Genomic DNA, 72,089 nt, shown 5'->3' on the forward strand with positions numbered 1-72,089 from the left:
AAGGAAGTGCCACTAACTTCAGCTCCTCGACAATTTTGCCTGGGGCTGGCTCTGGGGGAAAGACTTGGGTTCTCACTACTGCGTGAATCTACTGTGGCTTTCAGGAGAGGACAGACAGATAGAAAAGCAAGCCATGAAGGCCTGACAAGGTGGAGGAGAATGCTTATGGGAAGCATGGAGCAACTTCTCTCCACATCATAAATCATCCTGAGCTCGAGATCAAACAACAGTACTTTCAGAAACTGCGAGAAAGGAAGTCTGAAGCCAACTGCCCCCGTGAAATTTTTAAAATAGCTAATAAAGATGACACGAGACTAAAATGTTTGTGTTCTTACTTAAACCTTCAGCGAAGGGAATTTTATTCTTCGGTGTTTTTTTAAGAGAGATTATTTATTGGTTAAAATAATCTCTCTTAAAAAAATATACAATATATACAATTACAATATACAAAATATATACAAAATATATACAATATATACAATTTTTGCCTAGTTATCATTTACTACTCCTCAGCCAAAAAAAAAAAAAATGTTATTACCTTGAGATTCATGTTTGAAAATAATTGTGAAATCTTGCTTTAAAAAGTATAGCAAAACAAAATGTCATCAAAATGCTTTCCTGCAGTGTCTTTTGTCAGGTAAAACCTGGTTAATTCTAGAGATTTTCCTTTAAAGTAATGATTTTTATTCCTGATTATGAAACTAATACATCTCATTTTAGACACCTTATCATATAAGTATACAATGAGAATAAATTATAAAGAAGAAAACAAGAACACCTTTATTCCCACCAATCAGTTATCCCCTGTGAATATTTTGGTGGTTTCTTACCAGTCTTTTTACCTTTTCATTCCTTTTTTAACCTCAGTTGGAATCTACTGTGTATAAAATTTTTGCAGTCTGCTTTTTACACTTATTTTCCCCAGTGTTACTAAAAATTATTTGTTACTTCATTTTTAATGACTGCCTAATTTTACATCATACCAATATAACATAATTCTGTCTTGTTGAATGTTTGTGGATTCCAGTTTTGCTACTGTAAATTATGTAAAATGATAATCTATGTGCATAAATCTTTGAGTTTAAGATTCTTTTGTAGGATAGACTTCTATAATTAGAACTACTAGATCCATATATATAAATCTTTTTTAAGGCTCTTGAAATATATGGTCAAATGGAGTTTTAGGAGGAGTTGTAGCAATTATCTTGCAGTGATATATAAAGAGTGCTCTCTCTCCTACTGTCTCTAATAGTGACTAATATCATTGCCAAAAAAAATATTTTCTAGCTTGATGGATTAAAACGGTTTTGTTGTTTTATTTGTATTTATTTGAGACTATTGTCATCAAACAGCTTTTTCAGAGGTTCATTAGCCATTTCCTTTTTTGTGAATTACCTACTAATGTCCTTTGCCCATTTTACTACTGAAGGCTTAATGCTTTTTTGATCTATTTATACAAACCTTTTATATCAGTCCTTTTTTGTAATTGTGGCAAGTGATCTTTTTCCCATTTAATTCTTTGCCTTTTCATTTTGTTCGTGACTTTTGGCATATAAAATTAAAATTCTTTACTTCAATGTATCAAACATGTCTTGATGATTGTTTTGTGGATTGTTCCTCTATGGAAAATCAGATTTTTCACCTATTTTTTTTTCTACTCGTATTCTTATAATGATTTTTTTTAAACATTTAATTATTGCTTCTATAATTTCTTGTGAAGTAAGGATCTGATTTTTTTCCCAAAAAATCGATAGGCAGTTTTTCTAGTACTATGAATTCAACATTCACCCCTTCCCCGTTGATTCATTGTGCATCTACGTCAGAGATCTTTTTGGCTGATACAGATGCAGAGACGCTAGTCACAATACTGTAGTAAATTGCCAGTAACTGCATGGGCATCAATCAAGCAGAACAGACACCGACCATCATAAGCATCAGTGTGGGCCGGTAAATATATCCCTGCTGACGATCAGCCCTACAAATATGGCCCAAAAAGTGCCTACCCACAAAAAAGAGGTTCCTTTCAAAGAAACATGTTTAATTGAACTTAAGCTATTTAAGAAGGGGACTTCTCTATAAATTCCATGTGGAGTGATTGGAGTTTCAATAACCCCTCTGTGTTCATTCAACAAATATCAGTTGAGTCTTTACTATTGGCAGACACTATTTTAGGGTCTCCTCTCTCTCTCTCTCTCTCTCTCTCTCTCTCTCTCTCTCTCTCTCTCGTGTGTGTGTGTGTGTGTGTGTGTGTGTATGCCTCTCCAGTACAGTCAGCAAATGCTACTGAATAAATAGTAGTATCAATTTCCTATTTTTTATGCCAGGTTTTTTCCCTCCTTTAAAATAACCATCACTGCTCTTTGAGATATACTCTGGGTCAGCTCACTCTCTCCTAATAGGACACAAATCACATCTACCAATAATTCAAGTTAGCTTATTTTAGAAGGTGATAAACTCGGTAAGTTCTTGGTTTGCCCATCTGTTCCCATGGTTTGTTCCTTAAACAATTTCGTATTTGCCATTTTTGAGGTGGCTTCATTTTGCATGTATCTCTGGATTTTCTTTTGCGGGATAAATATACCAGAAAGATGTCCTAATTTTAAATACTACCTTTCCTTTTGCTCCAAAATAATTTAAATCACTCCAAGAGAGATTGATGATGAGATTTTATTTCTATCAAACTCTGTGCGATGATGTCCCTAACATTTCTGAAATGGAGAGAGGAAACCAGGGTGTGGGGTTTTGCCCCGTATAATACAGAATGTCAGTAGTGTTTTGTATGAGAATAAAACAGCAACAGGGCCATTGTTGCTGGAAATGAAGAATTGTGGATTTACTAAAGCTTAGGAAGAGTAGATGGGGAGATGAGAGAATGGGGATCCAGGTAGGATGTGACGTCTGGGACAAGGTGCTTCGTGGGGGATTTACCCCAGGCTCTGACCCTGGATGGGCAGCCAGAGTGGAGTAACCCATGATTAGTAGGAACAAGGGGTGAGGAACTTGAGGGCCAGTTAGGACTCCAGAACCTGGCAAGTGAATCCCAACCACGAGGCTGCTGACAGGACAAGACTCTACCCCAGAAAGGAGGACTGGAGACAACCAGGTAGGTCCTCATCACAGAGTCCCCAAGAGTCTGCGAATAGACGCAAAATGAGTAGGAAAATGCTGAAGTGATCAGTAATTAAATAAGCAAAGGTGAACCTGGTTGAGTTTTCCTCCATGAGGTCGAATGGTAATTCAAGATAAAAATTTATTTTAGTAGAAAAACACCAACATTTTTACATTCCCTGCTGCCCTACTTGTGACAGTGACACTAGCTGGGGTCCTGAGTGTGAGCATTGTTGAGGAAGGTAAACTTTGCTGTGTCCCATGGCCTAGCTACCGGAGGGGACTCTTCCCGGAAAGCCTCACCTGCTCTGGCCAAGGAGGGAACCCTCTCCCAGGGCCTGCTCCAAAGCTACCTGTGGCCACATTACACCATGCCGCACTAACCGACCTCTTTCTCATCACCCCTTTGGACGTCTGAGCACCCCATTCCCCAGATGATACTCCTTTAGAGTCAAATGCTGGCTCTGACTCAACTTGAGTTTGCCATTCCTCCTTCAATATACTGTGCTTCAGGCATCTAGTTACTTCCAGTCACACAAGAGAAGGATGCCAAGAAAGGGGTTAGCACCCTAATGAGAAAGAAAAAACGTGTTCAAGCATCCCCAGCAACAGTGGATTCGTGTTGACATACAATATAATCAGCCCCTGGTGCCTCTCTGGATGGCCGGGCCCCGTAATTTGTATCGGCATCCGACCCCTCTTAACAACCCAGTGCCACTTATCTGAGCACACCATATCATCTCTATAGAAGACACTGTGGCATGTGTAGTCTCACAGACATAGCCTGTAGAAGAACTATTATTTTGCTCTGTTCTAGACACCGTAATACGCATTTTATTCTTAAACAGCTCTAGTATCTTGTTGACTTGTGGTTCACTATAACCTCCAGATCTTCTTCACGAGGACAGTTGTGAAACCTGACCAAAGCTTGTACTTCTGCAATTTTTCTCTTTTTTTTCTTTGTTCATGTGTATTTTTTCCAATATTTATTCAGTTATTTTAAAGACTATTATTTTGTTTCTGACCAAAAAGGCAATAATGCTTACTGTAGAAAAACTGAGCAAAAGTATAAAGAAGAAAATAAAAAAAAGTATAAAGAAGAAAATAAAAATAACTCATTATCCACCTGCCCAGAGATACCTTGTTAGCATTTTGATATACTGTATTTCCTTCCAGCCCTTCATTTGCATACATCTTTAACATTTGCAAACATACTGTATATATTATTTTTGTAGTCTACTTTTTTACTCGGCAATATATTATGTCACTAAATATCCTTCTAAAAAAATGATTGTTTTTGTTTAAAATTTTAAACCAAAAAATTCCACTTCTAGGAATTTACCTAATAAGTAATTATTGTTGTATAGTGAAGATTTAGCAACAAAGAGATTTACTGCCATTTCATTTATACCAAGGAAAACCTGAAATAATATAAAAATATCAAAAACTAGAGTAAATATTCACCCATGCAATGAAATCCCACACAGCTGTTAAATTTTACAGGAATATTTTGTAAAATGAAATGATTTTATTGAGGGTTGCTAAGAGGAAAAGCAAATTGTAAGACTGCATGTACAGTGTGATTTAATTTCTAAACAATATGTAACTATATTTTAAAAGATCAAATGACCAGCAGACAGTACAATGAAAATTATAATGGTTATGTCCAGCTGGTGGATTTTATAATTTTGTTTCATTTTATACTGTTTTTCTAAATGTCCAATGATGTGTATTATATGTGCACTAATAAAAATATATTTTAATTCCTTATTTTAATAAATAACATTTCACCACTTCAAGATATAATTTATTTAAATTTATTATCTAATCAATTCCCTCAAACTTGGATATATGGGAAGTTTGTAATTAAATAATGACCATCATAATTTTAAACACAGCATTTACCCCTGGAGGGGAGGGGAGTGAAAGCTTCAAGACACAGGGATGTACAAAGGGTTTCAACTTTTTGATAATGACTTACTTCTTTTTCAACATAAAAAAAAACAGATACCGGACACATGGGTGTTCACTGCTTTACTCTTCAAGTTCTTCATGTTTATACATGTATATAGGGGTGTGTGTGTGTGTATTGTACATATATTTGATTATTTCTTTGAAATGATTTGTGAAAAATAGAATTACTAGGTAGAAATGGGAAAATACATTTAAAATTCTTGATATAGATTGCTATATTACCCTCCAGAAGCCTGAAACAATGTATATTCTGACTAGAGGCATACAAGGGCTTGTTTTGCCTTGCTCTTGTCAAAAATGCCATTATCATTTTTGAATCTTTGCAAAATTAGGTCAAAAATATTATCTCTCTATTGTATTAATTTGAATTCTTGTGGTTAGTAGTGAGGAAAACATTTCCATCTTTATTGGTCACTTATCTTTCTGTTTCCTATATTGCTTTGCCACAGTTTTGTTCATTTTTCTGTTGGTTAGGCATCTATTTATTATTACTCTTTATATATTAATAATATTTTTCACGACTTGTAATCTGCCTTGTATTTGTGTTTATGGGGATGTTGGAGAGTTTTGCTTTTTATATAATACAACATATGAAAATTTTCTATGTGATTTTTTTTCTTCTTTACCTCAATGTTTAAAAAGACTGCATCTTATACAAAACAAAATAGACACTTGTTTAAAATTTTTTCTAGTCTGTTATTGTTTTGCATCTTCCATTTAACACTCTAAGCAAATCCATGGGTATGGTATCAGGATCTAATGACATTTTTGGCAAAATAACTGGATCATAATATTCCAGTCCCCTGTCTCTCTCTCAATCTTTTTAAAATAATGTGCATTTTCCTCACTGGCTTAAAGTTGTTGGTTTTACTAATTACTAACAGCTAGAGTCAATTTCTTGGCTTTTAATTCTGCCCATCTATCTGCCTCTTTTTTGCACAGTTCACTTTGCTATTTTATTTATTCCGCTCTTTAAATATATTTTAATACCCTGCAAGTCATCTTCCCTTCATTATGTTTCTTTTTTCCAATTCCTCTCGATTGGTTACTTCTTTCAAGTTAAATTTCAAACCATTTTGTAAAGTTCCAAAAATATTTAATGAGCTTTTGTTTAGGAGTGGCATAAATCTATATATGAACGTGGGAATAGTGGGAACCTATGCAGTATTGATTCTTCCAATTTGGAAATAGTGTCTAACTCCCCATTTATCACGTTTACTAATTGCTCTTCAGTTCACTTTTATAATTCTTTTCATATAAGTCCTACAGGTTTATGCTAAAATTTATTCCTGTATATAAATGAAACTTCAATATATTATAAAGATGATATTTCTATAAGTAGTAGAAAAATATCTAAATGTTAAAGGGGAAAACACCATATATCCATCTCATACCATTCACAAAGGCAAAACAAAAATGGATTAATCATTTACATGAAGAAAAAAGGATACTGGAAGAAGATACTAGACTTTTTATAACATGGCAATATGATTAGAAGCTATCTAAAAAATGAAAAAACAATTGAATAGATTAAAAAACTGAAATTTACAACTTCTCTACGAAAAAATGACACTGAAACTATGCTAAAAGATAAATAACAAACTGGGCAAAACATCTTTAACATAGAAAGTATTTCTCCAAATCAACAGGAGAAAGATGAAAAAAGAACCAGAAAATGAAAATGAAATATGAGGAAGAGGAAAAATAAAATAAAAGGCATTTGAAAGATGATACTTACACTTATAAAGAAATATTATTTAAAACTACAATAATGTTCAACTTTTTTCCTATTTTCTCATTAACAAAGATTTTTTTTTCTTAAACATGACACTCATTAAAAAGACTTTGAATGAAAAAAAAAACAAAAAAAAACATGACACTGACCAGTGTTAGGTAAAGTTAGGAAAGACCAGGCACTCCTGCACAATGCCTTCAATTGTGAATCGATACTGTCTTCTTGAAGGGCAGCTTGTCAGATGTAACAAAATGTAAAATGTGCCTGCACTCTGTCCTACCAATTCCATTTTCAAGAATCTTAAGTATGAATTGTCCTAAAAGATGTTAAAAAAAAAAAAAAACATTATTACAACACTGCCTATATACTCACTGTAAGCATTGCCTTTAATTTTGAAGAATAAGAATTTTTTTAAAATGCCGGAGTCAAAAGAGGAACCCAAGCACCTGAATTCTGAGAGGCGCAGAGGAGCGACAGAGGCAGAGGAGCGACAAAGTGGATTTAAATATTAAACCATCTTTGCATTTTGAAATAATCCCTCCTCTGACAAGTATTATTCCTTTACTACATGGCTGGAGTGTATTCACCAATATTTTATTTCACAAACTTTTTCACCATACTTACAAGACATATTTGTTAAATTTTAAACTCATTTTAATACAAAAATCAAGATGATTTATTCATCTTGTTAGTTTCAACATGTTAGTATTTATCCTATTTCAGACTTTTAAGATGTTCATTGTTTATTGGTTTGCTTGTTTGGGTGGTTGGTTGGTTGGTTGGTTTTGGAGATAGGACAGCTTTTGTGTTCAGTTAAGAAAAAAAATTTCTATTTTCTAGCTTCTCTTGCAGCCTAGTGACAAAGCTCAAGCCCATGAGTTTTACGTGAAAGTTTGGGGAAACTTCTGGGAAGGCTTTTTAAAAGACATTTTGGCGACTGGGAGATGTACTCGTTTTCACTTCTTCTTTTTCTTTCCTCTTGTCTGGAATATAATTATTATTGTTGAAGCTCCAGCAGTCCTCCTGGATCATAAAACAACCTGAAAATGGAAAGCAAAAATGGTAGACGGAAAAGAATGACGGAAGGAACCTGAATCCTTGATGACTATGGAAGTGCATGTCTTTGTATTGCTTTTATGTGTGAAGTCCTTTTGAACCTTTATTTGTTTTTTCTAAAGCATTAGCTATCCCTCATAGTTGTACGTCATCTGGAAATTTGATAGGTATGCCTCCTTTGGCCTAATTTAATTTTTATTCTTCTGGGTTAATCCAAACCCTTTGGATATATTTATTTAACTAACCATGAATTCCATTGACTATACCATTAACCAGCTAATATTTCTACACATTTTCCACTAAGTTAGGAACACACTCTATATCAACTGTCTTGCCAAAGTAAAGATAGATTTGTTCAATTCTCCCTATCTACTTATGGCATAATAAAGAATTTGTCTGGTCTTTGTCCCAGGTTCTTGGCAAGAAGCTTCAAAAGCCCTTGGAATTTCCTGAGTGATAGGAGTGTCTTTGTTATGTTAATGAGCAACTTAGTAGACTCCCAGATAGCTTGAGGAAGAGAGCTGGTCACCAGAAAGACTAACCACGAGATTAGAGATGAGACTTGCAGCCTCCTCAACCTCCAAAGAAGGGAGGGGGATCAGAGATGGAATTCAATCACATGACCAATAATTTAATCAATCATCCCTGAACCCCAGTAAAAATCAGAGTTCAGCAGAGCTTCCTGGCTGGTGAACACACTGATGATTTGAGAGAGTGATAGGTCCTGCCACCAAAAGAAGAGGGCATAGAAGTTCTGTGCTCTTTCCCAGACCTAGCCTTATGTATGCTCTTTATAATAAAAGTGTAATTGTAAGTATAGCACTTTCCGGAGTTCTATGAGTAGTTCTAGTGAATTATCACACCTGAGGAGGGAACCTCCTGGACTAGAAGCCAGCGTGCCAGAAGTGTGGGTGTCCTGAAGACTCCATTTGTATCCAAAGTGTGGGCCGAGGACTGAGCCCTTAACTTAAGGGAATGGATACTAACTCCAGGTGGTTAGCATCAGAATTGTATTGCTGTGCACCCAGTTGGTGTCTGAGTGCTACCCAAATTAATAATGTATCCAAAAGATAAAGAAAAACAAATTAGGTTGTTTGTTTGCTTGGTTCTCATAAACCCATCATAGTGCCTATGATTACACTTTCTTTTCTAAATTAAGCCACCTGTTTAATGATATGCTGTGTAACTTTGCTGGGAATGTTTATCAATCCTACCATTCCATAGACCACAAACTCCTCTTTTTACATTCTTTGGCACTTCACAAAGATTACCAGCTGATGTGGAGATTTTATGTGACATTCCTTTAATTTGTAGAAAACTTGAGAAGATTTACAGTGATTGGATGACCTTTCCCAAAGTCTTAGTTTTAGTTTCAGGACAGCAATATTTGTTCAAGTTGGGAACATGACTGCTGTAGAATAGTTCTATATTTTAAAAATATGTATTTTAGTAACTTTTCTAAAGTAGTAATTCTCAACTAGGCATTCCCTCCCCACCTCCCCACCTCCCCCAACCCCAGGAGACATTTGGCAATGCTTAGAGGTATTTTTGGTTGTCATAGCAGGAGAAGTGTTACTGACCTATAATGGGTAGAAGTCAAAGATGCTACTAACCATTCTATAATGCATAGGACAGGTGCCCAGGGAAAGAACTGTCTGGTCCAAAATGTAAATGCTGCCAAAGTTGAGAATCGCCCTGTATTGTGCTTTCATATTTTCCTCCCTAGCAAGTAATTTGCTTTTCAAACAGGGAGACTCTCCTAATAAATGTTATCCACACTTAATTTAAGGAGATAGCATTATGTGAATGACAGCATGTGTGATTTGCGTGGACAATGGAATATGTTGTTCCGTCATGCATTTACTTTTAAGAAGGACCAAGATATCACTTAGAAGAGTTTATGCTATAGATTTTACTCATCTGTGGAATTTAGGAAACAAAACAGATGAACATAGGGGAAGGGAAGGAAAAATAAAATAGTATGAAAACAGAGAGGGAGGCAAATCAGAAGAGACTCTTAACTATAGGAAACAAACTGAGGGTTGCTGGAGGGGAGGTGGGGAGAAGGATGGGGTAACTGGGTGATGGGCATTAAGGAGGGCACTTGATGTAATGAGCACTGGGTGTTATATGCAACTGATGAATCACTAAATTCAACCACTGAAACTAATAATATAGTATATGTCAACTAAATTGAATTTAAATAAAATATTTATAAAACAAGAAAAAAAAAAAGAAGGAAAGTATATGCTGTAAAAGAAAAGGTGGAGTCAGACCATCTTGGTCCAAGGACTAACGGCTGTTGTGTGAAGGAAAGAGCTATTTCAAAAATAGTTGAGGGGATCTGGGTGGCTCAGTGGTTGAGCGTCTGCCTTTGGCTCAGGGTGTGATCCCGGGGTCCTGGGATCGAGTCCCCCACTGGTCTCCCAAAAAGGAGCCTGCTTCTCCCTCTGCCCATGTGTGTGTGTGTGTCTCTCTCTCTCATGAATAAATAAATAAAATCTTTAAAAAACAATAGTTGATGATAATACCACCTTTGATTCCACCACCCCTACCAAAAATTTATATCAGACTGCCAAGAAATAAGTATGGTAACCAAAAATGTAAATCAGGTTTGTAGAAGCTTTGAGGGAAGGTAACTGTCAGTCCTCCATGAAAGCACTGAGACTGACAGGAAGCAGCAGAGAACGTCCCAGGAGTTAATGCACCTCGTGGCAAGAGATGTTGACCCATGTCACTTGCCCATGACCATCAGATCAGTCCACTCCTGGGCAATATGTTGACAGAGAACCGCAAGGCCAGCCGTAGGAGCCAGGGAAAAGGAAAAAGCAGGCGCCACATGGAAGCCAATGGTATTGCAGATAGAAAGACAGGCCAACTCTCCTGAGAGTGTGAAGTGTGAAATTACTGCAGGGTCCCTGGAATTCCTCCAGTCATGCAAAGGAGGATGTGCTAGGGAAGCAATGACAGCCAAGGAAACAGGTTACGGAGTATCTAAGAGTATTAAAGGTATCTAAACCAGCTTGGCTTCTTACTACCTGAGTGCTACACAGATGAATCCAGTTAATCCAATCTCATTTCAGTCCATTTGTGTCTACACTGCTCAAAGGAAATCTTCTTTTCTGGACATATAAAGGACCATGATTATTCCAAACTTATTTCAAGGGCTTACACATAATAATCGATTGACTGGCTGATTTTTTTTTCCTCTTTTGCAAGGTCTTAAGTTTTCTCATTAGACTGGAAGTCATTAAGTCAAAGCTGTTGACACCCCAGAACTTATTTGCCAGAGCCCCCAAGTGAAATGCACTGCCTGAGGATATAAACTTAAAGTCAACCTGGAGTCAAACCTGCATACCAGAAATAATATGCATTGATTGCTGGCAGCTGTAAGTCATCCCTCCCTCCTCTGAGTTACCTTGGACACCGTCCTCTTAGCTTTGTCTATGTGGTACTATTATTTATATATAATTATTGTTTCTGTTATTGTTTATCATTTCTATAGAATTCTCATCTCCTCTCTCAGACTTTATGAAGTCAGCACGTTAGAGCAGATTCCAGAACTCAATGTCTCTATGCCCCCTTTTAGGTGACAAGTCCAAATTGTCTACATCCAACATAACATAGTATATTATGGTTCACTTATCATATGTCATTTCGGTTATGTTTACCTGAGATCAACACAACTCTCTACACAGTCAGAAAAAACGTGGTCGAATCACTTCACGGGGAACAAATCATGATGCCTTTCCTCACACCACGCCACCATTTCTATTGCAGCCATGCATTTCATTGAATTAAATATGAAAACACACATCCAAGACTTCCTTAGGGAAACCGAATCAATTTCAGGGGAATGAGGGTAAATCAGTAACTTCTGATAGTTATTAGGATACACTTATTTTTAAAGAGGGTGAGAGATCACTGCAGGGAGGTGCCTTTACTGGGATACTCACCCAGTCCAACCCTATGGGTCTTTGTTCCCATCCCATTCATTCCAATTGGACAGAGCTAGCTCTTCCAGGTGCCCTGAGCTCATGGTTCTAGAAGCAGGGGAGCTCTGGCCAGCAGGATTTCACAGCGTAGTGCGCCTGCCTTCCCTCTTGCGCTCCCCTCACTGAAGCCCTACCCATCCTCCAAGGCCTATTTCCAGCTCCTTCCTCCTGCCAGGCCTTTCCCGCTACTCCAGGCTACGCTAAGCTGCTCCCTCCCAAGTCTCGCTCCTACAGTGTATCTCCTAGCTCTTCGGTTATGTTGGCATTGTCTTCCCAAGTGGATCATAAACTTCCTGGGATCTCTCCTCTCCAAATCCTAGCACAGTGTCGGACTTCCTTTGGTGCCCAGTAAATATTTGTCAACTGACTGGATGGTGAGAAACCACAACACACAGTTGGGACGGGGGAAGAACTAAAAGCAGTTGATAGAGATCTCAGATTTGGTCAAATTTAGATTCCATCTAAACTTATCTATGTTTCTTTACAAAACGAGCCTCCCGGTTGTCGTTGGCTCTGGAGTCAGCAGATTGATCCACTGAGCGTCAGATTTCGGGGTGTTATTGTTTAGTTGGCTTTCCTGGGACGTAACTCCGAGAAGATGGATGGCAGCGTGTTCTTAATACACTCCACAGCCTATTGATTTTATATGTCATCAATGTATATTGTGTGTCTACACTATTACCAGGAGAAGCAGGAGGCACGCGTAGTTATGCCACTGCCTTCAGCCCGTCGTCCCATGCTGTGCCCTATGGGAAGCCACTGATTCTTACACTTGGAGCCGGGACAACGCAACTTAATCAGACTGACAGGAAACAGGCAGCAATTACAGTGTGCTGCTACATCTGCTGGGTTCCACTTCACTGAAGGAAGAGTTATCTCAATTTTAATGTACATCCCTTTTTCATGTTTCATTTAACCTCTGCTGTATTATTAAACACATCAAAATATAATGACACTCGTTAAAGAAGAAAAAGAGGACAGTTGGGATATTTTGGACTGTATCTCCTATATTTGTAACTTAATTGTATCATTTTTGCTTCTCTTCAACATCTCCCCCTGGTGAATAACTAATTCAGTATATAGATATTTAAATAGCGAGTGGGGAACTGGCTGTTTAAACACCTACATCAACACCGAGTTCAGCTACAATGAAATATCCCTCAATCATTTGTCTGTTTTCACTAGGAGTGCTTCTCTTTTCAAAAACATTCTTTTGCAATGTGTCAAAATAGCTAGTTTACCCATTACTGCAGTGCACATAAACTGCTTTAAGAGCAGCTCAATGAAATTACTCGGGAATGTCTCTGTAATATGACTCGGGAGACCTTTGGAACTTAAGCTAGCAGGTGTCTCGCTTGCCATCCCCCCCTAGAACAGCCCCAGCCCCATCAGCGGGCCGAGCCTGCTGACCTGAGATGCAGGACCCATTAAACCATCCATTTCTGCAAGACAAATACGATGACACACCAGGCTGAGCCTCTCATCTGGAGGTTGCTTTTCTTTTTTTCTTTCCATTTTGATTCTCTGATCCGCCTATCTTTCTTTGAGCTCCAGTTCTGTAATTGTACCTGAAGTATTTAGTAAACCTCCCTAAGAATTAGGCATCCAACAGAGATTAATTGAGACTCGATTGCAAACTTTCTGCTGTACAAGATTCCAGAGAAATAATGGAAATGTGATATTGGGCTTTCACTTAAACTCGTAAATACATTTTGACCGAGTAGAAACCGCAAGACGTTTGTGGGAGTTGTTATGTATCAGGGGAAACAGAGGAAAACAGTAATAGTTAAAGACATGCTTCTATGTAAATGGCTAATTAGGAAAAAAAAAAAAAAAAAACAACACTCCAGTGCCCAATTTTTTAAAATTCTTAGATTTTTCTTTAAAGAATAATCAAAATATTACTGACATATCCACATCAGTAATAAGCAATCTACTTATGGTAGTGGTATGGGAAAGAGTCTGTGTTTTCAAGGAGTTAACAATGTAGTTGCATAATCAAAAACAAATACAGAAAAAGATAATCCGGAGCCCAAACAGGTTCCTATCAGTATTACGGAACTAATTACCAGCAACACTCTCATGGCTTATGTTCATAGTTAGGGGAACAAAAAAGCACCACGGGCCCTGAGATCTCCTTTGGAATAAAAGCAACCTGATGTCCAGCCAGCAAGCACCTAAATAAGCCTTCATTCTGATGGTTCATTCCCTTGCCACATGGTTGCCAACCAGTTAATATTATTCCTGGATAAAAGAGTAAAATAAAAGCAACACTGCTTAACTCTTCTTTACTTATATACTCACTACAGGATCATGATCATCAACCTTACAGAGAATAAGTATCACTAAGAGAGAAGGGGAACACAAGTTTGGAGCAATGATTACCACTAGCCATGTTGACTGTATTCAAATCTCAGGCCCAAACAAGTTATATCCCTGGATGCCCAAAGTATTTGCAAATGTGATCTCAAAATCAATGCAGGAAGTCTTTGAAAAATAATGGAGAAGAAGAGAGATGCCAGAACAACATAAGGAAATATTGTCCTGTCTTTCCAAAGAAAGGAGAGAAGATAAAAGGCAAATTTCAGAAACTACTGGACTAGTGAGCTTAATGCTTATTTTCATTAATATTTTCTAATGAATGATTAATCATTGACAAGAGGAGAAGAATAACTTTGAAAAGAAGCAATCACTGAACCTAACATAGGTTTACTAAAAACAAATAAATCTGAGGAGATACCACTACACAGCTACTAGAATGGCCAAAATATAGAACACTGATAGCAAACGCTGGCACAGGTGTAGACTAATAGGAACTCTCCTATGTTGCTAGTGGGAATGCAAAATGGTATACCCAACTGGGAGGAGAGTCAGGCAGCTTCTTACAAAACTAAATATTCAAGATGATCCAGCAATCTCACTCTTTGGTATGTACCCAGAGGGACTGAAACCTTCTATCCACACAAAAACCTACACACAGATGTTTATAGCAGCTTTATTCATAATTACCCAAACTGAAAGCAACTAAGATGTGCCTCAGTCGCTGAATGGGTTAGAAAGATGTGGTTCATCTAGATAATGGGATATTATTCAATTTTTAGAAAAATGAGCTATCCAACCTAAGAATCCAGCAATAGATAAATGGATAGAGAAGATGCAGTATATATATTCAATGGAATATTACTTGGCCGTAAACAAGAATGAAACCTCATCATTTGTAAAAACATAGATGAACCTAGAGGGTATTATGCTGAGTGAAATAAGTCAGACAGAGAGAGATGAATACCGTATAATTTCACTTAGGTACAGAATCTAAAAAAAAAAACAAAACAAACAGGAACAGAAACAGACCCATAAATACAAAGAACAAACTGATGGTTCCCAGAGGGTTAGGAGGTAGGGAGCTGAGCATGATGGAGGAAGGGGGGGCGGTGGTGGGAAATATGGGTTTCCAGTTATGGAATGAGTAAGTTACAGGATGAAAGGCACAGCATAGTTTGTAATAGTGTTGCATGGTGCCAGATGGTAGCTACACTTGTGGTGAGCATAAAATAACCTATAGACTTGTTGAATCACTATGTTGTACGCCTGAAACTAGTGTAACATCGTGTGTCAGCTATACTTAAATAAATTTTTTTTAAAGAAAGAAATGATTTCTCAAGCCGCGAAAAGATACGGAAGAAACTTAAATGCATTTACTAAGTGGAAGAAGCCAATCTGAAAAGGCCGCACACTGCATGTATGTGCCATACATATTGTATAGTATGTACAACATACTGCTATATGCACTCCTATATGACATTCTGGAAAGGGCAAAACTATGGAGACAGTACAAAGATGAGTGGCTTTCAGGAGAGGGTGGAAAGGGGAGGGATGAATAGGTGGAAGACAGATGATTTGGGGGACAGGAGCCCTGAGTGTGGGGAGCTCTGGAGTCTGTAGGTGTAGCTGCCAAAACCAGAGAGTTCTCACCTCTGAGCCTCCAGGACTCACTCCCTCGGAGAAAGGCCTCTTTTAGATCCAGAAAGGCGGCCGCTGCACCTGTGAATGAAGTGAGGGTCTCCCCAAATAAGGGAAGCTGTCCCCAGTGAGGCTACGGCTGGTCCCCACCACATCCTGGACCATGTGGTATGATCAGCTCAGAATTTGAACTGGAAGGAATTTGAGCTGGAGGCAACCTTGGAGACTGTCCAGGCCACCCCTCTGGTGACACAGGAGAACTTTGAGGCTCAGGACACTGAAGAAACTTGTTTAGGATCTCACATGTTCGAAGACCCGGATGGACTAGAACTTGTGTCTCCTCTGGCTGACCCACTGTTCTTTCCACTACATGACTGGTTCTCAAAGTGGTCCCAGACCAGGAACGTCAGTGTCACCTGGGGGATTGTTGGGAATGCAAATTCCTACCTCCCATCCCAGACCTCATGCCTCAGAAACTTTAGGGATGCAGCCCAGGACTCATCCTGATGCTCAACTCACATTTTTCTTTTTTAAGATTTTATTTATTTATTCATGAGAGACACACAGAGAGAGAGAAGCAGAGACACAGGCAGAGGGAAAAGAAGGCTCCATGCAGGGAGCCCGATGCGGGACTCGATCCCAGGTCTCCAGAATCACACCCTGGGCTGAAGGCAGTGCTAAACAGCTGAGCCACCCGGGCTGCCCTCAACTCATATTTAAGAACTCCCATGCTACACAATATTCTCACTCATGAAAGGACCCATTCGCCTATTTGCCTGACAACAGAATTCCTGATACTGTAGCAGATCAAATAGGGGTGATTTTTTTAGGTTTTTTGTTTGTTTGTTTTGTTTTTTTCTTTTTCTTTTTTTTAGGCCTTTCACTGTCATCCTTATAGAAAGGTTTCCCACAAAATCAACTTCTTCAGTGCTGAGATTTCTACTGTTAGATTTATTTCTTCCATCAACAGTGTAAAAACCACTGTTAAAAGGTAAACAGCATGGCTAAGTCAATACATAGTAAAATATCAATGAGAGTAATATTAACAAGTTCTGCTGAAATCTCATTAGGATCCAGGCTCCATACTATATAGACAATGTCAGCAGCAGCAATTCGCAACCTCTTATAAACTGATTTTTCAGGTTAGTCTAACCTCTTACACAGCCAACATCGAAAGGACATATAAGTACTAATGGAAAGAGATAGCGTTGGGGAGCATATAAGGTCCTGAGCAGGGAGCTGAGGGTCCATGGAAAGTCCCCTAAGAAAGAGTCTGGGCCCCCAGGAAGCAAGATGAGGGCCAAGGTACTTGGAAGATGTTCAGACAGGGGCTGAGGCATAGAAATAGGAACTGAAAAGGGGCTACTGTGTATGGTTGTGTAGGCTACGCACTGCACAATTCCAGAGGACAATATCCACACAGACAAGATGCCAAGTGGCGATGCTGAGATAAAATTCCACCTACTTTAAACATTGCAGGCTGCTGGTTTCCTCTCAGAATTGGGCCCTGCTGCTGGAAGTTCCTGAGATGCCAGTGGGACTGAGTGTTCTGGCCACACAGGCTGAGTGATTGTAGGGGGATGGGATGGTGTGAGATTTGTTGATTCCCTGAACTCCTGAAAAAGTAAGCCCTCTGGAGGTCTTCAGTCCATACCACTTTCCTGGGACATGTTTGAAAAAGGGCCTAAAGCTGATACCTTTCTGTCCCTGAGTCATGCTACCTGCACTCCTCGAGGAAAAGTTCTGCGAATTGCTATTGTGATTTTTTTCTTCTTTGTTTTGTTTTATGAGTGAATTTAAAGTGAATTCATTTGTAGAATGACCAATGGTTACCCTGCAGTCTCTGAAAAGACATAAACCCTCCTGAGTAAACCAGAAATAACCTGGATATCAAAGATCAGGTCTGGGAGTTGACAAGAGCGAAAGCAGAACATCAGCTACCCTCCGATGTAGATTGACACCATCAATTTGAAACTCAATATTTTAAATGTATCAAATTCTGTCTTGAGGTAACCTGCCAGGCACTATAATTTTTTTTTTTTGTATTGATGTCATTTTTCTCTAAAGTTGGAAGCCCAGAGGATTTCGTTTGTTCAAATCAGCTCCAGATGGAGAAGATTCTAGAAACAACCGGGCATTCTGCTGGCCCCCAAGTCAGATTTTGGTGCTGGACCTGAGGACTGAGAAAACATAGGCAGTTCAAGATTCAGAAGAAATAAAACAGTGTATCAAAAAGGCCCAAAAGAGGGGATCCCTGGGTGGCGCAGCGGTTTGGCGCCTGCCTTTGGCCCAGGGCGCAATCCTGGAGACCCGGGATCGAATCCCACGTCAGGCTCCCGGTGTATGGAGCCTGCTTCTCCCTCTGCCTATGTCTCTGCCTCTCTCTCTCTCTCTGTGTGACTATCATAAATAAATGAAAAAAAAAATTAAAAAAAAAAAAAGGCCCAAAAGATGTATGAAAAAGCAAAAGTGAAGTTAATAAAAGTTTAAAAGAACTGGGGAGGGAGCACCGGAGTAGCCCAGTCAGTTAAGTATCCAACTCTTATTTTTTTTTTTAAGATTTTATTTATTTATTCATGAGAGACACACAGAGAGAGGCAGAGACACAGGCAGAGGGAGAAGCAGGCTCCCTGCAGGGAACCCGATGCGGGACTCGATCCCAGGACCCTGGGATCACTCCCTGAACAGAAGGCAGATGCTCCACGACTTGAGCCACTCAGGTGTCCCCAGCATCCAACTCTTGATTTCAGAGTCCTGGGCTTGTGTCCACTTCTCCCTCTTCCTTTGCCTCTCCCTTTATTCATGCTCTCTCTTTCTCTCAAATAAATTAACAAAATCTTTAAAAAAAAAAATTAAAAGAACTGGGGAGACTAGATACCAAAGGAAAATGTGTTAAATTAGGAGAAAAGATTCTCCTTAAAGATTAGCAAGTAGTGATGGGCTGCCCACCACCCCAAAGCTTTCGCATCCCTACCAAAACTTACACTATTACTTAGTGTTGCTTAATCTAGTTCTTTTTATTATTATTATTGCTGTGCATGGGAATTATTATTACCAGGAGGAAAAAAAACAATAATAATATAGAAGTTCTTTTTTACTTCCAATTTCTTTGATTCCACAACAATAAAAATAACAACTACCACTTTGACAGCATTCACTGCAGGCCAGGCCTTGCTTAACACATCTTAGTGACATTGCTCTTCACCACCACCTTCTGAGCGAGGTGCCCTTAAATTCGACAGGCTGTGCCCACAACCACTGCCCGCACCGCCTATACCCTGCTACCCCGCACAGAGAAGCAGCGACGTCTGTCCTCGAACACTTTACAGATGTGCAGGACATGCCTTCCACCTCATCCACGTGGAACAAACTTGCCCCTTTAACAACTAGTCAAGAAAAGGCCCCAAATCACTGCTTTGTGTCTTAAAACGAATGAATATCTGCCTGTAATCACTGAAATCCATTCGATATTGTATGTCAGAAAGCTGAGTATTTGAGATTCAAGTTTGAGATTCGAGGTTGGTTTTCCAGGGCTGCCTTAACAAAGAACTGGAGGCTGGATGGCTTCTATCACCGAAATTTATTTTCGCACAGTTTTGAGGCTTGTGATCTAAGATGAAGGTATCAGGAAGGTTGGTTTCCTTGGAGGTTTCTCTCCTTGGCTTATAGATGGCTATCTTCTCCCAGGGTCTTCAAATCATCTTCTCTTTCTACGCAACTGTGTCCTAATCTCCTCTTCTCATAAAGACACCACTCATACTGGATTAGGAGCTCTCTTAATGATCTCATTTTAAATTAATTACCTCTCTAAGGGTCAAGGTCCAAATACAGTCAGATCTGGGGTATTAGGGGTAAGGACTTCAATATATGAATTTGGTAGGGCAGGGGGCAAAATTCAGCCCATGTAAAGGTCTCTGGACCAAATAGATTCATATTTTTCGTCCTTGCATCAGAATGTAGAAGCTTTATCTGCACCTAGGAACGTTTTCTAGAATCAGAGCCCATAATGCCACTGCCATTTTTATCACCTTTAGTCAGCAGTCACTGTGCTTGTTTCATGCTGATTTTAGGGGGCGTAGAAGGTGGGGACGCCTGCTGTAGTTCCCAGAGTGGATCATAGGCGCATTACATCATTGTATGGTAAACACCTACTGGTACAGAGTCTCTCTTTAGAATCTTCAAATTTAACATTAAATATAAGCTTCTAACCAGATCCTAAATCCTGTCATTATGTGGAAGTCATATGTTGAAAACCAACTCTAAAAGAAATCCCTTTATTTGAAATGCAAAGAATTTATTTTGATTTACTTTTCCATTGATTTCACTCTATGTTGTCCTGGGTCAGTCACCAACTGAAACTTATTTCTACAGAGGATATTATCTAAGAATAACAATCTGCTTATTCAGATTATGGTGGCTCTATCAGGTCATGTCCAAGGAAGTACATTTAGACAAACCTAACTTAAAGAATGGCGTAGTATGGTACACAGAGTTATAATTTTCTCCAAAAATGTTTACTAAAAAATAGATTTGGGGGCAAATCATATGATAGATACCTAATTTTCCACTTTTAACTATTAGCGGTATTCAGGAATTAAATCATTGCCTTTTGCACATTTTTAAGCTTACACCTACATAAATCTGCTTAATGAAATGAATATTTTCCATTAGTTTTAAGCATTTGAGAAATGGCCAATGTCTGAAATTTGAATCACACATGAAATGGACATTAAGCTAAGGTGGTCTGACAAATTACTGCAAAACTACTTGGCAAAATGACTTCACTGAGCCTAAGCTAAATCCAAAATAAACCAAATTAAACCTAAAACTCCAAAAACACCAAATCCTATGATTTGCAACAAATACTACATAATTCTTGAACTTAATGAAATGCAAAACAAATGATGTCTAATAAAGAGCAGTTGGGATACACTGACTTACTATGAGCTTGTAAAACGACAGGACTTGAAAGAATAAATCTGTTCAAAGGAATTGAATCCACCTTGAGAGGATTACTAAAATGATTCATATGATTAATGCTTCCAGTTTTGAAATATGTTATCTATCACTGTGAAATTATTTTAAAAGGATTAAAGAGTAAATTGACTTAAAATCCAAAAAAATGCTAAAGGATGGGTAAAAGTAAATAATTCTAATAGCAATGAACTAAAAAGGCAATGGGCATACTTTTAAAAAATTGGCAAAAAAGACCTAAAAAATGCAAAAATATTGGTAAAGTAGAAAATTATTTTTAAAAGACTGGAAAGGAGTCAATATGAATTGTTAGGATATGTATTTGAAATATAGAAGTTTGTCTCCTAGTAACGTATTTTGAATATTAAATATTTCATAAAATTAAACCACCCTGTGTCCATTAGCAAGTACATGTAGAATATTTAAAATATGACTATGAAGATGGAATGAAAACCAATCAACTAGAACTCTACAGAATCTTTTTTTTTTTTTTTGAACTCTACAGAATCTTAAACATCTGTTAAAACTATCTCATTCAATAGGAATTGCTATAGCAGTTAAAAGAAACATTCTGGGTAAATATCTAAGTTCAGCAATTTCATCACCGAGCAAATTGATTTGGGGCATTTTGATCTAGAATCAAACAAGAGACCCTTCTTGTCTAGCTCACTGTTAGATTTTAGCATTCTCTCCTGCTCATCTCTACTTTAAACCAACTCTCTGACTTCTTCCATCTTTCCGTTCTTTCTATTCTTTCTACATATCTATGGCCTCAAGAATTGCAGAGTTTGCATTTTTTCCCAAAACAGAGGGACAAAGGCTTGGATTTGGAATGGAATTGTGTTGATTAAAAAATATTTATGGGGATGCCTGGGTGGCTCAGTCGGTTAAGCATCCGACTCTTGATCTCAACTCAGATCATGATCTCAGGGCTGTGAGTTCAAGCCCTTTGCTGAGCTCTGCAGTGGGCATGGAGCCTACATAAAAAAATATATATATATTTAAAAAATTATATATATTATCACTTCATACCCCCTAGGGTGGCTACAATCAAAAAGACACACAATAACAAGTATAGAGGATGTGGAGAAATTAGAACTGTCATTCATTGTTGGTGGGGACTATAAAATGGTGCAGCCAGTTTAGAAATTCCTCAAAATCTTGGGGATCCCTGGGTGGCTCAGCAGTTTGGCACCTGCCTTTGGCCCAGGGCGTGATCCTGGAGTCCTGGGATCGTGTCCTGCGTCGGGCTCCTGGAGTGGAGCCTGCTTCTCCCTCTTCCTGTGTCTCTGCCTCTCTCTCTCTCTATGTCTATAATAAATAAATAAATAAATAAATAAATAAATAAATAAATAAATAAATCTTTTTAAAAAAAGGAAAAAAAAAAAAAAGAAATTCCTCAAAAGCTTGAACATGGAGTTAGCATTTGACCCAACAGCTATACTCCTATAGCTATACGTATATCCAAGAGACTGAAAACATACGTCCACACAAAAACTTGGACACAAAATTTCGGAGCAGCCTTATTCATAATAGGCCCCAAATGGAAACAACGCAATGTCCACCTGATGAAAGGGCAAACAAAATGTGGTATATCCATATAATGCAATGTTATTTTGACATAAAAAGCAACTAGGTATTGATCCATGCTACAACATACAGGAAACTTGAATACAAGCTACGTGAAAGAAGCTAGTCGCATTGTAGGATTCCATTAAAGGAATGTCCAGAATAGGCAAATCCATACAGATAGGAAGTAGGTCAATAGTTGTCGGAGACTGAAAGTGTGGGCACATGAGGAGTAACTGTTAATGGGCACAAGTCTTCTTTCAGGCTTATTTAGAAAATGTTCTAAAGTTAGATAGTGGTGATGATTGTGTAATTCTGTGAATATACTAGAAACCATTTAATTGGACACTTTAAAATGATTAATTTTATGATTTGTGAATTAAATCTCAAGGACTCTGATATATATACATATACACACAGATATATGTACGTATGCACACATACATAGATATGATTACTCCTTTCATTGTGGAATTTAGGGACTAAGATATATTTACATATATAAATTTTATGGAAATGAGACTATGTTATTCATGCTGTTTTGTAACATGGCATTTCACTCAAAAATATGTCTTGGATATATTTCCCTACTGCAATATATTTCCCTATATATATATCCATGTTATATATATGTATATAAAATAATATATATAAAATCCTTTTAAATAGCTCTACAGTACACCATTTAAACCATTACCAATGTTCTGGTAGAGCAACCGTGTAGTTATGGATATACACACACGTGTGTATGAATATTTACACAGAAACATGTGTCCATATGTATATTTGTGTGCTTCTTCGATTATTTGCTAAAGAAAAATCTAGATAAAATCCTACAAGTGGGATTTCTGGGTCACTGTGTACATCTTAATGTTGATCCATACTGCTAAATTGCCTTCTAGAAAAGTTATTTTTATAAGTTTACATTCCCAGCCAGCTGTGATGGAGACTGCTCCTTCCCCTGTTCACACCTTCATCCTCAATCCTGAATACCCTCAGAGCTCGTTTTACCTTTACCAATCTGACTTGTTATTGTTGCTTTGAGAGCATCTGTTTGATTATTATTGAGGTTGAATATCTTGGGCACACTTTTTAGCCACCAGTATTTCTTCTTTTGTAAATTATTGATGTGTACACCTTGCCTATTCTTTCCTGTTGTAGTGCCTGTCATTTTCTTATAATTGCGTAAGTTCTTTTTTGTTGAGTAGGGACTTTGCTGTTAGACATGTTGAAATGGCTCTTCCTACCAAAAAATGGCTTTAAGGTTTAAGTCAAGGAGGGGCAGTTGGTTGAGTGTCTGCCTTTAGCTCAGGTCATGATCTCAGGGTCCTGGGATCGACTCCCACATAGGGCTCCCCACGGGGAGCCTGCTTCTCCCTTTGCCTCTGTCTCTGCCTCTCTCTTGCTGTCTCTCAGGAATAAATAAATAAATAAAATGTTTTTTTTTTTTTTTTTAAAAAAAAGCTTTATTCAAATACATGTGCCCTATTAGCCTGGAAGAGCCAGCATTAGTGTCATCTTTGACTGTGGACTCTAACAAGATAGGAAGATGGAACTGGCCGTTTTAGGAGCTAGTGAACTTCTTGTCATCGGAATATTCTAATATAGATTACTGGGCTATCGAGCCAGGACGTCACAAGAAGCAATTCAAACATCAGAGAAGTGGTTGGACAAGGTGACTTTTATGATCCCTTCCAACCCTGAGAGTGTAGGAGTTTGTAAGTGAGACAAATATTTAACTTCATGAAAGGCAACCTACCGCACCTGTGATAACAAGTGAGGAATTGATTCCTATCACACACACACCACACACACACACACACACACACACCCTCATGGGAGTGGAATAGTCTGCTCTCAGATGCCAACAAAAGGTAAGTATGTGTACATTTTCACCTTTATGTTTCTATATATGTGCATGTGAGGAAGATACAAAGGAGAAAGGTGCATGAACAACTAAGTAAGTACATTTCTGTGTGTTTTCATATTTGTTCCATGTAAAGAACATTCTAGGGTGGAAAATCAAAGGGTGGACAGATGTCTATTATCAAAGCAAAAAAGAGAAATAGATATACTTCCAGAAAAAGGAAGAACAAAAGAAACAACCAAATAAGCAAACACCATTCTGTTGTGTTAGAGCTTTCTCCTTCCTTCCATGTTTGATTATTTAATCATCTGAACAGTTGCTCCAATTCTTCTTTGCCTTGTTTCAGAATGGCAGAAGTTATCATTGAAATAAGATTATTAATAGTCATTTATAGAATAAAAATTGATCCTAATACTCACACACACACACATTTAATTTTCCCAACTCCATGAAATAAATGCTGTTATTAATCCCATTTTACAGATGAGGAACTGAGGCACAGAGAAGTTAGGTAACTTGCCACAAGTCACACAGCTAATGAAGTAGAGAGGCCAAAATTTAAAGTTGGGCAGCCAGTCTCCAGGCGGAATCAAGGGTTCAGCCCCCCAGCACAGTGGGTACACTAAGCCTTAGAGTCTGCAGTATTCCGGGGGTCAAGCTCATGCTCCAATACTTAGAGCTCTGTGACTCTGGAGGAATCCTGCCCCTGCCCTGAGCTTCAGTTTCCTCACTTATAAAACGTCACCGGTGTCCCTGACAGAGCAGAGGGGAGAAGGAAACGAGACCATATCGGAGTCTGAAACAGGGGACACCTCCTACATCACAGCGATTTGCATTTCCTTGCTCCAGATGCAAATGCCATCCACGTTTAGGGCCCGACGTCTCCTAAAGACAACCCATGTCATAAAGCCAGGACTTTTAGGAAAGTTGCAAGTGTATCCGGAAAAATACCAGGGTGGCAATGAAAGCCTCCTCCAACCCTTCGAGTGCTGCGGGGTTGATAAGACCACTTGCTACCAGAAGGGCCCTGTTATCCTGCGCGCAGATCCCTACAGCTCTGGCAGGATTGGGTAATCTCAGGTGATAAGAGAGATGTAAGGAATTACAACTCCTGATAAAGCACTGTGCTTCTGTTTGCTCATACTTTGAGGAGATATGGGGGACACAGATAAAGTACTGGCAAAAGCCCCAGGTGGGCTGAAAACACTCCTCCTGCCCGGGAGCCTTGGGGGCGGCGACTGGGGGCCCGGCCTGCTACCGTATTTGCTCTGCTTATCGCAGAGCACCCGCAGCCACCGAGGGCCAGGTCAGGCCGGGACACTCCAGGAAGAGTGGAGTGAGGGCCTGGCTCCTCTGAAGGGAGAAGGAGCCCCTTGGCCCAGGTGCTGTCCTGTGGCATCACGGGAACACACATTCAGGTGTGGAAGAGTCACAGATCTGAGACTTTCCCTGGACACCAGGACCAGACTGTCCCATGGAAGGGTCAGGCTTGCCTTCCACTGGCTGGATGTGAGGCAGGCTAAGTCCTGGGGCACCGACCTGACCAACGGGGGGTATTTCTTACTGGGTCAGATGGGAGAAGGGGCTTAGAGTCTTAATGACTTCTGAGCAAGTCCTTGAGTAAAGAATGAACAGGGTGGTGACAGGCATTCACCAGGCTGGTGGGACAGCCACCGTGCAAGTGCGACAGCATGAAACGCGCAGATGGGTGCAAGTAGTTCATGGAGCATTCTATAGAAAGGAAGCCGATAATTTTACCAGGCTTTTCTGTACCTTCTTATCCCCCTCCTTCCGAATTTCATATGAGAGAATACCAGCTCCGCACATAAATACATGTTATACTTAAAGAAATGAAAAAAAAAAAAAGCCAACTTGCTGAAGACAGAGAAGTATTTCTAAAAATGACGTTAACTACAGTGAGAGGAAACCAGAATGCTAGCAGAAGAATAAATTGGTGCAACCTTTGGTAAAGCGAGTTGTAGCTACCGATTAAAAAAAAAAAAATGACGTGCACAGGGACTTGGACTTTGCATCACCAGCATGTTTTCCTTCATCCAAAGGGGAAAACACGTATGTAAAGCTTTCACTCACTTATTAAATGATGATTTCTTGACTCCCCACATGTGACAAAGCAAGGGTATCCCTAGGATGGATGAAATAGTGAACAAAGAGGGCAAAACCTTGCCCCCATGCAACTTATCTGAACAAATAAGCAAATATTTCGTTTAATTTCAGAGAGTGAGAAGTGGTATGAAATGAAGAGGAAGGAGAATGGCAGGGGGAGATGTGCTCCAAGAAGGTGCCATTTGAACAAGAGCCCAAATTAAGGGGAAAAGGGGACCATGCAAACCTCTGGGCAGACAGCATCCTGGGCAAAGAATACAGTGGCGACGTGTACCAGTAAAATAAAGGAACAAACAAAAATAATGGAAACCATGTGATCATTTTTTTTCAGATTTGATTAAGCAAACTTAGGTAGCCATGAAATGGACTAGTACGCAGTAGTTGAGATTAGGATAAGTTTCATGTAGTGGTAGCAGAATGTTCTCTAAGTTACATTAAAAAACTTTTTTTAGGTTCAGGTATTAAATATAGTATGCTCTCATTTGTGTCAAATGAATGCATGTAGAAAATTTCTAGAAGGATATGTAAAAACTGATCTGTAACAGGATATATAAGAAGCAACTTGGATGGGAGTTTGAAGCTCTGAGAAGGAATGAAACATTTTTTCATGTTTTTACACCACTGAATTTTCACCCATTCATCGGTACTAGTCTTATCATTTAAAAACACTTAGGTTTGATTCACCTTCACTTTTAGAACTTTCTACAAACAAATAAGCAAAGGCTTTACGACATCTCTCTTACTTGGAGGTTCTGGGAATTTATTTGCCTGTTGCAGTTCCTTCGAGGGTAGTGAGTTCTTTCAGAAATCTTTGAGCACTTTTTATCTATCAGGAGAAGCATCCAACACAGTTCTTGAGTGATCAGAGTGAAGCCAAACGTAGCCCGTGGATGCAGAGCTATTCTTAGGCCCTGGGCTGGCTGCATGCGGTCACACAAAGCCCCCCGATTATAAGGGCCCCACAAGTGGCTTAATTCTCTATTCTCTTCATCTTGAAATTCTGAATAATTCTGAACAGTAGGTTCCTTTTTTGAATTCTTGCATTGGGCCTTGTGAATATGTAGCTGGGGTTGCTAAGGGCACTGGGCCGTCTTTGGAGAGGTGAGGTTTAGAATAAACCAAACGGGATCCCTGGGTGGCTCAGTGGTTTGGCGCCTGCCTTTGGCCCACGGCGTGATCCTGGAGTCCCGGGATCGAGTCCCATATCGGGCTCCCTGCATGGAGCCTGCTTCTCCCTCTGCCTGTGTCTCTGCCTCTCTCTCTCTCTGTGTCTCTCATGAATAAATAAATAAAAAATCTTAAAAAAGAATAGAATAAACCAAACAGATTATCTCGGTTCCAGTAGCACGTGTGAATAGCTGGAAGCAGCAGGCATGGAGAGTCACCTGGAAAGATTAACAGAGAACCTCTGCTGCACCCGAGAAATAGTGTTCCTTCCCCCACCGCCAGTATGCAATCAGGGATCATGAGCCCAGATATCATATCTTTTAATTTTTCGAGTTGCAAATCCAACTTTGAATGTGTTAAGTCCCAACTTTAAATGCTGCCAACCATTTTACAGGCAATATCTAAATAGAACATGTCCATACATCAAATCTGGTTTCTGCGTTTCTAGGTTCCAGCCTCTGTTTTCTTTCCTCAAACACTTGTCAACAATCGTAAGCAGAAATTTGCTTTCTGGGACTTGCATTGTCACACATGAGCTAGCCATGGATTTTGCTCCACGTAAAAGGCGTAGGGCTCAACTAGCACGGCAGTTGCTACAATTCACTTCCACACATTGTCTAGTTGTTTGGACAGACTAAAGTCGATGTGGTGGCTAAAGCTTCATGGGAAATTCCACATCTTCCACTTACTATGTGACTTGCCTTTGTTTCGAACGCGTTATCACTCTTGTTACAGGGGAACCTGGAGAATTTTATAATTCCTCGTATTTTCAGAATGCTTTTCAATCATGATGGGAAAACCAAACAACAAAACAAAAACTGTAGTGTTTGTTTGGAAAGTTGTGTTTTTAAGTAGTGCCATTAGAGAATTTCACAAAATGGGAACGAGCCTTGGACGTTCTCTCATCACGTAATGTAGTTTGCAACTCCAAACACTCGAAAAGTCTTTTAGAATCAGAGGATTTGAAAGAAGAATGAGAGTAATGCTAAAAGTAAGAACCGTGTAGCACCAGTAATGTAATACATGACCCATCATTTAGAATCATACATTTAAACCGTCTAAATGGATTGTCTCTCCTAAATCCTGGATTTTTCTGTCTCAAATCAGATCTTTCCTGGATATGAGATCATTTTTATTATTTCATGTGAGAAAAAAAAAAAAGAGAGTATCTTAAGAAGGAAGACAATACTTGAAGGGACCAGTGAGTTGCTCTTGGTCTATAAACTCCTTCCCTCCCAGTAGCAGATTACACGCACACATCCGCTACGTTCCGCACATCCCTTGCCAACACCAGTGTACCATGACCACCTTTCCAGGGGGCTCATAAAAACCCAGGCCCCAGGGGTTGGCAAGGCTGTTACGGTGTCCTTACTCGCTGCTACCCCCTCAGCAAGCCTTCAGTGGTCTCTACAAGCTAGCTGCTGACGACCAACAGTGCAAGTCCGTCAATTTCCAGTGGTTCTAACAGTACGACACGGATACTCACTACTGATGGTGGAAGGCTTAAGAAAAGCATCGAAGGAAATGCGCTGAAGGACCCTGGTGCTTCCTTTGCATTCAAAGAGGAAACCTTAAGAGGCATGGGGGCATTCTCTTCATTTGCTCCTACGTTATTGGCTAATGTTGCCTGTCTCATGGCTGGGAGTAAGTTCAATGGACAGGCTTGTGCGTTTGGGCCAGACACTGAGATTTTCCCAGATGCTTCAAGTATACGAAAGAATCTTGCTTTCCTCCCATTTTCTAGAGTTACATTTTACTGTTTGCAATAAAAGTGAGTGGTTAGCAGATCTATTTCTCTGCTTCCAGATCTGTTGATACCTTTCATTTTATGCAAGCCAGATTGCTTATGAGTTATCATACGTAAAATATTTGTAGTCACCGCCGACACAAGACGGCAATGACTTGATTGCAATAAACAGCTTCTTTAGTTTCTTATCAGCATTATATTAAGGCTCGGAGTTGTTAGACAAGAATGTGTATTTTCATATTTTCCCTCTATGCATATATACACACGAGTAATCATTGTAGAGGCAACACCATTATCTTGATTTTCCAGAACAAAATAACCTTGCATGCAAAAAGCCAAACAACTGAATACAACACAAACCTAACTTTCCTAAAGCAATCATGGCTCTTTACACATTTGTTATTCTGTTTGACATACACAATAAATCGTAATAGTTACCAAATTACTGTTCGGTTTCAAATGATGTGCACACATCTATAATCTTAGTTAGCTGCTTGCTGGCCTGCTTCAGGAATGTCACTGCATCCTCCAGGGTAATTCAATATCAATGACTTTTCCAAATAAATCTAGTTGCTGGTTTATATTAATGAACTGTCACAGTTCCTATTGTTTTCCCATGGCCTTGCAGCTGTATTCTTTCACAGGTGCTTGGCAAATTAAAATGATGCTGGTTTGGGGTTTCAGCTTGATACAAAATCACTCCTTCAGCAGATTGTTCGGAAGTTATTCATGCAAGAAGCACATCTTTACTCTAGACACTCAGCTTTTCCACTTATCCAATACCCATGCCTTTGTTGACACTTTGCATTTCGGTTTTCCTCACCAAAGAAGTACAAAGAAAGATTGTCTTTCTTACTTAGAACATTTCTATTAAAGATCGCAAGCACTGGAAGCATCCGGTTTTTCAAGAAATATGTTCTTCTCTGTGAATCCTAACATTGTGTTCAGAGATCACAAACATTAATCACTAATGTGTGCAGATTATATATCTTTTTGGGTTGTTTTTGTTAACATTCATTACCCAAGGGACCAACAGACAGGAAGAAATTTATTACACGCTAACTATTCAAAACCACATTAAATATTCCCTTCTGGATCTATTATAGCCTCTATTTAAAATACTTTGCTCATGAGCAACTCCAACCACTGAGGAGAATGTTCAACAGGGAAGTATCTACTCAGTTAAATTATCCAGGCTTCTTTCAAGATTGGGCTTCCTCCCTAATCCTCAACATCCTCTTATCACCCTTCATGCCTCTTCTGAGCCCACGGATGCTGCCAACGGAACATCTCAGCTCTCACCCCTGGGGTGTCCTGGGTTACCCCTCCAGGAGCCACAGCACTGCCAGTTCTCTCGAGACCTCCAGCTCTGCATTTCCACACACCCAGCACCTGCCAGGGGGACTCTGCAAACTTATTCACCTTCACCTTTGCCTTTGTGTTAACATAAGGCCTGATGCCAAATTGTGTGCTCTAAAAATTATCTACACATTTTCTTCTATAAACTCTCAGTTTCCATATTTGCAATTTATTGCAATAGGGATGCAATTGTTAATGCTTTCGGGAAAAGGCAAAGACATCTTTCCTTCCAACATCCCTCACAAACACACACGGCATCGGTTGCTGGCTGTTGACCCCAAATCCCATACCCATTCTATTCATCTTCCAATTTAGAGAACTACGTCTCCCAGCCTCCTTTGAAAATGTGGTGATCAAGAAGTAGCAAATTCCCATGTCTGGGATGGGCACAAAGTACAAATGGTCTGCATAGTAGATGTCTAAGTATTTAAATATTATAAAATGAGCTACCTAACTGCTAAATAAAAGTGTACCTTCATGATATCTGGAAGACCTGGGATACGTGGCCTCTTTCAAGTTCCAAACTAGGGCGAGAGTCGGTCTAGATGGCCTATTCACATGCTTTTTCTACCCTCAGCTACAGCCCACACAGCAAGGGGACTTAGTAAGTCCTTGCATGTGGACACTCCAGTCTTCATACCCAAGCTCCATTTATAGTTCTGCTCACCCGCCTCCCACATACAGTCTCCCTCAGTCAACACCCAGGCCTGTGGTCATGCACACCAGTGGCATATTCTACCCACAGGAGGATAGACCATAGAGAGGCCCATACAGACCTAGAAGTGGGCTCAGGTCCCTTTTGGCTAGAATTCCAGGGCACTCAGAGCACTGTCTAGAAGGAGTGGGTGGGCTTTGGGTGGGCATTTCTTTTGGCCTAGTGGATTAAAAAATCCTTAATGCAGACGGCACATCCAGAGAAGGGTCAGTGTGGGCTTTTTAAAGCCTAGACCTAAGACAACTTCTGGTATTTGGGGCTTCTCAGAAAGTTCTTTAAAGGGGTTTGACCAAGCTGGTGAGTTTCTTCTGACCTTTTTCTCTCTTCCTTCTTTATATGTGGAAACTCAAACTTGATGGCTGGAGCTATGGCAGCCATTTTCTCAGCATGAGAATAAAGGCTTTCCTTTAACACTACAGACAAAGAACCATAGAATGAGCCAAGGTATCTGTTGACTATGCCAGTTATAGACTGCCAACCTTTGGATTTCCTTTCTATGTGAAAAATAAGCCATGTCTCAGCTGTTACTTTTCAGTCTCTGTTAACTATAGACAAATGCACTGCCCCACTGACATAGATGTGCACAATTTAATAGTAGATATTATCCGCCTTCATTGCCTTAATGAATCTTGCCTTAGGGTGCATATCAGTACACAAAATATGCAGATGTTAGTAGGGCATAACAAACGTGTTTTGAAAAAAAAATGACTGGTAAATATGAGAGTGGAAGAGGGCGCATCAACCACAGACAAAATGGAATGAGCAAAGGTCTGTATGCAGGCAAGGCATATTTAGAAAATGGGGAGTAAAATAATTGGATTTGTGTGGGGGAAGATTACTGAGATCTCAGTTAAGCTGGGTATGTTGGGACTCAAATGGAAAGGAGAAATGAGTTCAGGATGACCTAGCACTCCTACTCACCTGCAACCAGGTATTGGGTAAGAATTCAACTAAGTGATACATTTTCAAAGTCTTCCTACTCCAGGGGAAATAAGCTATACACATACACTCATACATAGACTCTCTGTCATCCATGTTTACACACAATCACATAGTATGTAGTAAAATTCCAGCATTGCCCATTGTAGAGCAGTTGTTTATTTGTCTGCTTACTCCCCTGTCAAGTCATGAAGATGAAGCCTGTCCCGCTGTCTTTGTACACTCAATGCCTGGTCTGGAACTTGGCACATAGAGAGTATTCAATAAACCTTAGTAATAATTATTTACCTATTACTGGTGATAATAATTAGTAATAATTATCTGGGGAGTCAACAGGGAAACTCTTAGTCGGAAATAATATCTTCAAATGGATTTTTTTATTAGATTAACCTGCTACTACTGAACTGGATATATTGGAAGAAAGAAAACAAAGGGAGGCTATTCCAATAGTCCAGGTTTAGAAGAATTCCTGATTTTAGGAGAAGAGCACCAGGAATAGAAAGTGAAGGGTAGAGATGCCTGGGCGGCTCAGTCGGTTAAACATCTGTCTTCAGCTCAGGTCATGATCCCAGGGTCCTGGGATCGAGGTCGGGTCAGGCTCCTTGCTCAGCAGGGAGCCTGTTTTTCCCTTTCCCTCTGCCTGCCACCCCCCCTGCTTGTGTCCTCTATCTCTCTTTGTCAAATAGATAAATAAAATCTTTAAAAAAAGAAAGAAAGAAAGTGAAGGGTAGATGCAATGACCACTGTGAACAGTACCAAGAAGGCAGCAATCAGATTAAATGTGAGCTGCAAGGAATGGAAAGAATTTACAGATGACATGTAGGTTTGGAGACCACCAGGGACCATAAGAATGATAGTCCTAGAGAAAAAAAAGACATCATTTGTTTCAATGAGAAACAAATAATTGTTCAATCTTGCTGAGACTGAACTGTCAGTGGGACACTGAAGTGATTGTGGCTAACAGGAAATTGGAAAGGTGATAAAATTATAGAGTGCTTTCCAATTTTTAATATTGGTAATTGTTCCATCAATGCTCTCCCTGTGCTTTTTAAAAAAACTCATCAAAACTCAAAATGTTATCTTCTCTGTTTTACCGATGAGGAAACCAAAGCACATGGGGAGCAAGTCAGTTGCCCCAACAGAACTAGTAAGTTGCTGAGCTGGAAGGCAAACTCTGGCCACCTGGCTAAATCGCCATCCAAACCAATCAACTCTAAGCTGTGACTGGAGGGCTTCCTTGTTTTGTCTATTCTGGGAGACTGTGGAGAGGTTGAGAAGTAAGAAATTAGATAGATTTCTGTATTGCAGGAGTTCCCAAAGTTTCTAACATGCTAACGAGCATTATGGGCCTTCCCAGACTTCTTTTCTTTAGTGGGGGTTGAGGATGGATGGGGAAGGTAGATGAAGAGGGAGATAGGCTTCAGTAGGCTCCACGCCCAGCACAGAGCCTGACTTGGGGCTCGATCTCACGGCCCTGAGATTATGACCTGAGCTGAAATCAGGAGTCAGACACTTAACTGACTGAGGCATCCAGGTGCCCTGAATTCCCAGACTTCTTGACCAAAGAATCCTCTATTTTTCTCCAACATCTCAAAGGACTGGCACTCTAAGAAACCCACTTTGGAAAGGGTTGCTCAACTCGGCACTTTATGAAAACAACAAAAGTTTTATTGAAGAGCTCTGAACCCAGAAGATGAAATGAAATTAAAACACTCTTTACTCTAGAGTAGTAGTTCACAATCTTGATGAACCGCCTGGAAACTTTTTTTTTTTTTTTTTTAATATGGAAGACCAGGCAACACTTCCAGATATTCTGTTTCATTATACTGAGGTGGGACCTGGGCATCAAGAGCTTCCTGGGTGTTTTCCAAATGTAGCCAAGTTTGAGAAGATCTGCTCTTGAATAGTCTTAAGCATAAGTATATACATAAAACTACAAGTGACCCAGATTGGGGATTGGATATGAATTTCTAATTTAGTATCATTAAGAAATTATCAGAATCTAATGGAGAATCACCATTGTTCCGACCAGGACTTGAATTTCTCTTCCTCTGACTCATCCAGCTTCTTCTATGTGCTCCTTTCTGTTTCGTCATGCAGAGGTCCATGCTGGGATGCCATTTTCACCGGTCAGACTCCTTATTACATTGCATCCTCTGCTCCTTCAATTGCCCAATATTGACACAAGTACAGTTTTTTACAGATAGCGTTAAAAAGGTTGGCTTCTTCCAAAACATATTCCAAAAGCCTGCCCTCAGTTATTTCTACTTCTGCTTGCATAGTGCCGCAGCTCTGCCACATCTCTCTTTCTCTAACTGGAGCTCTCTCTCATAGGTATCACCAGTTGCCTCTGTGCTCTGTTCCTGTGCAATATGTTCTGCTAGCTACAGAAGATGTAAAATGGGGGGTCTTATATTGTTTTTATTATTGGCAAGTGGCTTTCAGACTGAGTTTGGGGTTGAAATGTCTTCTTCATTCCAAGAAAAAAACATGGACCCTAGGACATAGCCTCCATGTGTCTTTTAGACATTCTTACCTTTAGCAGCTCAGCAGTTCACTCTTCCAATATCTTGCCACCATTCCCATGTGGGTGGCTACCATCTAGGGTGGTGACTCTCATCCTGCCTTAGCCTCATGTCGAGTGATCAGCACTGCAGAGAGTATAAGTTCCTCATCCCATGAATCTGTCTACATGAGGATATTCAGTACCATTAAAAGCTCAGTCATAACCTTAGCTCGGAATGATACCAGAGACACAAAGTGATGCCCACAGGAGCCTGACAGGCAGTCAGGTGTAAGGAAGACTCAGCAGGGAAGACTGAATAAAGTCGAGGAAAGTGAGGAGAGATAGGAAACCAACAAGAGGGAGAGAGGGGAGAAAAGAGGGAAGAAGAGGAGATGAGGGACAGACAAGAAGGGAGAGCAAAGCTGACGAGAGGAAGGGAGGGGTGAACCAGGACACTGTTATAAGACATTAAGACATTATCCACCATTGCCTCAGGTGCCATTTAACTTCACTTGGACTAACCCTTCCCTAGACATCAAACAGATTCTACAAACAAACTAATCCCTGTTCTCTAAAAGATTATCATCAATGACAGCTTTACGAATGGTGGTGATACACAGTTAAGTGAAAGCAAGCAGCAATTGACTGGAATTTGTAAAATCCTCATCCAGTCACCCAATTATTTGGGAAAAAAAAAAAGCTCAAGTTTTAATTCTAATAATACAATATGTCATGGACTTATTAGCAATACTTTGAGGTTACCAGTCCATGTATGGCCTGCTTTTTGAATTGGTCAAATGGAAAGATATCTCCAGTCTACAATGTCTTTTATGACTTGGATTAAACCTCTCCCATGGACTTAATTGCTGAGACTTTTTCATCAAGATTCTTGTTAATATTCCTTGTAATATTCCCGCCTGTTCTGATGTCAGTAAGGCTCATCCATCACCCCTGCAGGGATATTGTCACAACCAGGGCCACTGCATCATGGCAAACACTCTAACACAGCTGGAGATTTATGACCTACCTCTGATTCTATCGTCTCAGGCCAAGCTGATCCAGGCCTTTGACTCACTCACTGTACATCTTGATAGTGTAATTGTGTTTAAAAGTTTCTCTCCACCACGGGCAGAGTCGTAATTCCAAACAATGGAGGAGGGAACTATTTTCCATGATACCTGGAACAGGCTCATCCACAATGGATCCCCCTATGCAACTGGGACTCCAAGCAAATGCGGAACAAATTTCAGGCAAAGATGGAACATGTGTGCGCGCACGCACACACACACACACACGCGCACATATATTCCCTCCGTCCCTCTCTTTCTCTATCTCTCTCTGTTTCCTCATATCTCACTTTGTCCGGTGTTTGAAATGAATCCTACTTTTCCTTCCTTCTTCCACATAACTTGAATTCTCAGATGCCATGGATTCATAGTTTTCATTACTATTCTAGAATATACCAAGTCACTTATGTCGCTAAGAATGTTGGTGTTTCACTTAGGATTCATTTCTTACCAATATGTTCACATAATGAATGCAATCTTCCTGCAAGTGAGGCTTGGCCTCCTCCAAAAATGGGGCAAATTCTTATGCTTTCAATGAAAAGAGAAGGGCTGCTCTTCCAGCAAGACTGTGATACCACTTTTTAGTGGCTCCTATTTGTGTGTAGGAGAGGAATAAAATTCAGTTACGCCTTGGAAAAATAGATCCTGGCTCCACTTACATTCTGAGTTTGAACTCAGTTCAGTAGTCATTTCTTCACCAATGTAGCTGTGCAATACTTTACCTGCTGTATACAGAACTCACAGCCTTTGGGGCTGAGCAGGCAGCTTGGAGCATTGCCCATGGATGTAGCCCATACATTTTGTTTTGACGTAGCACCTCGAGGAACAGGTTCCATTGGAATGGATGTTCTGCTGGTTGTTGATTCGGTCTCAGTTCCCTCCAGTGACAACCTGTCTCAACACTGTCAATACCTCTTCAGTGTTGACAATAAGCAGACATGATGGCAGGCTGTTCTTGTCTGCTCAGTTAATGACTTCACTGATGACATGCAGGTGTGCACTGGTGTTGTACCTCGTCTTGAAGCTTTCGTGTTCTCCTGGGTAGTTGCAGGGCTGGCTCCATTAGCTTCTAGCCTTGTGAGAATTCATAAAACTGTTCTGGGTGCTTGCCAGCTCAAGATGAGCAATGTATGGTCATAATGAATCCCTGACTCATAATTTGCAAGATAGCATTAAAGAAATATTAGGTCACTTCATCTAACAGACTGAAGTGCATCAAGACCATGCTTTCAGTTAGAAGCAGTTGAGGAAGTTATTCCACATCTGACATATTACAACTGTAACACTGTTCAGCCTTTAAAAACAAGAAATCCAAACGTGATTCCACACATTTAATAGCAAATTTGCTTCACTAATTTTGTGAACAGTTTTACTCATCCTTCTAGAATATGAGAAATAGTCAAGCTTAGTGTTTATGCATGTGGACTCTGCAACTAAGCGGTCCAGACCTGAGTCCCATCTTTGGGCAAGGTGCTTAACCTCCATGTGACTAGGTTTCCTCATAGGTAACATTGGAATAATTAATATTACCTACCCTCTAGGGCTATCACTAAAATCAAACCATACCTGGCACATAGTAAGTACTCAACAACAGGGGGCTGTTATTAATGAAACTGAAAGCCAAAAGGCAGTGAACTGATTTTTCTTAAGACAACAGAAAGATCTGAGACAGGCCTGGGAATCCAAAACAGGTCTTGAGATCACCTTTCCACAGCTGCATCCAACAGATAATATCCCCCTGGACAGGGCAGGCCATCAGTGGTGATTGAATGATTGATTCCTTCACAGCCGTTTGCTTGTTTACTCTGCTGCTCACCACTTTTAAGGACACCTTTCCTCTGGAGTTGTTTGTTCTTTTTCCTAATTGTCATCTTGGGTTTCTAGGGCTCACACTGCGGCTGAAGCTCATGCAAACTGTGCATCTGTCAACGCAGAGGCTGACTTTGCTTCTGATGCACCCGTTAGCAGTTGTTCCAGGATGGAAGGTGATGAAGGGACACTGGCTCAGTTTCCTTAGTTGAGCCTACAGGACTATGCACATTTATGTAAGACGAGGCTTAACTTAAGCAATCATCAAATATGTGCCAGATACCTATTATGTACTGGTAGGTAAGATGGGGAAAGATCAGAGGGATGACTCAAGAGAGCAAACAGACATTAATTCAGAGTCTTGGGTCGGCTGGGTGCATTGCCAGGCCCTACAAATGAAATTTTTTATTCAATTCTCATCCCATTTTACAGGTTAAAAAAACAACAACAACAACAAATCTCAGTGAGACTGCAGTAGAATCAAATCTAAAATGGATGACCCCAGAAGTCACCAAGAACAACTTCATGAATGGAAGTGATTGATACATAAGTGAAAGAAATGAGAGACATGAACATCACTTGGATCCATAAGAGCCAACAAGACCCATTTCTGGGTCTCAATGAGTGTCTTATCCCTTCTCCTTGACTCAGTTAACCTTTTCATTTGTACCTTGGATCTCATCCTTTCTAGGACCATGAGATCCCATTTCTCCCAGTACCAGATCACCTCACCCTGCCTAATCAAATTCCAAAAGTTCTATTTTTTTCTGCATGTCATTGTATGCCGGTGCTGCTAGCCTACTCCAGCCCTGACTGAAACCACTCATTGTAATCTTGAAGTATGCACATGAAATCCAAAGGCAAGATGCATCAGGAGCGGCAACAGAATAGTGGTCAAGAATTCAAGCCATGGACCCAGACTTCCAGAGGTAGCATCCTGGTTTTACCATTTACTAGCCCTGCCTCAGTCTCCCCTCTAGAAGAAGATGGGAGCAGTTGTCCTTACATCCTGAAGTCGTGGTAAGAATTAAATGAGTTACTAGAACACCTCCCTGGTGCCTGGAACATCTCCCACCACTGCAGGCATGCTCAGTAAACGCTAACCATTCTAAGCACAGATAGAGTTTCTACTTTATGTTCCTGCCCTCATATTTAGCTTCCTTATTTAGGCCCTCCAACTAATATCAGAAATCCAATGTATGCTCTGCTTGAGCTTCTCAACTTCAACTCCCAACTAAATTTCCTGTCTCCACAGAGTCCCCATTCTAGCATCAGCCACAGATCTGGTGAGAGCTGTATTTTTTTTAATTAATTATTATTATTATTATTATTTTTTTTTTTTTGGATAGCCTCTGGCCCATAGCGCCACTGCTGGCCAGGCCTCAACCCAAACAGCAAATCATACTTGAGGCCTTAGGTCCTAAATCCCTTTCCCCAGTGGCCTTACAACTAATGCTGTGCCATATAATCACAATGTTAGAAGTAAGGTTCACATTCCTCAGAGCCCAATCAGCACAGCTAGCCATTCTAGTCTTCCAAATGTACTTACCCAGCCCCCAGCCCCATTTCTTCCTACTCCATTGCCCTGAGAGAGGAGGGAAAACCCATCAGACTGCCCAGCTTCTTCCTAATATTGCAGCTTTACACAGGAACAAATTAATTGCTCAGAGTTCACAGTAAGTTCCTAACAGGAAAGAAGATTGTCGTATGGGGCTGGTCTGTTGTCCTAACTACTATAAAGAACACATGTTACAGCCCATGTAACAAATCCTGTCCCACCCTATACACCAAACCTTACCCTTTCCTCTGAAATTTTCTATGAAGCAAGGTTTGGTACTTATTCTCAGCTCCTGGCTAGAAGGTAAGTGCGAGAAAGAAACTCATGCCATCAACTTCTCTAGTCCACTTCCTGCTGGTGCCCTCAGAGCAAATGCTTCATCCTTTGTAGCACCTAATAGTGAAGAAACAGCCTGAGGATCAGGCCTAGACTGATCTGGACTGGAACACCCAGTCCAGAAACAGCCATGGCCCAGTAGTATAAGAGGAACTGACTAACCTCACTTTGTATTGTCCCCCAGAGTACCCCACGCTCAGCTACCAAGAGTCATTATGCATCAGTGTGGAATTGGTAGTAGTGAGCATTTGTTTCTCTACCAAATCATCATAATAAACTAAGGCAACTTTGTAAACCAGGCCTTGAAGTTGCAATGACCGAAGGCTATCCAATCCAAGCACAGTCCTAAGTAAATAAACATGGTCCTGGGTAGCTCCTGTGGTAGGAAGAAAAAAACATCCAAATCAAACTACAACAAGGAGCTATCACTAATCATTGTTCATAGGTACTCTACTGGCTCTCTATCCATGATGCCTCTGTTGTCTGGGAAATGCCATCCTATACTTCTTTTGGGGCTACCACCAACAGCATTTGCCAATAGGACTGTTTGCACACAGTATGGATCTCCACTTTCCCACCCAGAAAACCCAAATAAGTACTTTATTAATAAGGATGTGATTTAGATAAATATTTAGGAATCCTTTCTGGTGTCCTAAGTATGAGAGAGTCCAGACAAATGCCCAAACAATGCACACCTACTAGCAAGGATGCTTATTTTGTGAGCCAAAACTGAAGACTTCTGTTCACCTATAGATGCCAACTCTTACTCAGAACTCATTTGTCCCTCTATCCCCCGCTAAGGGAAGCAGTTATTCTTTGAAAAGAAGAATAAGACACTCTTTAATGTTGAGATTAATGTAACTTCAACTTGGATATCATTCAAGGCTTACTACATCTCTCTGTTTGAGTCTTCACTACTCACATCCACTCTATGGAGGTCAAGTCTTCACCAAAGTCTCTAGATCTAAACTGGACAGCGCAGCAGAGAGTAATCTCATGGAGTGACACCAGCAAGAATGGAATAGGACCTATGAAAATCTAACCCCCCCCCCCCCCATCATAAAAGCAACATGAACATTGGGAAAAAATGGTCAAAATTACCATCTTAGAACTCTGGAAATTAACCAAAGACTTGCAATAATCTGAGAGGTATTGATACAAAGAAAATACTAGTTCTTGCTAAGAATAACTAGCTTTGTAGCATTTTAAATGACCCAATTCCAATCCTTCTCTCTCAGCTATGCAGTAGCCATAAAAAAAAAAAAAAAAAAAAAAAAAAACCTTGCAAATGTAGTAGTTTTGAAAACAGCAATCTAACATCCACTGGAAGGAGAAGAATAGATTTGAAGCTCCCCCAAAACACCAGATTTGAAGCTCCCACAAAATACCTGCAAGCTCCACTTGCAGGGACTGCCTTTATTTGACCTGACTCTCACAGCTTCATCAATAAAAACAGGAGTTATCTGTTGAAAACAATCAGTGGCAATTGTTTAATAGCACACCTGCCTAAGGCAACACTAACGATTTGAGGAAAAAACAAAAAATAAAACTGAGAAAAAAAAATTAAGGGAAAGCTGGAAAAGAATATATCCATAGGATGCTTTGTAAAGCTCTAATATATTTCTGGGAATCTAGTCTATATGGTTGTACATAAGACCAGAGCTGTGCACATGCCCAGAAAAGACTTGAGAAAGCCCTAAATTCTCAACTTTCGCTGACCCTAAAGCTCTGTGCAAGCAGGAAGTACAGGCTAAAGCAGTTATAAACTGTCTGCCCAAATATTAGAAGGCATGCTCCGACACCCACACAGAGTCTCTCAATAAAGCCTAGGAGACTTATTGGTTCCAGGCATTTAAGGAATCTCTGTACAAACATTAGCTGACTACTAATGTAATCAAGCAGACACTTTCGTGGTCACAGTGACAAATAATGCAGACTTACAGAATTCATTCAGGAAAACCACTAAACAAACAAAAGGCAACAACAACAAATCCTGCAGTGGGTTTAAATCTGATTTCCAGAGTTACCACATGATTTAAAATGTTCAAATTTCAACAAAAAAAATATGAGACATGTAAAGAAACAGGAAATATGGCTTATATGCAGGAACTCACATCCACATGAAGAAATAAAGACTGGTAAAGGTAAGTACATAGGTAAATATAAAAAATAGTATTAAGATATTTTTTGCTTGTAACTCTATTTTTCTTCTGATTTTTAAATTTTTTTATTTCTCCTGTGATTTAAAGGCAACTGCATAAAGCAATAATGATGAATCTATGCTGATAAGCATGTACTATAAGAATGTAATTTGTAAGGCCATTATAACACAAAAGAATAGGAAGGGAACAGGGCTACATAGGAACAAAGTTTTTGCATAGTATTAAAAATTAAGTAGATATTAATTCAACCTAAACTGTTATAAATTAAGATGTTAAGGGGTGCCTGGGTGGCTCAGTTGGCTAAGCATCTTCCTGTATCTCAGTTCATGGTCCCAGGGTCCTGGGATCAGGCCCCATACCAGGCTCCCTCACTCTGTGTAAACAGGAGCCTGCTTCTCCCTCTCCCTTTGCCTACCACTCCCCATACTTGTGCTCTCTCTCTCTGTGTGTCAAACAAATAAATAAAATCTTTTTAAAAATTAAGATGTTAGTTCTAATCTCCAGGGCAATCATAAAACATTTTAAGTTATAAAAAGAAAAGAACCAAGAGAATAAAAATGGCACACTAGAAAATATACATTTAACACAAAGGAAGCCAGTGATAAAGTAGTAAGCAAACAATTTATAGTGTACATACAAAAAAGATAGCAAATGGCAGACATAAATTATACTTTATCAGTAATTACACTAAATGTAAATGGATTAAACACTTCAATCAAAAGACAGAGACTGCCAGAAATGATTTTGAAATCATGACCCTGAGATTAAGACCTGAGCTAAAATCAAGAGTTGGATGTTCAACCAACTGAGCCACCCAGGCACCCCCAGAAATTATTGTTATTATTTTTTAATGATCCAGCTAAATGCTCTCTATAGGAGACAAAATTCAGATTCAAGGATACAAATAAGTTGAAATGTATGAAGCAAAAACTGACAGAATTGAAGGAGGAAATCGACATTTCAGCAATAATAATGATTTGAGACTTTAGTAACCTAGACAGGAGATCATTGAGGAAATACAAAACTTGAAAAACAATATAAATTGACTAAGAGACATCTATAGAACACTCAATGAGAGCAGAAAAAATGTTCTTTTCAAATGTACATGGAATATTACAACATATTCAGTCATAAAACAAGTCTCAACAAGTTTAAAAGATTGAAATCACACAAAGTACAATGTCAGACTACAATAGAATGAAATTAGGAATCAACAACAGAAGAAAACTTGGGAAATTCAAAAGTGTATGGAAATTAAACAACAAACTTTTAAATAATCAATGAATCAAAGAATTCATAAAAGAAATACAAATATACTTTGAGATAATGAAAACACACATATCAAATTTAAGGCAGATATTTAGAGCAATGCTTGGAGGTAAATTTATCACTGTAAATGCCTATATAAAGAAGAAGAAAGATCTCAAATCAGTAACCTACACTTCTCCCTTAAGAAACTAGGAAAAGAACAACAAGCTAAAGTTAAACAAGGAAAAAGAAGAAAATAATAAAGAATAGAGAGGAAATAAATAAAATGAGAATAGAAAAACAAAAGAGAAAAAATACAAAACCATTTCTTGGTTATTCGAAAAGATCAAAAAAGCTGACAAGCTTTTTGCTAGACTGGCTGAGGAAAAAAGAGCACAGATCCAATTATTAACATCAGGAATGAAAGAAGAGACATTACTATCAGCCTTACAAAAAAAAAAAAAAAGAATTTTAAGGTGATGATATGAACAAATATATGCCATCAACTGAGATAACCTAGAAAATATAGATAATTCCTAGAAAAATACACATTAGTGAAACTGACTCAGGAGGTAAACATAAATAGATTTACAACAAGTAAAGAGATTGGATCAGTAATTGAAATTTTTTCCAAAAAGAAAAGCTCAGGAGCAGATGTCTTCACCAGTGGATTCTATCATAAACAGTTAAAGAAACAATTAAAACCAATCCTTCCTAGACTCTTCAAAAAAATAAGAGGAGAGAAAACTTGCTTATTTGTTCTATGAGGCCAGTCAAATGCATTGGGACAGAAAATATATTAGTGTTTGCCAGGAGCTGAGGAAAGGCAGGAATGGGATTGACTGCTAGTGAGTATGGAATTTCTTTTTCGGGTGCTGAAAATGTTCTAAAATTGAAGGGTCATTATGGTTGCACAACTTTGCGAATATATTAAAAGCCATTTAATTATACACTTTACAAGGGTGAATTTTATGATATGTGAATTATGCATCAATTTAAAAATTGAATTACTTGAAATTGAATAAAACTAAAAGTTTAGTTTTTCAATATCCACTATCATCACATTTTAAGTGCTTAATAACCATACAGTAACCAAGGTTACTGTATTAGTGCAGATAATATGCAGATAGAGTATGTCTGTCATCTCAGAAATTTCTACTGGAAGGGCCATATATGGAAATGGCCTCCTCGTGTGATAGGCTAATATTCCATTTAGCCTCCCCCTTACAAATGAAGGACTTACTCCCTGGATACTGGGAGCACTTCTGACAGATAGCTCTCAAGTCTCAATCCCTATATATATATATTGCATCTGCTGAAGAGAGTCACTTAGCCCAAGCTTACACCTCATCTAAGGGTGGGCCACATCAACTGACAGATTGATGGGTGGTGGCATGTGAAAGCCTGACCCCTTATTCAAATGTGAGAAAGGTCCTCCCATCCTCCCATAGGATTGGCTGGAGTCTACACTGAAATTGCATCACAACCTCCAACTTCTTCTAAATCCTTCTTCCTTACCTCTCCTTCTCTGGGTGTTGATCACAGAAGTATTCTCTATAAACTCTTACATGCTAACCTCCATCTCAATGTCTGCTTCCTGGGAAAACCCAGGAAGATCCAGACCAATTCACACAATCATGCTCTTTTAAATGGGTCCCCTAGGTCAATGAAGATGACTCTGCTTATCTCCCAGATAAATATGTAATCACTGACCATATAAAGTGTCTGTGTCTGTTTCCTGGATGAGGCTTCATATATTTGAGCAGATTGGGACCAACTCTATAAAACCCTGACTGTGGGCCACTCTAGGAATGTAGACCTTCTCACCTTGCCCAGAGTACTGGAAGTCTTGGAGTAGAAAGGCCTGCACTATCCAAGAAGTCCTGATATTGCTAGGGTTTCCAGGCTCATCAAGAACAATCATCTCCCACTTCTCAGCCACAATTGACCCAATAATCAATTTCCTCAGAAAAGGGAAGAAGTGTATCTGTTCTTGGTAATGGTTGTCTTTCCAACAGTTGAAAGCCATCCTTGCTCATAGCCCAATCAACTTAACCAACCAATCCAATCAACCAACTCAACTCAAGCCTGTTACTGAAACCAGAGCAACCATGTTCTGAATAGGTAACGGTGAAAGTCGAAAGTAACAGGTCATGGGCTAAAATCACTGGAGAACTAGCTTGCTTTATAAGCTGATAAAGTGGCTGCTTTTTTACAGACCCGAAACCACCCTTTCAAATATCCAGTGATTTTTTTTTTTTCTCAGTACTCACATTTCAGCGCTTATTGTGGTTGGAACATATTCCTTTGAAATCTGTAGTGAAAGCTTTGTGATTGTTGGAGATGATACACATGACTCAATTGTTCCCCTCCCAGTGCTGATCCATTCATGAAAAAAGACAGTAAAAGACATTGGCCTTTCTGGAGAATCTGCACAGCTGCTCAGGAAATCTGCTCTCGGGACCCTCCCAGAAAGCCCTGAAGGAAAATCACAATGGGAGTGAGGTCATATGCTCAAGGCATTACCTTTGCTATTATTATGTATTATTGTTTGCTACTGTGTTGTTCCAACTAAAAGAAACAGCTTGTTCTCTAAAATGCAGTGTTTTCTTTGAGATGACCTGAGTCATCAAACTCCCACAGTCCTCTGGGAGTGGAGATAAGAGTTTGTGGTTGTTGGCTGCTGTTTATTTGAGGTACAGGGGAAGACATGGAGGGCAGGTGATTCTTCTAAAAAATTTGGTACTGGATGAACAATACCAACTGCTCCAGCTCTGTGTATGACACCTCTCCCTTTTATTCCTGCACACTTTCAGCAACAAACAAATCCTTAGCAATTCTGACTAAATTTCCAATCATTAAAATAGCATGTGAATGAAACAAAAGGAGCAGACACATTCTCATTACATGCACTTTTTGTCCAAGAGCAACAGAAAAGCATCTGTGTGTGTTCCATAGAAAAGAAAATACCTGGAAACTGTAGGGAAATTCTGGCGATTTCTTCAAATTCCCCAGACAAGGTTTCTCATATACAGAGATGACTGGGTGTGTTTCATCTCTTTGTCATCTGGCTGCAAGTGTAACTATTGAGATTTTGCACTACAAACCAGTTAGAATTGCCCTGGATTCAAAAGTGAGCTCTCAATTTGTGTGTTACAACATGCACTCTCTGTACCTAGGATAGTACTTGTCCTTATCAGGTCATAAATGGAAAGTCACCTAGTCATTGGTGGCTTGCTTACCATTAGGTGGGTGTGTTTGACATGGCTCACTGTTACCATATGGCAGTCTTCCATGATTACTCCCTTACTTCACTGGAAAATAATCTGGGAGGGGCAGGGAAAAAAATAACTGTGGATAAGGTTGCCTTTCTTAAAGAAATGGCCAGACCAAGAGCCAGCACTTTTTATCACATATTGCTTCATTCAAATGAAGCATAGAAATGCAGAAGAAATTTTAGAATTTTCTAACACAAACGTCAGATAGAAGACTATGAATTTTTATGGTAGAAAGGAGTCTGTTATACATGATTACCAAAATCCTTTTTTCCTCAAAGGGAAAGATTCCATATGTTTATATTTTATATTTATTACAAAGACATTTGAAATTATATATAGATCTTATTTTAAGGAAAACAGTTTATGAGAAAGAAGTTTTCATACAAGATAAATTTGATGGATAAAAATTCACTTAACAAAATGGATTTTTGCATTTCAAATTTACCATGGGATTTCTTCTACTTAAAAAAGTACAGATAAAAAGTTTAATTAACAGAAACAGGAGATGTACTATAGCACAGTGGCGGAGATTACATGGATTTGAGTGCCATCCTTGGCTGTGTGACCTTGGGCAAGTTTCTTAAACTTTCTGTTACTCAGTTTCCTTATCTTAAAATAGGGTTAATTAATGGTAACAGTGCCTAATCCATAGAAATGCTAAAAGGATTAAATAAGTAAATATTTGTAAAGTCCTTAAAATAATGCCTGATACATAGGAAGTGCCATGTAAGTATTTGCTAAGTGAATAATAAAGTTTCCAATACCACATTTATTTCAGAAATTGAGGCAAATTTGTATAATATATCTGATTATCTGTATGTTAAGATGTTAATATTGGGATATATTATACTTTTTAAATTCTTAGGTCTGCCTTCATATTTGAGTTTTTAAAAAGACGTCAGGGACATCAAGGATAATAATCAGTCTTAGTCAAATTTTGTTACTATACCCCTGGATGATTTTTCTACTCTAATCATATGTAATAACAGGCATGACCTTACAAGTATTTATATCTAAGAATCGCAGGATATTTTTCCATAACCCAAAACCTAATGCTGCTTGCTTTAATTATAACAGAATACTGGGTTCATTTACTTTATTTGCAGGCCCTGCCTCCTCTTCCTCTTCAACTACTCTCCTCACCTTTTCCATGTTACTTGAAAAATAAAGGTCATTGGGAAGGGCAGAGAAAGGAACAAAGTATGAAGTAAAGAAGAAAATCAAACAAATGTTTTCAGTAAATCACTACTCGTATTGAATTAAATATCAACATGACCAGAATAATAGAGTTTAGACATATATTTTATCTTGACAATGTATCTCTAGAGTTCATCATTTTAAGATTAAATCCTCTAGTGGTCCAGGGAGATCCCAGAGAGGAATCCAACTCTCACTCTAAACCCGGGAACTTGGAAGAATAAGGGACACCACAGGACTTGGAGGAAGCCCAAGAGTCAAGTCCACTCATTTGTTTGAGGGGCCCACCTTGTCTTTTCTCCTTGTGAGAAGACTATCTTGCTCAGATTTACTTTTCCTGGGGAGACAGAAGAAAAAGTACCTTTCTACCCTCGTGTGTTCACTTAGGAAAGGGTTAAGATTTGTTTTGCAAAAAACTAACCTAAATGTTTCCAAAGTGAACAAGTGAGCAAAATTTAGGAACTTATCTTGAAAAACAAATGAGAAGCAATTTAGTTTCTATACTATACTCAGCATGTAGAAATTATGATATAAAAATTCCCTTCTTAAATACAGGGTAGCTGGAATTGGACAAGGAAAGGTTCCATTTGTGTACTCATCTAAATAATAGTTTTCATGTCCAGCTTCTATTTATCTTCATGTTATTTACTCAGCTAGTCTTTTCTCATACCTTCAGGCTTAGCAAGCATCACTTTTACCTCTCACGTGGTCATTTCTTGTTTTCATCCTGTTTGTTGTTTGGCCTTTTGTTTGAGCAATTGCTTTGTTGTTGTTGTTTTTTTCTTTTCTTTCTTTCTTTTTTTTTTTTTTTTTTACCATATTTTTAAGCCAGTGTGTGTGGGTTTTTTTTTTTTTTTTTTAACATACTATCCTAAACCAAGAAAGGTTATGGGAGAAAAATAAAATTAGAACAAAGAGATATATTAAGAACCAAAGAAGTTTTAGAAAAAGTTGACTTTTAGAGAGAAAAGAGAAAAAAGCAGAAGAATCTATATATGTACAATTTCTGTTTTATAAAATTTAAAGTTTTTGCACTGTATTACTATGTTAATTTCCTAGGGCCCACATAACAAAGTATTACAAACCAGGTGGCCTAAAATAACAAATTTATTCTCTCACAGTCCTGGAAACTAGAAGTCCAAAATCAAAGCATCATGTGGGCCATCCTCTCTCTGAGACTCTGGATAGAATCCTTTCTTGCCTCTTCCAGCTTCTGGTGATAGCCAGCCAACCTTGGTGCTCCTTGGCTTGAGTGGCCTCGCTCCAACCTCTGCCTTTGTTATCACATGGCATCCTCCCTGTGTGCGGGTCTCCATACCTTCCTTTTTATAAGAACATCAGTCATATTAGATTAAGGGCCCATCCTAATCCAGAATGATCACATATATCTACAATGACTCTATTTCCAAATAAATCACATTCCAATGTAGGGAGTTAGGAGGTCAATGAATCTTTTTGGTGGGACATAATTCAACTCATAACAATTGCTAATCGTAATAATAGCCAAGATTGTCTATGCTCTCTCTATGTAGCTCACTTAATCTCATAGTAACTATTTATTGTCCCTTATTTATAGATTGAGAAACTTACACTATGAGAGGTTAGGCTATGACTCAGGTTATAGAGCTAATAAATGGCAGAGTCAAAATTTCAATAAAGACTCTAGAATCTGACTCTTCACAATAACATTGTACCAAAAAATGTAGTTAATAATCGGCTTTTCAGTACTGACTGGGTTATAAGTACTTTAAAACTTAAAATGGACTCTAATACTGTTAACATAAAAGTTGAATTATAAGAATAGTAAATCAGGTGGGGGCATAGGGTAATCTCTATATGTAGATACCTGCCTTATTTGGGAAAGAGTAGTTACCCACTAATCCCCAGGCTCTGGGATTTCAGATCTTACTGTTTGAACAGACACTGTACCTATGATATAACCTGAAACAAAAGATCTTAAAGATCCTCAGATCACTTGAATGGTATATATGTCCTCTTGCATTAGAAAAATGCCGATCTACACATTGTACAAGCCAAGAGAAAGTATTTTATCAAAATATTTTATCAACCCATCCTCCTAGCCCTATTATATAGTACTTTATAGTATTCCAAGATTTCTAAAGTCTCAAATCTTGTTTTATTTGTCTACCACCTACACTTAAGATTTTTCTTATTCACTCGTTTTACTTAAGTATTTTATTTTGAACATTTCTGTACATTCAAAATCAATATTATATGATATAAGTAAAAGTATAAATTGCATTTATTTTGGGACATAAAAATGCAATTCAAATATAAAATACAATTAGCATGTATTTGTTAAGCAATGTTGTCAAATTTTAAAGCAAAAAAAAAATGAGATAAAAGTTTAAAGGAAAGGTAGTCAGTTTTGAGATACATCTTAAATTAAGTTCCTCAATAGAAAGAACTGGAAGAGTGTCAGATCAGTCACTAGGATATGGGTTTTTGACTCTGTCCTATGGCTTAAGAGTAAGATGAGTTCTACATCAACAATGCCATTCTTTTCTTATATTTGATGATAGCTGGCACTAAGAACCCCAAATCATGTGAGCATACAGTTGGAACCTTCTCTGATAGACTGGATACTCAGTATTAATTTCTAATCAGAACTGTTTAGGTGACTTCAACAAACTTTTATTTCAAGTAACTATATGAAGATACATTCAGAATATATTTTCCTGATGGTATCAAAAAACCACTAATATCCACAAAATGATGGAAATGAGTTCATGAAGTATACAGGCAGTGGGTACTGGTTCAGCCACAGAACCACCCTGGGACACAAACCCTGCTGACTAGAAACCCTGTGGGTAAATCAGTGCCTTAGGGAGCATGAGCCCTGAGAAGTATCTCCAGAGACCCATTAAGCCTTATCCTGCTTCCTCCATTCCCCATCTTGCACACTCCTCTGGCCATAGACCCTATTCTAGCAGCCCAAGCCACTTTCAACACATTCTCCAATATCAACTCACATGCCACCACTCTTAGTGTTGCCGGAAAGTGACTTTCTAATTAATGCCTTATTTTATTAGAGGAAATCTTTTCTAGATTATAATCGTATCGTGCCTTGCTCCATTCAACTCAATATTTACTGAGCACCTAATATGCACCAGGCGTGGATCAAAAGAGTGGGTATACAAAAGAGTGAATAAGTTATATTTGATCCCACTTTCACTCTTTTTCCATCTTTACTTACAGTCAGGAAGGGAAGGCAAACATTGAACAAATAATCAAATTCTATAAAGGCAATGTATACCTTTATAGGGAGATATAGGATTCCAGGATTACATATAGCAACAGTCTAACTTAATCTTGAGAAAGGGAAGATCTCCTTGGACAAGTGGCCTCCAGGTGACACCTAAAGAATGAACAGGGATTTGCCTGGTAGGATGGAAAGAGCACCTCCCAAAGAAGAAAAGGGTGAGGATGACCAGATCATTAAGGACTGGAGTCACTAATCCTAGTAACCAACAAGTAAATATTATCAGCCTACTTTTTAAATGAAGAATAAAGAATTTATTATGTGGAATTAGTGAATGCATATAGAGCCATAAGCTAAAATTCTAGCTGTATAACTAAATCACTTAAATACAAAGGTTCCATTTTCTAGAAACTTCCTATCAAAAAGTGGTCATTGGAGCAACTGGGGGGCTCATTAGGTTGAATGTCTGGCTCTTGGTTTTGGCTCGGGTTGTGATCTCAGGGTCGTGGGATGGAGCCCTGAGTTGGGCTCCATGCTCAGCAGGAGTCTGCTTGACATTCTCTCCCCCTCCTTCTTCCTCTGCCCCTCCCTACCTCTCAAATAAATAAATACAGGAATAAAATCTTTTAAAAATAAACACTGATAAATGCTTTTAGGTTTTTTTTTTTTTTTAAAGATTTCATTTATTTATTCATGAGAGACACAGAGAGAGGCAGAGACATAGGCAGAGGGAGAAGCAGGCTCCATGCTGGGTGCCTGATGTGGGACTCGATCCAGGAACTCCAGGATCATGCCCTGGGCTGAAGGCAGACAGTCAACAGCTTTTAGTTTCAAAGAGAGCTTATAACTTTTAAAATGAAAAGGGCAAAAAAACCTGAGGTCTGTGTATCCAAGTGGAAAAGAAATTCTCTTTTTATAATTTCAAAATACTCCAAGTTGACATTGGAAAGAGTGAGGCAATTTGGCTTGAAATGTTTTGTAGGCTTTTATTGACCCTTGTAATGGACTGCAGGAAATTCTTCTTTTATGTGCTTGATGCATACAACAGGAGATCCCATTGAATCAGTCAAATTTGTACATTCCTGTAAACTTTTATGCAACACTTAAATCCTTGTAAGTCTGCTTCAAAGCAAAGAGAAATAGATAATGCTGGTAATTACTCCTTCATCTCAAATAGGAATTACTCCTACATGTGTTCTTGCCTCTTGGTCTCAGAACCTCTTTTTCACTCATCTATCCCCTTTAAAGAAATTGCTAGCTCCATTTTACTGATGAAAGAAACAAGACTGCAAGTGATTCCACCAAGGTCAGGAAAGTATCAATGGATTCAAGAGAGATGAGGATCTCAGAATCCCAACTTCATGATCTTTCCTCTGGAGTAGGGTTTTTCAATCTCAACACTCCTGAACTCTTGAGTTTGAATTAGTCTTGGTCCTGCACATTGACAAATGTTCAGCAGGATCTCTGGCCTGCACCTGCCAGATGCCAATAGCAACCGTCCCCTTCCCCAATCAAAAATGTCTCTAGGCATTGAAAAATGTCCCTCAGAGGACAAAATCATGCCCCATTTGAGAATCACTACACTTAATGATTCTGTTTGCACTGAAACCCTCTAAGAATGTCTCTCTCTACTGTTTCAGTTAGGCATATTTTTTAATGATCTCATTATTTATATTATAGATGCATATTTTATTAGTCCACTCTTCTTTCCACATAAAAATTAATGATTGCAAAATTAATATATCTCTTTGAAGAAATTTTGGAAAAGGAATCCATAAGCACACCCCTTAGAGATAGCCACAGTTAACATTTTGATGCATGTCTTCAAAGCTTATGCATATTAGCTTTTATATTTTTAAATAAAATTAATAATACTGAATAAACAACTTTATAAGTAGCATTTTCTAATCCCATTAAATATTTCCAAATTACTTTAAAGACTGTCTAGCATCCCATTATATATATCACATACATAAATATATGACAACTCACTTAAACTTCTCAAAGTTTCATTATCATAAATAAGACTGTGGTGAACCCATTTGTACTGAAATTTCTCAAAATATCCCTCATTGTTTTCTTAATATCAATTCCCAAAGTCAGTTACCTCATTAAAGGAAATAAGCTGGTTTGTTGTCATATTGTCAAATTGAATTACACTCCCAGCAGAGAGGATAAAAGCACTCCTTTCCCCAAAACTTTGCCAACATTAAGTTGTTTACACCTTTACCAAATTAGCATTTGAAATTTTTTTTAAAGATTTATTTATTTATTCATGAGAGACACAAACTGAGAGAGAAAGAGGCAGAGACACAGGCAGAGGGAGAAGCAGGCTCCTCCCAGGAAGCCTGATGTGGGACTCGATCCCGGATCTTGGGATCACGACCTGAGCCAAAGAGAGGTGCCCAACCGCTGAGCCACCCAGGGGTCCCAGTATTTGAAATTTTTAATTGTGTAATTTAACTTGTGTATTGTAGATTATGAGTCAGCAGGTTTTGTAATACATTTATTAGTCATTTTGTAAATGGTACATGTTCTTTGTCATCTTTTTCTATTGAATTATTCATCTTTTTCCTTTAAGATTTGTAAAGATTCTCCAGGATTTAAAAAATTTCCTTGATTATCAAATACAATACAAAATTTTTCTTCAAAATGTGTCTTTTAAAAAAAGTTTTAAATATCTTTTGATTTTAATTCTGAACATCAGATTCAAAAAAAAATCCATTTTGAATTTATGTTGAATTGTATGAAACCTAAAAATTGTTTGTGGGGGAACTGGCATTGTTATAATATTGAGCCTTCCCATCTATCGATATTTGTTCTTTTGCTTCTTTTTTAAATGTCCTTCAGTAAAGTTGTCTTCTTCAAAAAGGCCACAACCGAATTCTTAGCTTTATAACGTTTTATTGCCATTGAATAATATCTATTTTTCACTAGGCTTGGTAACTGGCTATTTTTACCATGTTTTCTTTCCTTTATTAAGTTTTTTCTTTCTAAAAGAACATTTGATTCCATGCACACAGTGGGTATTTTTTTTTTTTACATTTAACAATATCCTCTATAACAAAAAGACATAAAGCCTATAAAAAGTCTAGAGAGTATAAGTATAATAATCATGGCAATTCTTATAGCTTCCATAGAGAGCATAGAAAGCATCTCTGGTTTGCTTTATCGAGGTAGTGTCCAGGGTTGGAAGATCATCGTTATTTATTATAAATGCTACAGAGGACAGAAGCAGGGTAAACAGGTTCTTATTGCATACAAATGGTAGTACGTCTAGTGCACAGTGGGTATTTTTTCAATGTTCTAGACTTACAGTTCTTAGTTTCTCAAGGTTTTAAACATTACGTTAGCAGTTGGTGTGTGGGTGACCTTAAAAAGAATGTGTTCAAATTCATAATCGTTTCTTTTTGCATTGTGCTATAGTGCATTCATGTGACATAGTACATACCACTCTGATAAAAGCATATTTAAAGATAGGTAGGGCATATTGGTACATAGTCTATTAAAAAGCAGTTTAATAAAAAAAGCAATAAAGTAAGAATCAGAAACCTGAATTTTAGGCATATATACTAGTTTAGAAAGTAAACTTTTTATTACTTCCTTATTAAACCTCATGGATAAAATTGAAATGCTAATTTATATAAAAATATAGATTATTTTATATGTCAGATTCAGAAGAAGGTGTCAAAATAACAATATTTACTCCTTCCTGGGGGGCAGAGGGTAGACAAAAGCAGAATTATTCGAGCAACTTTATTTTATTGCTTATAATTTTGCCAAGTAAAGAACTTTTGATTAGTAGATCTGAATCTTTTCTAATTAGCACATTTGATGCTTTATGTAAAAGAGTATGACTAAAGGGATTTTAAAATCTTGAAAGCAGTTTAGCCAGGCTAAGCGTTCCTTTTGCAATCTTTATACTCTGAAAATGCTTACTGTTGGAATCCTTTTATTTTTCATATATAGTGCAAAGATAAGGCAGCTTCCACTCATTACCATGGTACAGTTTTATGGTATTTATTGCCTCCACGAGCAGGTGCTTTAAATCACTAACAACCTGTGCAACCTTGAGTAAATCACCTAATCTCTCTGGACCTGTTTCCTCATTCATTACAGAAGAAAGTTAGAATCAGTGGTTGCTAAGACTCCTTTAACTCTAAAATTCTGAAAGTCTACAACTCAAATTGCATGCTAAGGGCTATCTTTCAGCATGCAATTTATACTCTGCCAAAAAAAAAAAAAAAAGATAAGGTTCATTAAATCAAACAGACTGTCTAAAACATGAAACAAGAGGTTAAAAATGTAAACGGCGAGTTTTAACTTCCAGGTATGATTGAGTTGCTGGTACTAGGCTATCCCTCCTACATGAAACCACCACAAAACTGGACAAATACTCAAGACATGGGAAAACAGGCAATGCGAGATTGTGATCCTTGAGAACTGAGTAACTCACAAGGGGAGCTCCACAATCAATGGACTTCTCTACAGAGGGACAACTTTCTATTCATGGTACATAGGGCTGGAATACAAATATTCGTGATGTCCAACTGAAGTGAGGAGGTAGAGATCAGGGTTTGGAGCAGCTGCGGTGGCTAGAATGTGCAAGGTGTGGCACGAGAGGGGAGATGAATGAACCCAGGTTGACTCCAGAAGTCTATGCGGGGTTTCCCTGCAAGTCCTTGGCCAAGGGCACAGGGTGGAACTCCTTGAGGCCTAGTAGAAGGCAGCTGCTGAGGGGTCTTTTTAAGGTTAAGAGAGAAGCAGGCACACTAAAAGTTGAGCAGTACTGAAGAAGTTGAATTTCCTGCTCAATTAGAGAATAGAAATATTTTTAACATCATGTAATAGTTTTTGGCATCCACTTGGAACATCACAAAAGATCTACCACAAAAGTAAGGACTATGCCCTAGAGTAAGTCCCACTTTAGCTTCCCCCACGATAGGATAAAAGCAAGTCCTGACAGTATCTATAGAGGAGAGAAAATCCTATCATTTAAGAAGGACTTAGGAAACATCTTGGGCTTTCCAAAGGTCAACCCTAACAAAGTATAAAACCAAGCTTACACACTACAGATCACCAACCAGTGACCAAAGGACAAACAGCATCACTTTTCAGAGGAAGAAAATAAAAACCTGTATCATTTACAATACAATCAAAATTATTGGATATGCAAAGACAGAAGAAAATGTGATCCATAGTTAAGAAAATGTAAAATCAACAGAAATCAAACCTAATATGGCTTGGATGTTTGACTTAGCATATAAATGTATTCAAATAATTACTATAAATATGTTCAAAGAATTAAGAGAAAATATATTCAAATAATTAAAGAGAAATATGATCTTAATAAGTACCCAGATAAGGAATCTTACTGGAAAAATAGAAACTAAAAATAAGCATCAAATGGATGGCGAAAGTGTAAAATGGTACAACCACTTTGGGAAAGTGTTAGTTTTTTTTTTAAATTAGACATGTAGAAGATTATTCAGCAATTAAAAATGAACTATTAGTACATGCAACAACTTGTATGAATTTCCAGGGAATTATGCTTAATGAAAAAAACCAATCCCAAAAAATTACATTCTGTATGATTCAGTTTTCATAAAAATCTTGAAATGACAAAATTATAGAAATAGAGAACAGAGTGGTCATTGCTAGAATTTAAGGGAGAATCTGAGAGAGAACAAAGATGGTTTTAAAGACCAACATGAGGGACCCTATGGTGATGAACTTTCTGTATCTTGACTACATTAATGTCCATATCCTATTTGTGAAGTTGTTCTATCATTTTGCAAGATGTTATCATTGGAGGAAACTGGGTAAAGTGTACATGAAATCTCTCTGTGTTATCTCTTCAAACTAAATGTGAATCTACAACTATCCAAAAATAAAAATGTTTAATAAAATTAAACATGCATCTATATAGCCCAGGAAGTCAACTTCTGGATATTCATTGAAAAGAACTTAAAACAGGGATCCCTGGGTGGCGCAGCGGTTTGGCGCCTGCCTTTGGCCCAGGGCGCGATCTTGGAGACCTGGGATCGAATCCCACGTCGGGCTCTCAGTGCATGGAGCCTGCTTCTCCCTCTGCCTATGTCTCTGCCTCTCTCTCTGTGACTATCATAAATAAATAAAAATTAAAAAAAAAAAAAGAAAAGAACTTAAAACATATGTGCACAACAGAATAGGTAAAGAAACTGTGATACATTCCTACAATGGACAACTATTCTGCAATAAAAAGAAATGAAATCATGATGCATGCAACAACATGGATGTACATAAAAACTATTGAGCGAAAGAATCTGGACACACACAAAATATCCACATTGCATTATCCCATTTATATGATATTCTAGAATAACCCAGTATAATACATGAATGCTATCTTGGGAAGGGATACCACTGGGACACGAGGGAATTCTCTGGGGTGATGAAAATATTCTGAATCTTAATATGAATTAATGAAAACTGATTTACAATTGCTTAAGATCTGAGCATTTCTCTCCAAATCATACTATTAAAAGAAGTAAAGGGAAGTGTGCCTGGTTGGCTCAGTCAGTTAAGCATCTGACTCTTGATTTTAGCTCAGGTTATGATCTTGGGGTTGTGAGATCATGCCGCGTGTTGAGCTCTACATTCAGCAGGGAGTCTGCTTGAGATTCTCTCTCTCCCTACCCCTCCCCTCAGTGTTCGTGTACACTCTCTCTCTCCTTCTAAAATAAATAAATCTTAAAGAAGAAGAAGAAGAAGAAGAAGAAGCAGCAGCAGCATGGGAAATTGTAAATCTGAAAAATACAACAAGAAAAATGAAAAATTCACTGGACAAGCAAAACAACAAATTGGAGGGGCTAGAAGACTATGTGAGCTAGAAGATGGATTGACAGGAATTATCTCATCTGAAGAAAAGAAATAAAATTTTGAAGAAAAATGAGCATTCTTTGTGACCTATAGGATAATATCAAACAGCCTAACATATGTCTAACAGTGGTCTCAGAAGGAGAAGAGAATGAATGAAAATAAGGTAGAAAATAATGTTTAAAGAAATTATGGCTAAAATTCTCTCATAATTGATAAGCAACATCAAACTGCAGATCCAAGAAGTTCAAGCAGGATATGTGTAATAAAACCACAAAAGGGCACACCACAGATACTTTCTGAATATGAAAAATAAAGAGAACATTTTGAAATAATCCAGAAGGGAAAAAAAAAACCAGGGGATAAAACAGATACAGGTGAAAAAATGTAAGATGAACTTCTCATCAAAAACAATAGAAGACAGAAGATATAGGAATGACATCTGAGAGGGCTAAAAATAAAAGTGACAATTGAAAATATTTGCAGATGATATGACATCTATGCAGAAAAATCCTAAAGAATACACACACACAAACACACACACACACACACACACTACTAGGACTGGTAAATGAATACAAGGTCAATGTACAAAAATCAATTATTTTGTACATTTAGCATCAATTGATGCTAGCTACTATCAATTTGAAAGCAAAATTATCAAAGGAACAGCATATATACTGGCATCAAAAATCAAAACACTGGAATTCCTGGGTGGCACAGCGGTTTAGAGCCTGCCTTCGGCCCAGGGCATGTTCCTGGAGACCCGGGATCGAGTCCCACATCAGGCTCCCTGCTTGGAGCCTGTTTCTCCCTCTGCCTGTGTCTCTGCCTCTGTGTGTGTGTGTGTGTGTGTGTCTGTCTCATGAATAAATAAATAAAATCTTAAAAAAAAACACTTAGAAATAATTGCAACATAAGATGCATAAGACTTCACTGAAAAATCAAAATTACTGGTGAGATAAACTTAAAGTAGTGTAAATAAATTGAGCGAGATTCCCTATAATGAAATACTACCAGCAATTTAAAAATTATATTACATGCAACAACACAGACGAAACTCAAAAATATCATGCTGATTGAAAGAAATCTTCCCCCAAAACAGTACATACTGCATGATTCTATTTGTATAAAGTTCCAAAATGGGCTAAACTAATTTAACATTAAAAAAAATCAGAACAGCGGTTATTTATGAGGATATGGGAGACAAGATTGGCTTGGAAGGAACATATGATAACACAGGAACTGTGCACTTGTGGAAAGGTATCAAATAGTAAACAAGATTTGTACATTTCATTATAGGTACATTTTACTTAAAACAAAGAAAATATAAACAGTAATTGAATTCCAGTTATGATATACATGCTGAAATGCTGGGGTGAAGTAAGTACCAATATCTGTAACTCAGTAAGAAATACATAAAAAAATTAGATAAATAGGATAGAAAAATAGATGGATATAAATGGATAAAGGTAACATAACAAAATATTAATTATTGCATCCAGATGTGGGTATATGAGCATTTAATGTTATTTTACTTCAACTTTTCTTTCTGTTTAAAAATGTTTATATTAAAATGTAAATTTACCAGTTATAGGATACACAGTCAATACATAAAAAGCAATTGTATCAATATATAAGGAAAAAGCAATTGGAAGATATTTTTATAATAGCATCAAACATGAAAAATACATATAAATCTATACTCTGAAAAATATAAACATACAGAGTTTGTTTTAAAGTTTAAATAGGGTATCCCTGGTGGCTCAGCGGTTTGGTGCCTGCCTTCGGCCCAGGGTGAGATCTAGGAGACCCAGGATCGAATCCCACGTTGAGCTCCCTACATGGGGCCTGCTTCTCCCTCTCCCTCTGCCTGTGTCTCTGCCTCTCTCTCTCTCTGTGTTTCTCATGAATAAATAAATAAATCGATAAATAAATAAATAAATAAAGTTTAAATAAATGAAGAAATATATCATGTTCATGGATTAGGAGACTTAATATTGTTAAGACGCCAATTCTCCCCATACTGATTTATTCCCACACAAAAGTCCAGAAGGAATATTTTTAAAAACTGGGAAGATGATCCTAAGACTTAAATGAAACCACACAGAACCCAAAATAGCCAGGACAATTTTGAAAACCAAAAACAAAGTTGAAAGAATTGTGCTACCTGATTTCAAGATTTATTATAAATACTTTAACCAAGGCAGAGTGGTAATGTCATAAGCATAGACCAATAGATTAATGGAACAGAATAGAGAGCTTTTTATATATGTATACATAGTCAATTTTTGACAAAGGTACCAAGTTACTTTAATGAGCAAAAAATTATCTTTTCAACAAATGGTGATAATACAACTGGATATTTATATTTTTAAAAATGAACCCTAACTCTTACATCATGGTATAGACAAAATTTAATCAGAAATGGATAATAGATTTAAACAAAAAAAAAAGATAAACTATAAAACTTCTAGAGGATACTTCTAAGAAATAAATCTTGGGACACTTGGGTGGCTGAGCGGTTGAGCATCTGCCTTTGGCTCAGGGCATGATCCCAGGGTCCCGGGATCAAGTCCCGCATCGGGTTCCCTGCAGGGAGCCTGCTTCTCCCTCTGCCTATGTCTCTGCTTCTCTCTCTCTCTCTGTCTCTCCTGAATAAATAAATAAAATCTTTTTAAAAAAAGAAAACATCTTAATGACTATAATATACAAAGATGTGCTGTTAGGACATAAAAAGCATCAATTTTTTTAAATTGCCGGGTTGGACTTCATCAAGATTTAAACCCTCTGCTCCTCAAAAGACATCAATAAGAATATGGATAAAAAGAAAACTACAAAAAGAAAGAAAAAAAGAAAACTACACACTGGGAGAAAATAGTTGCAATACATATATTTGTGAAGGGATGTGTATCCAATATACATACAAAGCATTGCTTCAACTAAAAAAGAAAAATAACCTAATTTAAAAAGTCAAAAGAGTTTAACAAAGGCCTCAAAAAGATAGTATATGATTGGCCAATAAAAACATGAAAAGATACACATCATTTCATCAGGAAACACAAATTAAAACCACAATGACACATTACAATGCACTCGTCAGAGTGGCTAAACGTAAAGAGGCTGACCATACTAAATGTTGGTCAGGACTCTCAAACACTGCTGAGCAGAATACAAAATGTGAGGACACTTTGGAAGACAATTTGGCAGTTTCTTACAAAGTTAAACTTTGTAAAAATTTGTCACATGACCCAGAAAAAAAAATGTCCACAAAAACTTGTATACAATTGTACAGTAGCTTTTCCATAATAACCAAATACTAGAAACAATCCACATTTCCTTCAATAGGTGAACAGATAAGTAAATTGTATATTCATCCAATAGAATACCAGACAGCAATTAAAAGAAACAATGATATACTCAACAACATGGAATAATGTCAATAATGCTTTGCTGAGAAACACGAGCCAGATACAAAATAGTGCAACCTGATTATATGAAGTCATAAAACCAGCCAAACTAAGCTACCAGTGATATACTGGTTGTTTGGTTTGAGGTGGGGGTAGAGAGATTGACCTCAAAGGAGTAAAAGGGAATTTTCTGGGTTGGTGGTTATATAAATATGTGAGCATATCAGACTGTGCACTTATAATGTGCGCACCTCAAAAAGTTTATTACGGAATATGAAACTTTAAAATATAAATATTAACAGTGAGTAAAACCAATTTTGGAGAATTTTTCTTGGTAATACTTAGGAAGATTTTCATGGTTTTGCATCCATTTTTCTAAATGTGTGTTTGGCTTGTACATGTAAAGCTTATTAATGCTAAAGTCATATCTTAACCTCCTCCACACATTAAAACTGCCAATCAAATTTTATTACATGAATGAAGTACTTTACCTTAAATCTGTCAAGATAATTGCTAAGATTAAGTTAAATGGAAAGAAAAATAAAAGTAAAATGTGGGAAGTTATTTTTAAATTAAGAGCAGTTTCTATAAGGAATTGTAAAGCAGTGTGGCAATATATATTGGTTTTTCTAGAATATCTTCCATCTCGGCAAATGTTAGGGAGGGCTTACCGCACACACGTACTCAAGATACCAAATGAATCAACTGTTGCGCCTTTAGCTACAAGGAACAGGAAACCCTGAAACAATGGGCTTCAACAACAAGGCATTTATTATCTCATATGACAAACTCTCGAGGCATAGTTAATTCCCTGGTTGAACAGCCTCATCTTTCCTTTTTTTTTTTTTTTTTTTTTAAATTTTTATTTATTTATGATAGTCACAGAGAGAGAGAGAGAGGCAGAGACACAGGCAGAGGGAGAAGCAGGCTCCATGCACCGGGAGCCTGACGTGGGATTCGATCCTGGGTCTCCAGGATCGCGCCCTGGGCCAAAGGCAGGCGCCAAACCGCTGCGCCACCCAGGGATCCCCAGCCTCATCTTTCCATTCTGCATTTGTTCTCGGAGTATCTCTCAAAGCACCAAGATAGTGACTGTAGAACCATGACCGCATCCAGGGGGAAAAAACACCAACTTTCTGCTTATCGCCTTTAAATCATCAAGTGATCCTTCCCAGCACACATCTCTGATTTCCCTAGCCAGAATTCATCCCATGTCCAGGCCTCTGCAATTCATTAGCAAGAGAAATGAGACCAACAGGATGGTCCTAAACCAGCTCCCCCAGCAGGTGGCCAGGGAAGGAGCCTGGAGAATCAGGGAAGAAGTTGGGTCTCTTGGGAAGGAAGAAGGGGAGGGGCAGCTCAGTAGACAGAAGTGAGTGCAACACTGGACAAAACAGGAACGAAATTCTCTTTCTAAGTTCTGTTAAGTGTTCATTTTACCTTCACAGGAACACCTCTCTTGGGGACTTTGGCTACCAGTGAAGGGAAATCAAATCGAAAAACACCAGCCACCAAAGCCAGTCTCTGAAATCCTTTGCCCCCTGAAAAGCGCTGAAGAATATTTACTGATTTTTTTTAGCACAGAGGAAATTAAAGCAATTCTCACTATCTACATGCTGTTTACTGTGCTCTACATCACTAAACCATATTTATTTCTTGGTTGTGGCACAGTGATTGTAGAGTGAGTGCCACGCAACAGATAATTTCCCTGCCACTGAAATGGGTAGTGATTTTGCTCTCAGTAGAGAGCATACATGACCCTTGAAAGCTGGGAGGAGGCCATGGGCTTTTTCTTCACTTCTACTTGCCATGATGTGTAGGATTGATGATTGATAGCTGTTTCCATCTTAATTGGAAGACGTTCCATTGGCAACATTACATGGTATAAGACATTAAACTTTTTTATGTAGTATAAGCCAATGTCCAAACAGTCTTTGTCGAGTAGAATGCTTGTGTTGCCCTATAACCTACTTTCCCGTGAGACAGCATGCCATCCCTCACTGTGACATCACTTCCAAATGCACAGAAATTAAACATTTGCAAAATCTCCACACTCAGAGTTGCATCACACACACTATTAATCAGTGCTGGTGTGTGACCGTAGTTTGAGTTAATATGCAAGTAAGTTTGCTCCATTTCATCTTTCACCCTTGAAAGAAGCAGGCTTAGCCATCCTAAATTGTCAATATCCTAGCCTAAACATTTCTCAGCCCATCTTAGGACACTCTTAGCTTCGTTGTGTTCACCATTAGGGTGTCGTTAAGTCTACCACCTGTGGTAGAAAAGTTTCGATTGTGAAATCCTATCAGTTTCCCCAGCTATAAAATAAGAATATAGCTAAGGGACAGCACTGTCTTGCACCCTGATGTTCTATGTCCCCATAGAAGGCACTGTGATCATTTCTCACTAAGAAAAGGACTAAGAAAGTTTTTAAACAACTTACTGTCAAACATGGCTGTATTGCAATCATCTGGGGAGCTTTACAAAGTGCTGATGCCAACGTGCCATCCCCTAGCCATTTAGATTTAATTGGTCTGGAGGCAATTTGGGTATGGGGATTTTAATTTAAGCTTCCTGGGTGATTCTAATGTGCATGTAGGTTGAAAACCATGCATTTAAGTAGCAGTTCTCAAAGTATGTTCCCTGAACCAGTAGCATCAGCATCGCCTAGGAATATATGAGAACTGCAAATTGTCAGACTCTGCTCCAGACCTACTGAATTAGAACCTCTGGGGTTGGAGCCCAGTCATCTGGGCTTTCTTAAAAAATATTTTATCTATTTATGTGAGAGAGAGAGAATGTGTGTGTAAGAGAGAGAGAGAGAGAGAGCATGAGCAGGAGGGAGGGGTAGAGGGAGAAGCAGACTCCCCGCTGAGCAGGGAGCCAGGCATGGGCTCCATCCCAGGACACTGAGACCATCACCTAAGCTGAAGGCAGATGCAGATACCCTACAGCCATCTGTATGTTATCAGCCCTCCAGGTAGACTCCACATGTTCCCATTGAGGAGACATGTTGTCTTGAAAAGGAGACTTAAGTCCCTGAAAACAGTTATACTGATGGGAACATTCAAATCTAGGGTATTAGTGTCTGAGTCTTGCTACTTCCTCCAGCTCGGCAGCTTTCATATCTCACTGGACACCTGCAGGCCCCATCATATGTGACCTATAAAAAGCATGTTCCTTAAAAAAAAAATAAAAAAAACATGTTCCTTGCTATGGTCTGGAATCTCTCCTGGCTCTGCCTCCCGCCTGTTTGATCATCCCACCAGCCCTGGAATCCTCTCTTTATATGAGTACCCCTGCCTCTCCCTCAGCCCCTACTGTCTTTATGCTTTTGTCCATTGTTTAGAATACCAAGCCATTACCTCCAGTGCCTGATATCAAAGAATTACCTAGTTCTGCACCCAGGCTGACCATCTGTTTACCCAGCAGGTGGTTTTTGGACCACTTCTTGATTGACTTGTACCTATTCCAGATGAGAATCTTAAAAAGAGTTCTAGAAATCTTAGTTCTCCTGATGTGACCATGCTTAGACCTCTTTCTGGTTCACAGTTGTGGTAAATTTCATGAGTCCCCAGCTCTGGCCCTGATTGGCTTCCCATAGTAACAATCTACTAGATGTTCTAGTACCTGCTATAGTACCTCTTCTGGTCCTACTCTGAGGCCCTCAGTCCCTTTTATGGGCTAAAGTATGTCCTGTTCCTGCCCCCTCCCAACCCAAGCTGAATTCATTAGGAATATTTTTGTTTGTATGCTACTATCTTACATTTTTATTTTGTATTTTCTTCCAAATACAACACCAATGTCAGAATTCTCCAACTCTGGTTGTGGCTCTCTACATAAACTGGGACTTGGGCTTTGTTGTGGCCAACAAACGCTGCTGAATGTCTACCATATGCAAATCCCTGTACAGGCCCTGTGGGTTAGAGAAAACTGTTGGCCACTATGTATGTGACTATGCAAGTCTACATATAACCTCCCCTCTTGGGGAAACGATGGATATGTAGCTGAAAATAATCCCTGTTAGGCTAGGTAAAATAGGAAAGCTTCCAAATGAATGGTACAATCACTGTTATTAACCAATATGGTAAGAAAAAGGCTCCAACTTGGAAGTGATATTTGAAATGGGTTGATTTTGGACAAATAGATAGAAAAATGGGATCTTTTTTCTTATTTTGTAGGGGTACTTCTTTTCTGTATATTGTTAAATATGTTAGGGACTAGGAAGGGTACAATTTGTGCCCCACATTTAGACTATTCTTTACAGTCACATGGAGGTATCATCGTGCCTCATAAATAAAATGGGATATTTTAAGTGCAGGATATTGTGAGCCAGGAACAAGTTTTCCTTTGATTTGCATTCTCTGTTGTACTTCCCCTGCCCAGTAGAATCTTCTGTGTTCTTTAAAGCCTGGCATCACAATTCTTTCCTCCATAAATCATTTCCTCCTCCCCACCAGCAAAAAAATTTCTTGATCATTTTCAAAAATGTCAAAGCCTTTTGCACTTAAGTATACAACCTATCACGCTGTGTTCAACAACTCTGTGTGTCTATCTCCCTATTCTAATTTTTAAGGTGCTTGAGAACATGCTCTGTCTTATTGACCTATACACTCAGGATCTCGATATCTGACTCAAACTAGGTATTAGAAGAAAAGTGGTTGTTGAATTTGATCAAATTGAAATTGACAGTGTGGGTGTGGTGCAGATCTGGGGGATGAGAACATGAAGACTTCCAACGGTTTAGCAAAATATTGCAAAAAACAATCACATTGTGACAAGGACAATCTTTGCAGACCATATGGTTTTCAAATACTGTTTCTCTTCCTTATATGGTTCTAAGTCCTTCCATCTTGGAGAATTATTGTTTGTCCTTTGGAGGCGTAAGTATGCATGTGTGTTCCATCCAAGAGTTCCCTACAGGAGACCAAAATGACACAGGAAGAAGGGCACGCACAGATCTTTGCCTCCTGCTCATGGAAAACTGTTGAAGGAATTGCAGTTATATTGTAAATTCCACTCTGAACTGTTCTGTCCAAGTCCTTATCCTAGGCTAAGTGACTCAAATGTGTGGCCTTTTGCTACTGTGAATTATATATATGGACTTTTCTGACAAAGGAAGATGTGAGACCATGTCAATGAGAGATGAAAATTTAAGGTTTTCCTGAAGGAGAATGGAAATTTGCACCATGAAGGATTTGAGAAATACCTCTCTCCCACCCTCTCTCTGGAGAAGAAAGAGGAGAAGGAAGAAGAAGAAGAAAAAGAAAACAAGGAGATTCTTAAGGAGACGAAGCATTCCCTTTTCTCTTGGTTTCTGGAATCCAGTTTTTCTACATTATAATTCCCTCTAGTTACCCTTCTACTCAGCCACCAATCTTACTAAAGCCTGTTGTACAGAAAGCAACCTTGTGTTAGTTGCATGGGGATAATTAGACCCCCCCCCCCCCCACAAAAAAAGGTGCTACCCTCTTGGGTGTACCATGCAGTGCCAGCATGGCTTAGCAACATTATATCATGGTAATTATTTATCTCAGAGTCTCAGGAAGTAGATGTCAGCAGTAAAGCAAGCAGAGATCCAAGGTGAGCCAAGACTAGGTGGTAGGAACAGGCAGTTGTGGTCAAGTGGCTAAAGCATCTATTCACTTAGACACAAAGGGGAGACAAATTATCCTACCCCCATGGGAAAGTAACTCCTGAGGGTAGAGCTTTGCTCGAGTTAGAGTGAAAGTACTGACAAATAATGCTTTAATGTAAGACTCTTCTGTCAGTTAAAAAAGTTTTGAATGTTGGATCATATGCATTGTTATCATGCATCTCATGTTTTATGATTTTTGTGTGGATGATCTGATAAGCAGTATTAGTTCCTCCAGGGCTGCGATACAATTGGAACTTTTTTTTTATAGTAAAAACCTACCAAAAAAAATTGAGCATCCATTTCCCAAGCCCATAAACTCATGCAGATATTTTCTACATGCACCGGTATATTTTTCTATCTTATACAACGTAAAACAAACAAATATAGAAATTTCATTTAAAAATAAGAAAAATATATATATGTGAGTGTAAAAGTCCTAACACATTATACTCACAGCCCAGTGTATCACACAGCACAGCTCCTGAGGTGCTCACATTGTTCGGAGCCCCTGACTTTGAAGAGAGGATGACAGGCCAGACTTGGAGTTACACAAACTGATTAAAATCTCATTTTAGCCACTCACAGGTTGGAGGACTCCAAATTGGTTTCCCAGATGATAAGGGAGTGGGGGATAATAGTGCACTCAAAGTGTTTTTTTTTTTTTTTAAAGATCTGCATAAACTGATGTTTACAAATCATTAAGCATTGGCCCTATGCTTTTTTGCCTATTATGTAATAAGTGCTCAATAAAGGTTAGCCATTGTTATTACTGGCCACCATTACACATCTGAGGCCTTGTTGGGGTCAGAGAAACCAGGCTAATGTCTTCCTCTGTAAAAATAAGCCAACAGACATGTTTCTATGCAAGGAAAGAGTTAATGAAAAGTCCTTATCAATAGATAATAAAGAACAGACAAAAGTGATGGTCTAAGGGATGGTAAGTAGTTACTTACTGTATTTATTATCCAGAGAGGAATACAGATTATGTATTTCATGAGCCAGATGGGAATAGTTATTTAATCCACAAAACAACTACTCTAAATGGCTCTATTGAATCTCTACTTGAAAGTATACTTCAGAAGAGTTGCAGGCTATGAGGGAATAACGCAAGAAACAAATGCAATGGTTAAAGGATATTTTTGCTAAAGCTTAATTAAACTTGAGATTTTGTATCATTCTGTATATAATCTTCAAAAGATTTTTTTTTCCAGAAAAAGGGACCAGAAAAGGTGTTAAGAAATTAGCCTTAGAGCTATGTAGATTTTTAAGGGCCCTTAAGGGAAAAAAAATGCAAAAAAAAAAAAAATACAGATTTCAATTTGAAACAAAGAATTGAAATTGCTTTCTGGCATCCCCCACTTCCAGCAACATTGGTACCTACTTGAAATGAACAACTGCTAAAGGAAACAGCTGGTAGAAAGCTGTTACTGCAAAGCAAAGTGCAATATGCATGCTGTAATTAGTTTGCAATCATTACTCAGTCCACTGTTGGAGAAAAACCTTGATTTGATCACACCAAAAGCACTCCTATCACCGAGCAAAATTCAGGACAATCCTTCCCCCAAAAAACCAAATAACACTTTTACTTCCACTATAGTTGATGCTAACATGATTTTTAAAAAATGTGGCCAGAGTGGTCCTGGACCACAAAGAGGGATGTAAAATAAGTATTTTTGTTTACATGAAAGTGAGAAGTGCTCTAGAATAATAGCTTCACATTTCTGAGTGTTTACTGTATGATAGATTGGCGCTGTCCAAAAGAAATATAATGCAAGCCACAAATGGGAACCACATAAGGAAGTCAAATTTACTGGTATCCACATTTAAAAAAAAAAAAAGAAAGAAAGAAAAGAAAAGAAAGAAAGAGTACTTTAGTTCAGACTGCTATAAGAAAATATCACTGACTGGGTGGCTTAAACAATAGACATTTATTTCTCATGATTCTGAAGTCTGGAAGTCCAAGATTAGGGTTCCAGCAGATTAAGCATCTGCTGAGAATCCTCTTCCCAGTTTGCAGATGGCAGTCTTCTGACTGTATCCTCACATGATGGAGAGAGGTCTCTGTCTCTTCTTATTATTACTAAGAAGAAGAGTTAATCCCTTCATGAGGGCTCCACACTAGTGACCTTATTTAAACCTAATTACCTCCTGAAGGCGCCACTTCTAAATATGATCACAGTGGAGGTCAAGGGGCAGCATATGAATTTGTGGGAGATATAAACATTCACTTGATACCAACAAGTAAAATTAAATGCCATATTTTATTTAACACAGTCTATCCAAAATGCTATCTTTTCAACGTGTAATCAGTGCAAAACTATTAATGAGGTATGTTACATACATGTTGTCTCTCTAAACCTGGGGTGTGATTTATACTTACAGCACGCCACAGTTTAGGCTAGCCACATTCAAGTGCTCAGTAACAGGTTATGGCTAGTGGCTTCCATATAGAACAGTGCAATTCTATTTTTTAAAGATTTTATTTATTTATTCATGAAAGACACACAGAGAGACAGAGGCAGAGACACAGGCAGAGGGAGAAGCAGGCTCCATGCAAGGAGCCAGATGTGGGACTCGGTCCCAGATCCCAGGATGATGCCCTGGGCTGATGGCAGGTGCTAGGCGCCCCTGAACAGTGTAATTCTAAATTATGTACATGGACTCTGTCTTTCAGTTCTCTCAATAATCTTCTGATGTAGTAACTCTTATCCCTTTTTTACAGATGATAAAATGGAAGCATGAGGTAAATAAGCAACTTAAGCTAGACGGGCAGATTGAGGAAGAATCCAAGCAATCTGATTTCACATCCCATGCTCCTTAGCACTGTGATGTCCGCCTCACATGCTATTCTGTGTAGCTAACAGACTATTCTTCGTGTCCAGAAAAAATAAATTTTAAATTATAAAGATGGCTATGAAAAAATAACAATAGACAATACTTTGAGCAAGATTAACAATGCTTCCGTGGTTAATTGTTGTTCAGGCTACTTATGGTTAACAGTGGTTCAAGATCATCTATAGCCCCCAAATAATTATTTTTGCTATGACTGCAAAGAAATAAAAGATGGATTTAAGTTGTATTTTTCCAACCTAAAAGGTAAAGGAACTGAGATTTTAAAATGTGAAATGTAAACTGATTTGTACAAATGTGTGGGATGGTGGAGAGAAAGAGAAAGACAAGAAGGGCAGAGGTAAGAGGAGGCTGGAAGGGGAAAGATACTGGCAAGACAGAATGGGATGAGAGAGGAACGGGGAGGAGGAAGAGGCTTTTTATCAGTCTATGGAATAGCAGACACGTTGGTTTGGAAGTGGCCTGTAGTTTGTGGTACCTGGTCGGGTGCTGGTTTCTCCTCCTGTGTGTGAGCTGGCCTTCAGGATGAGCTACAAGAATAGAAGTAGAAGCAGAACACTATGACTTAGGGAAAGTCAAATAAAAGTCAAATGCCAAGAAAGAGAAGTAAAAGAAATGTTGTCCCACAGCCCTCAAAGCCAAGCCTTGAGCTAAAGAGATGGCGAGAGAAATAGAAAAATGGGTAAAAAAAATTTTTTTTAATGTAAAAGCCTGAAAATATCAGGATGAGTGAGCATGGCAAGCTCCTGGATTACTGCTGCTTTTGGATAGATGCTTTGTTCAATTGGAGGTGATGGCAGGAGGAGGTTTGAGTAAATGTCCCTGAGACAGAGCAGAGGGAGAAACAGAAGTTACCTTTGCTGCCACAAAGGGTCACTGAGGTAAGGAGAATGCTGGAGGACATGCCCCAATGCTTGGAATGAGAGCACCAAGCCTGCAATATGTGCAGAGACCAGATGACAGGCCACCACCTCCAGTATCAGGGCCCCACTCAGTGCCCTGGGTGCTCAAACCAGCGAAGTGTCCAACAGTCCAGCTGCTCCAGAACAAGGAAGTGCAAGGGTCAGCCCCTCCATTGCCACCAAACAGATGTAAAACCTTCATACCTTCCTACCTGTGCCATCTTGCAGAAAAACAAAAACAAACAAACAAACAAACAGTGAATGGGGCAGATCTCTGAAAGTCTATCCACTTTCCCAAAAAGATCAAGTATAGAGACCATTTAAATAAAGAGAGTTGAACTTTGGACAGAAAGGAGGCTATTTAAACCAGAACACATGGAGCTATTTTTAATTGATAATTTTCCCAAGACCCTATCAGAGTGTGGGTTCTTAAGGAAAAACATGTTTACTTTGTAGAAAGCACAGAAGTTATATCCTTCGCATATACAAATACACTGCGGGCACCTTGGAGACTCTACACTGCTAATCATGAACACCCCAAGTTCACACCTAATTAAATATTCCAAACAAATATGCATTCCAACCACCAACTTTTTAAAAACTTTATTGCTTTTATGGAAGATATCTGATGAAACTTCCAGAAAACAAGATTCTCTGACTTCTTTTAAAAACAGATTAGTGACCTCTACATATTTTCCTCTATCAGCCTTGATTTTCATCAAAATGGCAGCTACAGGAGATAAGAAACATTCTGAAAGAAAACACCAACTACAAAGACCTATATCTAGGAAGAAATGCAGTTGTGTGGACCATGGGGAGAAAAAGATGATCTTTTTAACACTGTGTGAAATATTTATCTTTATATATTATAAATATTATACACAATCGGCTAGGATTAAAGTTGAGTTGTCAGATAAAAAACTTCTTCAACTGTAAAATGAAATGATGTGGAATGGAAAAAAACCACCAGAATCCCTTCTAATTCTAGAACACTATGGCTTGATGATAGAGCACTCAATATGGTATGACCATAAAAATACTGTCAACGTTCTTGCATATGTTTAAGTCAGATGGATGTAGTAGTTCTACCTTTGGAGCCCAATCAGCACCTAGCAGAGCATCTTGGACATAAGAGTTATCGGATATTAGTTAGTGTTATGGAAACTCCTACAATGATGAATGTGTCTTATGATGCGCTCCTCATAACCAAAGTCCATAGCAGAGTATGGTACGCTTCTGAGAGGGAGAACTCAGCTCAAGGGACATTAAATACTTGACTTGTATTAGGCTTCATAAATACTGGATTTTCAAGTAGATATTAGCAGATAGTAAATGAATGAAACTTTATGCCAACATGCCTGTGATATCAATTTCCTGGTTAAATTTCATTCATAAAATTAGAGATTCCCAGGGCTAGGATGCAAGTTGGAGATTAACTAGTAAAATTCCCGAATTTGAGAGATGAAGAAATTCATTGCCTGAAGAAATTCATTACCTCATTACCTGAAGAAATAGGTAACATTCTTAAGAGCAAGTAATTATTTCATGATAGACTCAGGTTATCTCCTCTTAACTGAGTGCCTAGTCTGTCTCCCTACTCCATAACAGTTTTTCCATGAGCAAGAACTACTGGCTGGGTATTTTCACCTGAAACCTATTATTATTGGTGTATTACTAATAACCAGAAACCAAGATACTTGGGTCTTAGTTTTATTATTAACTAGCCGTGTGATCTTGGACAGTCACTTGACCTCACAA

The 72,089-nt window shown here is 38.5% G+C and overlaps 1 long non-coding RNA gene across 2 annotated transcripts; it reads right to left on the minus strand.

The window, feature by feature from the left end:
* Window positions 1–7,397: 7,397 nt before the first annotated feature.
* LOC144281138 (uncharacterized) lies at window positions 7,398–46,107 on the minus strand. 2 transcript variants are annotated; one of them, XR_013349634.1, is made up of 3 exons: window positions 45,946–46,107; window positions 45,249–45,453; window positions 7,398–7,857 (listed from the first exon to the last, which is right to left on the minus strand). It is a non-coding gene; the product is annotated as an uncharacterized LOC144281138 (long non-coding RNA). The 2 variants fall into 2 exon arrangements; XR_013349658.1 differs by lacking the exon at window positions 7,398–7,857 and adding an exon at window positions 21,979–22,113.
* Between the last annotated feature and the right edge of the window lie 25,982 nt (window positions 46,108–72,089).

This window comes from Canis aureus, chromosome 1, assembly GCF_053574225.1.
Source record: "Canis aureus isolate CA01 chromosome 1, VMU_Caureus_v.1.0, whole genome shotgun sequence".
NCBI classification, from domain to species: domain Eukaryota; kingdom Metazoa; phylum Chordata; class Mammalia; order Carnivora; family Canidae; genus Canis; species Canis aureus.